The 72,089-nt window shown below is 35.2% G+C and overlaps 1 protein-coding gene across 1 annotated transcript; it reads left to right on the forward strand.

The window, feature by feature from the left end:
- The first annotated feature begins 931 nt into the window (after positions 1-931).
- Positions 932-2,077, forward strand: LOC125877471 (uncharacterized). The gene has a single exon (XM_049558758.1). The coding sequence runs from the start codon at positions 932-934 to the stop codon at positions 2,075-2,077; it is 1,146 nt and encodes a 381-aa protein (XP_049414715.1).
- Positions 2,078-72,089: the final 70,012 nt, after the last annotated feature.

Below are 72,089 nucleotides of genomic sequence, written 5' to 3' on the forward strand. Positions count from 1 at the left end.
CATGTGGTTGACCGAGCTACCAAGGAATTCTATAACGTCGTGGGATGAACTCATCGTGGTATTTAATGCAAGATTTTTCCCTTTGTCGAGGATGATGAAACTTGGGGATAACATTCAAGGTTATTAGCGATTGGAGGGTGAACCCATCCATGAAACGTGGTTGAGGTTCAAGAAACTCCTACTTCAATGGCCGACTAACAGGTTACCAAGCAATTTGCTACTTGAATATTTTTACCGGAGTGTTGATTCGATCAATAAAGGAGTGGCTGATCAATTAGTTCGAGGGGAAATAATGTTGCAATCTTTTGAGGTGACTCACTTCTTCTTGATGACATGAAAAAAATAAATCAAGTGTGGTATACTCCGTAGGATCGCGTTTTGTTTTAGAATGACCCAAGAGAAACTTGATCAGGAAATAGAAAGGGATAAGAACATCAAGAAGATGCTGGTTCAAATGGAACTACTACAAGAGCATGTGTTGGAGAATGCAAGAAATCCCAAGGGAGCAAGAATAGTGTTTAGAGTTGAGGAGGGTTCTTCCTCAGGGTATTCAAAATTGGGGGAGAATCAAGGCTAGACTTGCAAGAGATACGATGAGGGTTTTCACCCATGGTATTTACAGCAAGGTGGAAATCAAGGTTGGAACTATAGTGAAGAGGAAGAGCTAAGTGATTCTTGGAGAAGAAAGGATGACCGTGAAGAAGACCACACTCAATCGGGTGAGAGTCCAAAGTCAAAAGGTAGTACAAATAGCCCTCGGGTGAATGACTTGTTATCATGTATCCTTGACAAAGTGGACGGTTCAGATGAATTGTTTCAAGGGATGAAAGCCGACTTTTCTTCACTGAACAATAAAGTTAACTCTAATGCATAAGCAATCAAGCTCCTTGAAGGTCAGTTGAGTTTACTTTCACCACAATTGGAACCAAATATGACGAGGGAGAATGTGGACAAAGGTCTAGCCTTGGTTACTAGAAGTGGAAAAGTAGTTGTAGCTGATGTGACGGGAAATAGAGAAGCTCAAGTGCATGAAGAAGAGAAATGTCTGAAAGAAGAAGAAATACCCATCCCTCAAAGTATTGTCAAAGGGTCACAAAAAGATATTGAAAAACAAAGTCCAATTCCAAAACCTAGACAACCTCTGCCCAAAATATCCCCTCCATTTCCCCAGTGCCTCAAGAAGAATAACGGGGATAAGAAGTTCAAAATGTTTCTGTCGGTGTTCAAGACATTATCGATTAATCTCCCTCTAGTGGAGGCATTATTGGAAATCTCAGGTTACGCCAAGTTTATGAACGAATTGGTCACAAGAAAAGGAAGTTTGGACTTTGACGCCATTAAAGTTTCTCATAGTTGTAGCGAAATTATCACTAATGAGATGATCAAAAAGAAAGAGGACCCTAGAACTCTCACCATTCCTTGCACCATTGGCATGCTCCAATTTTCAAAGGCCCTATGTGATTTAGGAGCAAGCATCAACTTAATGTCGTACGCAATCTACGAACAACTAGGGTTGGGTAAACCCAAAGCCATGATTATGAGACTTTTAATGGCTGATAGATCAATTAAACACCATGTGGGGATACTATATGACATCTTGGTAAAGGTTGACCGATTTATTTTCCCTGCTAATTTTGTCATCCTCGATTGTGAAATTGATGCTTACATTCCCATTATTCTTGGAAGACCATTCTTGGCAACCAGGAGAGCATTAGTGGATGTTGAAAGTGGGGAATTAAAGTTTCGGGTAAACGAGGATGTACTGACCTTTAATGTATGTAAGTCAATGAAGAAACCAAGCGATATTCATGTGGTCTCTACTAGTGATGTTATTGATGAGGCGGTGGCTAGTGTTAGCCATTTGATGTGTATAAGTGAACAGCTTGAAGCCGTACTTGCCAACTATGACGAGTTCGAAGTCCAAGGATATGAAGAGGTAGTAGCTGCTCTTTTAGGTTTGGGGGTATATTCAAAGACCCCATTGAAGCTAGACATTGATTTGAAAAATGGGGAAAACTATCCCGCAAAACCATCAACGGAAAAGCCACCAAAACATGAGCTTCCTCCCCATCTCTGATATGTTTTCTTGGGAGCGAATAACATTTTACATGTAATAATTGCAGCTGATTTTCTTGAATGGAAAGTACAATTGATCCTAGAGGTATTGAGAAGATATACCAAAGTTATAGGATGGACTATCACTGATAGAGTGGGTATTCCTCTCGGCATTTGTACGCACAAGATTTATCTTGATAGTGAATGTAAACCGAGTGTTGAACATCAGAGAAGATTGAACCCACCGATGCAAGAGGTAGTAAAAAAGGAGATTTTCAAGTGGTTGGATGCAGGTGAGATCTACCCTTTTGCGGAATAGCAAATGGGTGAGTCTGGTACAATGTGTACCGAAAAAAGGAGGCATCATAGTAGTCCCAAATGACAAAGGGGAGCTTGTGTCTATGAGACCGCTAACCGGATGGCGAGTATGTATGGACTATCAAAAGTTAAACTCGTGGACCTAAAAATATCACTTCCCTATGCCTTTCATGGATCAAATGCTTAATTGACTTTCAGAAAGAAGATGGTATCACTTGTTAGATGCGTACTCTGGTTATAATCAAATCTCCAACGCTCCGGAAGACCAAGAAAAAAATACATTCACCTGCCCATATGGATGTTTTGCCTTTAAGCGGATGTCGTTCGGGTTGTGAAATGCTCCAGCAACCTTTAACGTTGCATTCTTTCCATTTTCGCTGACATGGTAAAGAATTTAATGGAAGTCTTCATGGATGACTTCTCGGTTGTAGGTGACACCTTTGAAGTGTGTTTGGCACACTTGGGACAAGTTCTCCAAAGATGTGTAGAGACCAATTTTGTCCTTAATTGGGAAAAATGTAACTTCATGGTTAGAGAAGGTATAGTTCTTGGTCACAAAGTATCACAAAAAGGGCAGGAGGTTGATAAAGCGAAGATTGAAGTGATAGAAAAGCTACTACAACCAATTTTGGTCAAGGGTATTCGTACCTTCTTGGGGCATGCCGGCTTTTACTGGGGATTCGTTAAGGACTTTTCAAAAATTTTACACACTGTGTGCAAACTCTTGGATAAGGAGGAGAAGTTTAACTTTGATGATTCGTGCATGATGGCCTAGAAATGCTTGCAAGAAAAATTGATCTCCACTCCGGTTAACATTAGTCCAAATTGGTTTGATGCAAGTGGCAAGACATTAGGCGTTGTGTTTGGGTAAAAACGCAACAAATTATTTCACCCCATTTACTACACAAGCAAAACTCTAAATAATGCTCAGCATAACTACACAGTGACAGAAGAAGAATTACTTGCGGTAGGATACGCATTTGAGAAATTTTGGGCCTACCTGCTAGGCACGAGAGTGGTTGTTCACACTGACCATGTTGCACTACGTTATTTGATTGAAAAGAAGGATGCCAAGCAAAGATTGATAAGGTTGGTGCTATTGCTACAAGATCTTGATTTTGAAGTCAAAGATAGAAGAGACAGTGAAAATCAGGTGGCTGACCACTTATCAAGGTTGGAAGGCAAGGAAATTAACGAGCTGGAGGTAGACATAAATGTTGTTGTTCCCTATGAACATGTACTCACGGTAGCTCTCCAATAAATTCCTTGGTATGCTTATTTTTCTAACTATATAGTGTGTGGGCTGATACCGGAAGAACTAAACTTCTATCAACAAAAGAGGTTTTTGTTCGATGTCAAAAAATACTTTTGGGATGAACCATACTTGTTAAGAGAGTGTGCATACCATATCATTAGGACATGTGTTCCGAAAGAAGAATTCCATGAAATCCTCCACGCTTGTCACTCTTCACTGGTTGGGGGTTATCATGGTGGAGTGCATACAACTACTAAGATCCTCCAAAGTGGTTACTACTGGCCATCTCTGTACAAGAACGCTCATGAATTAACTAAAAAATGTACACAATGTCAAAGACAAGGTGAAGCATCCAGAAGGCATGAGCTTCCCCTCAAACCGATTCTGGAAGTTGAGTTATTTGATGTGTGGGGAATTGATTTTATGTGTCCATTTGTGAGTTCATTTGGCAACGCATACATCTTGGTAGCGGTAGACTGTAACGACCCGGGAGCACCCCCTAGCCGTTACATACGTATTCGACCTCTCGGAGGTCTTATACAAGCCTTAGCATTCATTCATCGCATTCGGTAATAAAAACCGTAAGGAATAAGAACACTTTTAAAAACAAATCCACAATACTCATAAAGTCTTTCAAATGTAAAGAAGTAGAATTTCTAAGTCTCATGTACAATCTTAGACACGAATAGAGCATCTTAGGGACACGGCCCTTTACAACAATAGGAAATATAAGTCTTATACAATGTCTAAGTGGAAATACTAGAAAGATAACAACTATGTCCTCGAATATGAGGACATACCAAGGTTCCTCAAAAGATCTCCTCACTTCCCACCACCTACACTTATAACAATAGAGAAATATGGAGTTTAGTACAATAAGTACTAAGTATGATGACCATGCAAGAATACATGCACAACGGACATTTACAAGGAATGTATGCTTTTAAGACCTTCTTTAACAAACCTTTAAAACCACAAGCATAAACCCACATTTCAAGTCACCATTCACAATCAAGACCATATTCACATCATTTACAACTAAATTAATACAAGTGTACAATACTTAAACAAGATAGCAAAGTAATTCCTTCATTACCATTTAAGCCTCTATCTGAAGTCACCCTAAGCTACACTTAAGTGAATAATGAAGTGACCGCCCATACAACCTCTTCATATACACCTAAGTGTTCCTAAGAGTTACCATACACAAGGGTTTTATCATTACATTATAACACACTAAGTCAACATTCTTTATAAAACCATTTAAGAGACACACAAGCATATAGGGGACAATCACGTAATAGCCCTAAGGCTTAGGGAACTAACTTTAGCATCGTTTAAGCCTACTCGTGCCATGTGTAAATAGCATCCCATACTACTACCTACACGTTGTAGAACCTATCCAATACTAGAGTGCACATCCCACATGATGGAAATAGGCCTTAACCGACATAGAACACACTAGTAAGGTATGGAATCCAGAGTCTATCCTACTCCGTGGAGGTGGTTTTACTTGCCAAGGGTAGAACTAAAATCAACCCATATTGGCACATGGTTTAAGAGATGTCCAAGGATGTTCATTGTGCCTAATCTCATGCTCAACTAGGCCACCATCCTAACCACATCCACTCGGTGCTTAGCCTTGGTTTCCATAGAGTATTCAATCACATATGCACTAGAGAGGGTTCCTTTTCTAGTTCAACCAACTCATAGTACCTCTTCCCAAGAAAGGCCCCATTTCTTAGTCATAGCCAATATAGGTTCATAAGGATAGCTTATTTGACTTTCTTAGATAAGGATTCTCATGCCGCTCCGACTCCATCCATCTCTAAGTCTATCATTTCACTCAAGAAGGGAACATTGCCCTTAGGCCCATCCTTCAAGGTTATACATTTTCTTAGGAAAACTAGACTCATAAAAAGGCACTATGCTTAAGTCTACCAATTCAAGTCTTGGCCTAGAATTCCTCTTTTAGTATTTATAGGAAGAGCTCCATTACTAAGTCATAGCCCAACCAAACATTCATATATATAATCAAGTTTCCATGACACAAGACAAGATACTCAAGTCTAGCATATGATCTACAACATCATCTTATGAAAACTCATCATAGTCCATCATCAGCACATATCACCATTTCGAGAGAGACATGCTTTCACATTAGCATAATAACACTTTATACATTATCACATTAACACCATTAGAACATCTTCACATTATAGCTTAATACAAACTTTACATATAGCTTCTTCATATAGGACTTTACATATAGCCTCATATATGTATAAAAATGCAACAATATAATAACACTCATATATTGCCCTTCATGGCCTCAATTCCCAATAATACCACAGAATAATAAGATATGACACTTCCACCAAAGGTGGATTCAACCTACCAACAACAATCAATTCCATAAAGAGAGTTCAAGCTTTCTTACCATAATCCAAAGACAGAGCCAAAATCATCAATACTTCACCCATAAGGCTTACCACTCTTAATTCATCCATTATCAACAATTAATCATAAATAAACATTAAACAACACAAGAGATATCAATACAATTCACTTTACACATAATTCCATCAAACTTTGAATTTATAGAAATAGACCCACTTGATAGCAAATTTAGGGTTTTAGTGAAAACATGGATTCTTTAAGAAAGTTCATATAAAATCATTAATACTACTTTAATTCACCAATATAATGCTTTTGAAAACAATTGATCAATGAACCCATGCTTAGAATAGAAATTAGGCTTTTTGTTCTTTGAAGACTTTTGAAACCCTTTTGAATGGACTCCTTGAAAGAAAAGATAATCAAGGATCAAGGGTCACCATACCTTATACATGAATCCCACAAAAATTTGATGAAGAAATCTTGAAATCTAAAACCCTAGGTTCCATTTCTCCTTCTTCATTGAGTTGAGAGAGAAATATTGAGAGAGAAGAACTTTGGGATTTGATTTGGGAAAAGAGAGTAAATGACTAGTTAAAAGACTTAAAACCTTATATATTTATCATATAAATCATTTAAAATCAACCCCACATAATAAACAATTAAAACAAATTTACTTAAAAACCCTTCTCTTGAGGCAGCCCATCAGGGACCACGCCCAACTAAACGGGTCGTGAGGGGCACCACGGCTCGTGGTGGTGCCCGTGGTCCTTGAGGCAGTGAGCCTCCCTCACTTGCCAAGCCCTCCAAGGCCAAGTCAAGTTCACGAAAGCTCCCACGATCCGTGGTCAACACCACGAGTCGTGGTGATGCTCGTGAACTTGCAGGCAGTGGCTTGGCTAAATGGGCTTGAAAGCTTTGCCACCAAGTGACCTTCACGGCCACGTTCACGAGCCGTGGTCATGACCACTGGCCGTGAAGTGGTCCGTGGTCATGGGGCAGTAGCTTGGCCAAGGTTGAGCAAGACTTGTCCCCTTGGCTTGGCACATGCTTCCTCCTTAAACCATCATTTAAAAACACCTTTTTAACATAGATTCTAGCACGTGCCTTGACGTTGGCTCACGAAACTCTTTTAAACACGACTCGGGACAACCATACTCCATCAAAACACATGTGAAGCTCTAGTTCTTCCTACTTCATTTTGAGAGGCGTTACATAGACTATGTTTCTTAGTGGGTAGAAGTTGTAGCGTTGCCAAACAACAAAGGGAGAAGAATTGTGCAGTTCCTAAAACGTTACATTTTTGCTAGGTTTGGCACACCTCGAGCTATCATTAATGATGGTGGTTTCCACTTTTGCATTAGGCTTTTTGCATCAACATTGAGCAAATATGGGGTGAAACATAAAGTAGCAAACACCATATCATACTCAGGCAAGTGACCAAGTAGAAGTTTCAAATAAGGAGATCAAGAATATCTTGGCAAAGATCGTAAATGCAAATAGGACTGATTGGTCTCGAAAGCTAGATGTTGCTCTGTATGCGTATCGTACCGCCTACAAGACACCAGTCGGTATGTCTCCTTATCTACTAGTCTTTGGAAATCTTGCCATTTAAAAATTGAATTGGAACACAAAGCATTATGGGAATTAAAGGCTCAACATCTGGACTGCACAAAAACTTCAAAAGGAAGAGTAGATCAGCTCAATGAGTTGGATGAATTTAGGGTTAGTGCTTATGAAAGTTCTGCAATTTACAAGGAAAAGATGAAGAGATGGCATGATTCTAGAATCCTTCAGAGGGTATTCCGAGTTGGAGATTGGGTGCTCCTATATATTTCTCGATTTAAAATCTTTTGGGTAAAGCTCAAATCCAAATGGTCAAGTCCATTTAGAGTGATATGGATGTTCACCAATGGGGCTATTGAAGTCGAAGGGAATGAAGGCCCTTCCTTCAAAGTCAATGGGCAATGCTTGAAACTATACTTTGGAGAATGCCATGAAATTTCTCTGATTTATGTGGTGTATCTGGAAGATGCTTGAGTGCATTACCACGTTGTGCCACGTAGTTAAATAAGGCATTTCTTGGGAGGCTACCCAAGTGTTAGTTTTTCAAATAAATGTGTGTTGATTGTGCGGGTACAAGTGATTACACAAGACGCCGACACCATTGGCGGATCATCGATCAGTTCGGCGAACCCGACGTAGTACACCTTCTAGACTTTGAGGATGTAGTTGAGATACTGGAACATTCGGTGGGATATTTTATCACTCGGTGAATCGCCGAAGTGGTTGGGTGACCCGACTTTCCCCGCCTTTTTGCCCCTCTCTAATCTGGTGGCATACTGGAAATCACGGCGATATACAGATCATTGGGTGAGTCGCCGAAAAGTTCGGTGACTCTTACAACTCCTCGCCAAATGGGCGCCCTGTGAAGATTCTTTGTCACCTTGTTTTGTGCAATTACATACTAGTAGATTATCTTTACTTTTCATTTTTGGCCTTGTTTGTTCTCTACTCATATTGTGGACAATGTTGAATTTTTTGGTAAGAGTGTGTGTGTCCGGTCAGTAAATCATTTGATTATCAGTTATGATCAATACTGATGACTTTAATAGTGTTCTTTACCTAACAAACATGAATACTTAACTACGATGATGCCAGATGAAGTAGCATGGACAATATGTGAACTTTTTGCATCTTGTTCTGACTAGCCGGTTATAGAATTGAGTGTTTTGTGATGAACATTGCACACTAGCGAAATTGTTGAGTCTTGTTTTATATTGGTGCCAATGTCGTGTGCGATGAGATTACTGTGAACCATGTACGATGACACCTAAAATATACCTCATTGGTTCGTTGACTAAGTGATGTGAACTCTAGAAATGATCTTAGGCAACAATTTTGAAGAGTGTAACAATTTGACATTATACCTCTTTTGTGACCAACCTTGTGAGTGTGTGAACCTTGCTTGAACCCCTTTGAGCCTTATCCTTTTTCTTGGAAAAAAGTTTGAGCAAATGAGACCTCTCTTTATCCATTCATCCATAATCCTCATGAAGTGTGGTTTGTTTGAATAGCCAACTTAGGCTAAAAGCCTAAGTTGGAGGTGTAGTGAAAAAGAGAAGAAAAATCAAGAACTGTGAAGAAGTCCCCTTTTAGCCATGGATTTCAAAAAAATGGAACCCCTCCATACAAAAAAAGGGAATAAAAAGAACAAATAAAATGAAAAAGAATGAAAAAGTTGTGAAATAATGTAGTGAAAGTTGAAAAATAAATGGGGTGTCCTGTAGTCCATGAGAAGTGAATAATGGGGTAGATTTCGAACATGAATCAAAATGCTGAAGAAAATAAAGGAAAGTTGCCCATACCACATTTCATGAGGATAGCAGTCACTGAGCGTAAATGATCATACCTTTACACTCATCTCCGTTACAAGCCTTGAAGGACTTTTAGATCTTGATTGAGCAGAAGCAAATGTTGGCTGGAAAATATAGGGAAACCTATGGGTGAAGTCATGCATGTGTTCTTCTTTTTGAGTGTTCTTGTTGTTTGTGATTCCAGAGCTATAAATTGTTGAACAAGTGTGTGAATATGGATTCATCTTTGTGTGAAGAAATTTGAGTACCTTTGTTGAGCGTTAACTTGCATTTGAAGCAAGTATTGTGAACTTGTGAATATTTGATATTGGTTAGTCACAACTTGAACCTTCGAGTGCACAATTGATCCTTGCATGAGTAAGTTGAGTCTTGTTTTGTGCATTCATGATTGTGTCTTTTGTAGCATTGTTTGAGAAATCCTTTTTGAACTGCTGAAATTCAGTTTTACTTGAGGACAAGCAAAAGTTTAAGTTGGGAGTGTTGATGAGTCCAAGGTTTGGACTCATTTTGGGCTTTATTTGTATAGGTTTAGTGTCCTCAAATGCCTAAATTGTTCCATAAACTGATATCAAGCTCTTGATTTTTGGGTACATGGGTGGACAAACAAATAAAGGACATTAATAGGCAAAAAGGACAACACGAGCTCAAAAAAAGATAGAAAAGAGAGTCTGAAGCTCGCCGAGAGGACTTGGCGGATCACCGAGTTGCCTTTTATCGCCTAAAGTTACAGTACACTAAACCTTGATTAAAAAGAACTTAGGCGAACTACATCCTCTATCGGCGAATTGCCGACTGCATCGGCAGATCGCCAAGGCACCCTCTTATCGCCTAAAGTTATAGTACCCTAAGCCTGGAGTAGAAAGAACTTAGGTGAACTACATCTTCTATCAGCGAATCACCGACTGCATTACTGATGGGCAACCATGTCGCCAAAAGTACTGAAATAGATCTAGGAAAATTCGGATTGGCCAGCTAGAAGACTAGAGGGCGCTTCACGGAAGTGAACGGCGATCCCGATCTGGATTGCCTAAAATTACAGTGCGTAAAGGAGAGAAATGGGAAGAAGAAAGGTGAACAGGAAGGACGAACGGCGAGTTGCCGAAGGGTCGGCGAAGCCCGACTTACCTCGCCAAATGGCTAGAAAAGCCACCCTCCAAATTAGTATAAATTGATTTTTGGAGGAGAGAGAAGGCATTCAGAAATTATGAGGAACAAAAGTTAGAGAGCAAAAACATTGTTATTGTTGATTTCAAGTAGGTTTAGCAAGGTTTTTCAATTGGGTTTTATAATAGAGAAGATATTATTCTTTTTTTACTTGTGGATTTCATATTACTAAGCTATGAAAAATGTAGCAGGTATTGAATTTGGTGTTTTCAATATGATTGGCTAAACCCTAACCTAGTGGTTTCACAATGTGACCAATTGTCGTGTTTACTTAATGGGTGTGATCAATTAGTAAATTGTTGTGTTAATTCAAAGTGTGTCAGAGTTATTATTGTGTTTTAACTTCATTATTGCATGTTTAGTGTGACATATCTTCGTGTTGTGTGCTTGCTCAATAAAGAAGCATAGAGCTAAAATAGTTATTTGGTGTCCTTAGTAGTGGGTCACGAGGTTTCAACTTAAGAATGTGAAACTTGAGATTCAGCCTATGTATCTGGCTCGAGATAGTAGATTTGATGAGAAAAGTGGGTTGATCATCTTATGGATAGTGTTGAAGTTCAAGAGAATTCAGCGAAAATAAGGTATTTTTTCGAGAGAAGATTACTTTACTTATAGTCCATTCTACCCACAACGACTGGACATTATTGGTAATTATGCACAGCTGTTAAGTTGAGCTCGGCAGTTGGTTAGTCAACCCCCCAAGTGTTCCCTCCTTATTGTATTGTACTTTGCGAATTGTTGAAGTGGGTTGGTAACAACATTCTGGTTTTTGACCTCTATATTTTCAAGTGTGGTGTTTGTTCAATTGAAAAGGTCACCACCATACTTGCATAGTTGAACTCAAAAGAAAGCTACTCTCTGTGGGATCGACTCCAACTCATCTTGTTGGGTTTGTACTGATTTACAATCTTTGACACTTAGGACTGGATGAAGTGTCTTTGAAACGTTAATCACAAAACAAAGGAAATAACAAAAAATGCCTAACAAGGGAAAACAAGTACTAATGACATGCCACAGAAAATAATGGAGAAGATGGATAAGCTAGCGACTGACACAAGAAAGAATCAGATAGCCACTCGTACTTTAGAAAACACAATTTAGACAATTCACTAGTGTGAAAAACTTACATCCTTAAGGAAGCCTTTTGGGTGATATTGTTCATAACCCAAGGCTGGTCAATGTTATGGGTGCTAGAAGTGGATTAGAGTTAGAGCCAGCCACATAAACAAACTTACCGAGGTGGTAAGAGAGGACAAGAATAGTAGCTAGGCAGAGAAAAGTTTCCATGGGGATAGTATTGTTAACTAAGTAAAACTACCGCCTCTCCTTCTACAAAAGTTGAAGAAGCAAAGCAAGGACGAATGTTTCGGTAAGTTCCTCTCTTTACTTAAGAAGATTCATATTAATTTACCACTTGTTGATGTATTATAGGGAATCCAAAAGTATGCGAAATATGTATATGAGATTATGGTGAATAAGAGAATGGCTGATAGATTACTAGACAATGACACTTACCGAGGAGTGCATCTCTAAAATTAATAGCAGACTGCCCACCAAACAGAAAGATTCAGGTAGTTTCACTCAGCAGATACTATAGGGAAGAGTATCCATGATCAAAGGTTGTATGTTCGTGGTGATACAATTAATCTCATGTTGCATCATTGTACAATAATTTGGGTCATGGTAGTCCTTAACCAACCACTATCATCTTACAACTTGCATATCCATCAGCTACTAGACCAAAAGGGGTGGTAGAAGATGTGTTAGTTCAAGTGGGGTTATTTATCTTCTCGGTAGACTTTCTAGTGATGAATTGTGAGCTAGACCCTAAGATACCATTCATATTGAGGAAACCTTTCTTGCCCACTAGGCGTGCATTGATAGATGTAGTAGCAGGGAAGTTAAAAATTAGGGCACATGGTAAAGTTGAGGTATTTGATGTTTACCGAGAATTGATGATACCTTCACTGTTTAAAGAATTGTCTGTCATTACCGTCATTGAGAATGTTGCAGAATCTCCCTACATTGCCTTAAGAGATCCATTGTAGATATTGTTAGTGGTTCATGATATTTTTTTTTATGTTGAGGTACAATTCATGCTTATTCTAGATGTGGTCATTCTAGTTATCTTGATTAAGCTCAAGTTAATCATAAAAAAAATTAATTGGGTAAACGATGACTAGCAATTAAAATATCCAACATGAAACTCGTGGTTGAATCCCATAGAGAGTGATCTAATTTGAAGAATTCAATGTGGAAATTAAGAGGCAAACCAATTTATCGTAGAAATTAGGGCAAATGTGTGGATGATTCCACCAAGTTTAAGACAAGTTTTTGAAGTCAATTATCACAATTTAACCAAAAAAGGGGTTTAGATAACTAAAAGATGATCTAGGGGTGTGGGAGTAGGTGTCAGCATTAGATAAGGGTACAAGAGTTTGCTCAATAATGCTAGACAATCATGGATAGGCCAGGTAATTGGAAATGACACAATTCTTCTTTCATATCATGGAATCTTCTGTTGATCGCATCCATGAGAAGATAATATAAATAAACCTAATACTTAACAAAATTTCTCATTCGAACAAATTTATCAATTAAAAATGAAACTACAATTTCTCTTCCGAGCAAACGACATCAATCAAATATAATTTACAAGTATTAATCTCTTTCAAGAACCAATTAAAGATCTAAGCTAGGACTATGTTTGCAACCTTAGCCCATATATTAAACCCAAGCTATTTTTATTTTGAAGATTTTATTATAATATTCGATTATTTTTATATCTTTAAGTATATATAAAATTAAAGTTTCATAGTTTTTTATCATTTCATCATGCATGTATGTAGTCATGTTTTTTATCATGCAGGTTTTTTATTTCCAATTATTCCTTCCTATCATATTCATAATTGATTAAATTCATATTAGATCATTATGAACTAGATTATCTATTTACGATGTTCTCCTGTCACTACTAGTATCGTACTTTAGCGGATACTTCCTTCTTATCAGCGCCTCAACTTTGTTTACTCCCCTAAACGGCTTCCTCGCCTACCAGTTTCAACATTAGGATGGCATAGTATAGAAGTTTTCTCCCTGTTTTCAGGGTGCTAATAAACTAAAAATAATGATTCAAATAATTCTAATACATAATTACTAACAAAAATTTATTCAATCATATATATGATATTCAAGAATATATGAAATTAGTTCCGCATATTTTTTGAACAATATACCTTTGCCTCTTGCTTAGCCATGCTATCTGAAATATCTGATTGGATTTTAGATTTTTCCATTAGTATTTTAAATATTTATCTTAGTTGAGAGAGTGTTTTCTGAAAGAGGATTTTTATTTAGGCGTTGCCTGCCTTTTCATTTACATATGCCTTCCTTTATATAGAAAGGAATTGCTACTTTACAATCTTTCACAATACTACACGTACACTCTACTAAATAATGTGCCTATATAATATAGTATAATAATGTGACTAATAATATAGTATATCTACATTATGACACATCTACTGATGACACACCATACCTACTTTATGACTACTTTACATCTTTTTACTATTCTTACTTTACACATGTCTACTACTATTTCGAATAAGTTAAATAACTTTATGACTTTTACATCTTTGCAATAATACGTAGATGACTTTAGCTTTCTTGGCTTCTTTTTCCATGCTTATCTCCTTTTGCCATTTGGATTATTCTAGATGGACATCTGGTATCACATTATCTTCTCCATTGCATTTTGAATATATGTGATCTGGATATTTGTGTCCAATTAACTTGCAATATATGGTTAATATCTCTGCCGAAATAAATTATGCTTTTAGTGCTCGTGCTGTAGGTCGTTCTTCTGGCTTAAGTACTGATAAAATCCATCTTTGGACTTCATCCATATCTGTTTTCCTTAGCTCCTTTGAATTGGAATAAATCATTAACTGATCTCTTGTATAGTAGCTTCATATAGCATTTCCGTTTAAATAAATATTTGTTAGCTCTTGTATAATGGTTGATATACCAATTATTCTCTTATTGGCATAAAAACTGGGTATCTCGCTTTTTTGTATCTTTGGTTGTTGTTCGATATCTTCCGGTATTATCATATCTTTTGTTAGTCCTATCTTTACCACTTGTATCGGAGGTTTTATTTCCTCGTATAATATCTCTGTTGTTGCCATATAAAATTTTACATAGAATAAATTTCCCTTAGTAACTCTCTTATATGTAATAAATGTTTTATGCAGTTTCGGTATTCCACTTAGTTCCTCTCCGTCATATGTATATACTGTATTTAATAGTCCATAGTTATAACATGTCCTTAGTAAGTTGGCGTTAGTTTTCGGTTTGCAATCAGTTTATTATAACCTTGTAATTTTTGGGTTAAATAATCCTGGTTGGGTTCTTGGGTTGTAGTAGATCTGGGTTTAAGGTTTAAAAATGTTTGAATTTTGTATATATTTTCTATATAGGTTCACGTAATATGGTTATATGTTATTTTGTCATGGTGTAGGCTATCTGCATATGTATAAGTTTATGGTTCTATAGTTAATGTGTTTTTTGGTGTTAGCCTCGGGGTAAATGGTTTTTCGAATAACTGGTTTAAGTTTAAATTCTTATGTTTTTCACTAACTCGTTGGCTTGTACCTGCAGCTGTACTTAAACAAATTTCATGGGTTTTTAGGTGTTTCCCAGCGTCACCTTTTAGCTCTGGATTTTTTCTGTCTTCCGATGGACATAGCTTCGCATTTTTATAGTCATGCTGTTGACATATACTAGCTTTAGACTTCAAATTATCTTCATTAGTCTTTAGCTTTTGTATCTCGTTGTCCATACTATCCACTTTTGTACAAAGTGTAGTAATGACTTTGAGTATCTTTTCGATTGTATCTTCCCCCTTAGTCTCAGTCTGAGTAGCTTTGTCGTGATAGGTAATCTGCAATAACTTCTTATCAGTTTTTATTACTTCAATTATAAATGTAAAATTTAGTATATTTAATATCAATCTCCTTATTTCTTTTGTTGTTACCGAATCTTGTATTTTTCTTGTTAGCCACCATTTTACTTGTGTATTATCTGTTCTTATAATGAATTTGTTATATACAATATATGGTTCAAATGATAATAAACACTTATACACTGAATATAATTCTTTTCTATTTATTTCTCATTTTATTTCTGTATTATTAAATGTTCCTGAATAATACCTACAATGATGTTCTATCGTATTGCCATCATACCTATATTTTAATATTCCTCCATAACATTTTTCACTCGCATCTAATTCTATTATATAAGTTAAAAAAAAAAATTCATCTGGAAAGTATAGTTTAGGTAAGTTTTTACATAATAATTTTACCTTTTGTATTTGTATTTGGTCTTTTTTATCAAACTGATATTCTATATCTTTCTTTAATTTTTGTTGTAATGGTTTTAAATTCTCTGCTAATTTTCGTATGTATTCTCTTACCTGATTTACTAGTCCTAAGAATGATTGTAATTTCTTTTTTGTGTCTAGTTTTTCATTTGAGTTAATTATTTTTTGTACTATATGTGTTTGCATTTTTATTCCATTTTTATCTATCTGTATTCCTAGGAATTCTATTTGATTTTCATTATTTCTGCTTTCTTTTTATTTAGACTTATGCCTGAATATTCTATAATATGTATGAATTTTTCTAATAATCTTATGTGTTGGGTTTTAGAATATAGTAATATATCATCGATATATACTACACAATTTTCTAATTGTTTAAAGTAGTTATCTATAAAGTGTTGATATCTACCTGGTGCATTTTTATATCCAAATGGTAATACATTTCATTCATAGAATCCTTGTGGTACAGTGAATGCTGTTAGTTTTTTAGATTCTTCTTCTAGTTTTAAGTGATAAAATCCTAATTTACAAACAAATTTGCTAAAATAATTATATCCTGGTATTTGTCTTATCTTTAGTATTTTATTTGGTATCGGATAATTATATGTTTTAGTTTTTGCATTCAAATTTCTATAATCAATAACCATTATGCTTTTTCCTCTTTTTTGTTCACTATGTTTATTTACAATAAATGTCGGGGTTGTGTGCTTACTATTGATTTCTTGTATATATCTCTTTTCTAGTAATTCATTTCTATGTATCTTAAATTCGGTTAAATCATTAAAATTATACTTTAATGGTTTTTGGGTTATTATACTATTATTATCAATTAGCTCAATTTTTACTTTTGTTTAATGTTTCTCCCATCGTTGTAAAGGATCCTCACTATATAATAATTCTAACTTATCTTCGATTATTTTTAATTTATCTATATAGAATATAATTAATTCTATTTTAGGGTCTTCTTCTTTTATATTTTCTAATTTTTGTGTAATTTTTTCACTTCCTTTTATCCATTCTGTTGTTTTTCGTTTTTTATTATTTACTCTTTTTGCTCCTATTTTTTGTTTACACAGTGTTGTGAACCACCAATGTATTTTTGTTATTATATGTGGGTATAATTTCTTCTAAAGTTAATATTTTATCACATATTTGTATTTTTATATTTTTTGCCTTATATGTGATCATGTTTCCTTCATTATTAAATCCTGTTACTACAATCGGTGTTTTTAATTTTTACCACTTATCTTCTGGTAAACAATTGTATTTACATATATTAGTTTCTGCTCCCGTATCTATCATTGGTGTATAATATATGTAGTAATATCCCTCTATTATTATCTTTGCAAGTATGTCTATTTTCATATTTTTGTCATACTAAAGTCCTTTTTATTATTACTCTTTTATTTTCATAATTTATTACAGAAAAGGAAATAATCATTGGAGGCGTACCAATAGTTATAAAATTTAAAATATATCAAGGAGCTAAAAATATCAATTTGGGAATAAAATGGCTAGAACAAGTAAAATCATATAATCTAGAAGACAAACGATTAATAATAAATTATGAAAATAAAAGAGTAATAATAAAAAGAACTTTAGTACGATAAAAATATGAAAATATACATACTTGCAAAGATAATAATAGAGGAATATTACAACAGATATTATACACCAATGATAAATACGGGAGCAGAAGCTAATATATGTAAATACAATTATTTACCAGAAGATAAGTGAGAAAAATTAAAAACACCGATAGTAATAACAGGATATAATAATGAAGGAAGCATGATCACATATAAGACAAAAAATATAAAAATATAAATATGGATAAGATATTAACTATAGAAGAAATATATAACTTTGAATTGACTACAAAAGATATGTTATTAGGAATGCCATTTTTAGAAAAATTATACTTACATATAATAACAAAAACACACTGGTGGTTCACAACACCGTGTAAACAAAAAATAGGAGCAAAAAGAGTAAATAACAAAAACCGAAAAACAACAGAATGGATAAAAGGAAGTGAAAAAATTACATAAAAATTAGAAAATATAAAAGAAGAAGACCCTAAAATAGAATTAATTATATTCTCTATAGATAAAGTAAAAATAATCCAAGATAAGTTAGAATTATTATATAGTGAGGATCCTTTACAAGGATGGAGAAACATAAAACAAAAGTAAAAATTGAGTTAATTGATAATAATAGTATAACAACCCAAAAACCATTAAAGTATAATTTTAATGATTTAACTGAATTTAAGATACATATAAATGAATTACTAGAAAAAAGATATACACAAGAAAGTAATATAGAAATTTGAATGCAAAAACTAAAACATATAATTATCCGATACCAAATAAAATACTAAAAATAAGACAAATAAAAGGATATAATTATTTTAGCAAATTTGATTGTAAATCAGGATTTTATCACTTAAAACTAGAAAAAGAATCTAAAAACCTAACATCATTCACTGTACTGCAAGGATTCTATGAATGGAATGTATTACCATTTGGATATAAAAATGCACCAGGTAGATATCAACACTTTATGGATAACTACTTTAAACAATTAGAAAATTGTGTAGTATATATTTTTGTCACACCCCAAATTCGGATGTGATGGCACGTGTCCATTTTCCACCGGACACGTCAGCCTAACCCAACCACAACGATAGAGAAGTAGAAATACGAGAATAAAAGATAATTAATAAGCGAAAGACTTTAATTAAGACTCAACACTACCCAGAATTTGGTTGTCACATGTACAAACCTCTAAATATAGAATTCGAACAAAAATATACAAGTCTCAGAGTATAGTTCTCGAATAGAACAAAACTGAAAGTAAAGATAACTCAAGGGCACATCTGGAATGAACCGCTACCTCTCGAGTATGTCCCGAAGCTCAATCTGCTAAAGAAAATACTAAGCCAAATCTGATAGAGCTGTCAACCTAAACAATTGTGTAGAAGCAAGGGTGAGTACCGAAAACCACAGGTACTCGCAAGTAACTCTAAACTAAGCAAAACTAGCAGCTACAAACAACTTCTTTCAAACCCAACCGAACCACCGTAACTTCAATCTAGCAGTAAACCAACCAACCTATACTAAACAGATCATATTTAACAGCCAGAACCAACAGTATATCCTCATCAACCTCAGATCAACAAATACGAGCAAGTAGATCAAATTCCACATAAAAAGGGTAAACCGATACAATCCACACATCACAGACAAAGATAAGGCAAATGCGATGCAAAATGTAATAATGATATCATGTAGTCGTGATGCATGTCTGTCCTACGATACACATCTGTTGACGTAATCAGTCCGCGCTGAATACTCAAATCAAAACCCATGGGGGCCACACATGAACCATGTATCACCGCCTGAACCGAATCCCATCGGCATCCAAATCGCTAGCCGGAGCTAGCCATCTCATATATCTCTAGCCGGAGCTAGTCTAAACTTTGTCTCATATCCATCCATCCTCATATCAATGCCTCAGAACTCATGCAATAGATAGTTCACACATGGGATGAATAATGAATATGCACATGTCATCAATCACAATCATATCACGATCACATCATAGTATTACACATCATCTGTCTCAATCACAACCATATCACGACCACATCATAGTATTACACATCACCTGTCTCGATCATAACCATATCACGACCACATCATAGCATTACACATCACCTGTCTCAATCACAATGTATGTATCAATCAAAGCCTACTCATGCTCTTTTATCCCCTTAATATTAGTTATCACATGACTTATTCAACAAATTCAAGTCACATATAACACATTTAGCTCATTTTATTCCCCATCTTATTAAAGTCACATATAACACAAATTCCATTTAGCTCGTTTTATTCCCCATCTAAAAGTCTCATACCAGAAAACGATACCCAAATCTGGAAATTTTTTTATGTAAAATGATCCTTAAAGTATTTGGAAGCTAATGGTGAAAACCAATTTGAAAACGGAGTTGAAATCAATTCACAAACTCAATTTGAAGGAAAATCCACGTTCTTGAAAAAGCCTAAAATATTCGGATCCAAAACCTCGACTCGAAAATGAAATATCTCTTGAAAAAACATCTTACCCATGCTTAGATAAGTTCTTTTATGAAATTTCATCAAAAACGGAGTTAAGATCGACCTTGAAATTCTCGATTTATCAAACTTTAACTTTACCGGGAAAGTTCAAATTGTACGCGGTTAATATGATGAAAATAATCGATGAATCAATAATTTTATGTTAAAATCAATTTACCCATAACATAAGGATCATAAATATACCTTTTTCATAAAAAAGGGAGTCCAAATAGATAAAACCCCAATTTTTCCCAAGAGATTTACGGATAGGGAAAAAAGAAAGACCAGATAAAGAAATTATGAGAAAATGTCGAATTGAAGATTGAATACTAACCCTCATATTAATTCAAGAAGAAACCCGTAAGAATCACTCCATTCCGATCTCTAGAGCTCCCGATATGCTCAAAATACCAAATGAACACAGTCAGAGATTTTTATAACAGTACCTGGCTGTTATGCACCAGAAAAACAGGAGTTAATCTTTCACTAAAAAGGCCGTAATTTCCTCATACGATAGTGAAATGACCCAATTTTTTTTGTAAATATCTTAAATAATGATACGGACCTGCTCGTTCAATCGGAGCTCAATTTCATGCTCGTTTGCCCAGTCAAATATCATTTCTACTCGGTAAACAATTATTTCTTATTTGCGATAAAAGTCTAATCTCGGGTTAGCGAAAATGCACCAAAATTTGCAGATAAGTCCTATAATTCATGCTCCAAATTTCAGAACCTTCGGAATAATTTTTCGACCTTTAAAACTAATAATGAACCCTTTAGTTGCCACAATTTGCTGAAATAGTGTCAAAGCATTCAAAAAGCTTAAAAGCTCGCCCAAAACTCATCTGGCACTTCCCGAACACAAACCAAATATGCTACAAGCTTGAAAATGACATTTCGGACTCAATGAAATCGTTGGAATTTGAATTTAAGGTCTCCTTGACCTGGTATCCGATAAGGCGTCAAGAAACTACCTTTAGGCTCAAAAACTCAAAACGCACTCGGGGCCTCTAAAAATTCAACCAAGACTCATTCTAGGCTTAGAACCACCCCCTGAATCCAACGGTGCCCTCAGAATTCCATTTCGAGCACCGGAACCTCGTTTGTTGACCAAAGTCAACTCTTGATCAAAATTTCACAATTTTAGCAACTTAGGACCTCAAATCTTCGTTTTAACTCCAAATTCAACTCCGTAAGTTCTCATAGACCCGTTTCGACATTCTAAAACCGCTGGAATCGACGGAAATCCGATTCGAGTCTCGAAACTCCAAATGACTCGAAGTAGCATTTTTAACCAAACATTAACTCTTAAAAACTCAACTTTCCAAAACCTCAACTTTTCATCAATTTTCCTTCAAACTAACTTCGAAAATACAACAATTAGGACTCGGGGCAATTATCGGGAGGGGTAAAACGGTCATTTTATGAAAATTTCCAAAAATGACCTTTAGGGGTCATTACATTATTCACCACTAAAAATTATGTTTGTCCTCGAACATAAAGTAGAAGAAGGCAAAAACATACTCGACGCTATCAACCCCGAGGTGAAATTTCCGAACTCAATAATTACTACTCCAAATGAACCCATTCTTAAACCTTATCCCAAAAATCCATATAAGGATTCCCAAATCAATCTTGACAACTTAACCCTCAAAGGATTATTTCAAACCATCGACTAACTCAAAGACTGAATCTGAATCTAAGATCTCACAACCACAACGTATTTACCATGACAAACCCCTAATCATGTAACCATGAGAGAAATTTTGGAGTCAATAACCACACAAAAATCAAGGATGAACCTAAATCAGTCACTAAGCTCTCACAACACACGAACCATCACCAACTCTAGAAAAAATTCCATTCTCATTACCTCATTTCCACAAGTCTGAGTCATACTAATCTGATGCATATCCATCGAGCACCCATCTTGGAATAATCACGCTTATCTAACCCACAGATAGAAATGATCAAGTATCCAACTGATGATCGACCCATCCAAGCATATAAAACCTCTAAGGATGCCACCAAAACACTGAAGTAGGATCCGTAATTGTAGACAATTCCAGCAACGGAAGAACTAGGCCCACGGGCCACCTAAGCATCAAACCACGCCTAGCTGAACCATGCATACAGGGGTAAGATAATTACCAAAATAGGCAAAAACTATAGCCACATACGGTAGCCTCTCTATACCTTTCCAAAAGAAAGATGACACTTGTAGAACTTCCGAAAACCTTCCACCACCCCAATACCACATCGAACCCACTATCTCTGAATCGGCCCACCCACACAAGTATTCTATTCTGCCAAGAGAGCATGAATCGGTCCATCCGATTCACCACTAGGCATCCACCCACAAAACTAAAAACACGTCTGAACATAGACAGACAATCATAATCCAAAACCATGTCTGAAATGAGGTAGGTGGTCATATAAGAATATACAAAAAGCGAAATTAAACAACCCAAGATATCCCTTCCACGATGTCCATAACACACCTTCCCATTCGTCTGACTTCACAATCAGCCAGTCCGGCCTCATAACAATCATAGACATACTCAATTTATCCATTTTCTCATACTCCTTACAATAATCTATTAAAGCCAACAATATCAATACTACCAGAACATCATAGTCACACCGGCCAGTTACTTTACCCTCAGACGGCCACTAGTATCCAGTCATTCTTAGAAACACATCGTTGCTTCCAAAATTTTGAATTATGTTCCTTCCTCCTTCCATTGAAGCATTCCACGATCGATATGGGTCTCACCCAATCGCTAATAATCCAAGTTCTAAATGTCATAGTACCTTTTCATTGAGATAGAACTATTGAATCACGACCAATATCGATTACACGCGATCCTTTACTTACCCAGCTTCAACTATTATTCAAACCATCATATATCTCATGCCGAAACTTGAAGCAGTTCTTGGTCACTCCAATAATTCTGTATACTATGAGCACACAACCTCTATTTACCATCAAGGATCTATGTAACGCGTTACAACAGTCTGGATAATTCCATAAATAGAGTTATCAACCCAATTCAAAATCCTCAATAACCATGTGGAGCTATAAATCCTTCCGGTTGGACACTTGTAAGCCACCTACCATAAGCTGAACAATTCAAACCAATTCAAAAACTGCAGAATTCCTCATACATCAACGTTTACCACCAACACCAATACCAAGTGTTCAGAAAGTAGCTGATAACACATCATACATTTGTGCTGAACTAATCCACCTGGCATTGTCATATCTAACATAAAAGCAGAAATTTACACAATCCTCAACTTCAAACTAAGGATCTACACGTGATGTCTTATTCCTTCACATCTCTTAACTTATATCCATCGTGCAAGACTCTTGTTCTTCCCATAAATCATTTATCATTATAGTTTCTTGGCCAAACATCCACCGCATATTACCTTTTACCTTAAGTCAAACTTCTCAAATGAAACTTCATCGAACTCTTCTACAATCACAAGTATTTAATTGCTACAACTCAAACCATGCAAAAGTCCTTCCAATGGCTAAAATGTTGATACAACCAATCATCTCTTACCTTGCCTGCCCACATCTTGACAAAACCAACCCGATTCCTTTTTAATCGTACCTTCTCGCTAAAATCCTTAATTGCCTTTACACGAGTATACTTGTTAAAACTTTCTTCATCCATGGCTTATTGTTGCCCATTTCTTTTGACTCACCATGAAGTCATTAGTTCCCAATATAATCATGACTACCCAAGGGTCCTACCTTGTCCTAGAAACAAGACATGATCGATTCACTCGATCCACCACTATAACTTTCCTTATAATTAATGCTTAACTCAAGCGTTCATAGTAGCAACCACTTGATTTCTCAATCGAGAATGCAACATCAACCTTCTGACCCGATTAGGTGAAACAGCTGACAACTCAAATTTCTCCGCTTCGATTTATCACTAGTACCACATCATGAACAACCGCTAAATCCACCACTAGAAGACATCAGATCCATTGAGAAGGTCGTACTCAAACAACCTGTTCATTTACACTCATTAAATAGTTGCAAAATATTACCAAAGCACTTCAGTCTCCGGCCGAAAATGATATACACAATTTCGTAAGCCCGATCGATGGCAGAAGCAACATAGCCCATAACCCTAACCAAGATAACACGAGTACTGTCGTAGTCGCCGTACAATGACCCTATAATGATATACACCCACACTATAAAACCACCGTAGAACTTCTGATTTTGGTTGGTGCAACTTCATCATCATAATATACTACGTAATCTATTCCCTTATGACGAACTTCACAAACTGTAGTTTCCAAAGTCGCAGCACTCTCAACATAGTCATTCTCTTACTTACACCATTCTTCATTGTCAAGCCACTTCCGTCGTATAAGTCACACAAGCACTATTCTCGTTGTTGAATAAATGACCGAAAAACTAAGACGTTCCTGAAGTCTCTTAATAAATGTTCATCTTCCAATACCATCAACTCAAAACACATCCCTTGGCCACAACCTTACTCACTCGTCTCGAAGAGAATTCCATGTCTGATCACACTTCCTTTCCACAAGCCTATCACCTCCGCATCAAAATCAAATCTAACACTAAAATCACGCGATGACTCCTAAACTCGCACCCACGCAGGACCAACCACGAGTCATTACAATGAGAGAGAGAACAGAGTGAAGTGATAAGAATTAGATCGGACCAAGGACGCACGATAGAGAATCAAGTAATAAAGATCTTTCCTAAAAGTCACCATAGCCTCTCGAAGATAAGTACAGACGTCTCCGTACCGATCCTCGAGACGCTACTTAGACTTGGCTTGTACACGTGAGACCTATGAACTTGGGGCTCTGATACCATTTTTGACACACCCCAAATTCGGATGTGATGGCACGTGTCCATTTCCCACCGGACACGTCAGCCTAACCCAACCACAACGATAGAAAAGTAGAAATACGAGAATAAAACATAATAAACAAGCGGAAGACTTTAATTAAGACTCAACACTACCCAGAATTTGGTTGTCACATGTACAAACATCTAAACACAGAATTCGAACAAAAATATACAAGTCTCAGAGTATAGTTCTCGAATAGAACAAAACTGAAAGTAAAGATAACTCAAGGGCACGTCTGGAATGAACCGCTACCTCTCGAGTATGTCCCGAAGCTCAATCTGCTAAAGAAAATACTAAGCCAAATCTGAGAGAGCTGTCAACCTAAACAATTGTGTAGAAGCAAGGGTGAGTACCGAAAACCACAGGTACTCGCAAGTAACTCTAAACTAAGCAAAACTAGCAGCTACAAACAACTTCTTTCAAACCCAACCGAACCACCGTAACTTCAATCTAGCAGTAAACCAACCAACCTATACTAAACAGATCATATTCAACAGCCAGAACCAACAGTATATCCTCATCAACCTCAGATCAACAAATACGAGCAAGTAGATCAAATTCCACATAAGAAGGGTAAACCGATACAATCCACACATCACAGACAAAGATAAGGCAAATGCGATGCAAAATGTAATAATGATATCATGTAGTCGTGATGCATGTCTGTCCTACGATACATATCTGTTGACGTAATCAGTCCGCGCTGAATACTCAAATCAGAACCCATGGGGGCCACACATGGACCATGTATCACCGCCGGAACCGGATCCCATCGGTATCCAAATCGCTAGCCGGAGCTAGTCCATCTCATATATCTCTAGCCGGAGCTCGTCTCAACTGTGTCTCATATCCATCCATGCTCATATCAATGCCTTAGAACTCATGCAACAGATAGTTCACACATGGGATGAGTAATAAATATGCACATGTCATCAATCACAATCATATCACGATCACATCATAGTATTACACATCATCTGTCTCAATCACAACCATATCACGACCACATCATAGTATTACACATCACCTGTCTCAATCACAACCATATCACGACCACATCATAGTATTACACATCACCTGCCTCAATCACAACCATATCACGACCACATCATAGCATTACACATCACCTATCTCAATCACAATGTCTGTATCAATCATAGCCTACTCATGCTCTTCTATCCCCTCAATATCAGTTATCACATGACTTATTCAACAAATTCAAGTCACATATAACACATTTAGCTCGTTTTATTACCCATCTTTCATTTGCAACAATTTCAATCAACAAATAAAACCCATCCTCAATCCCCATTACTCCCCAACACAATTAGGAAAGTATTCATGCGTAGTCTAAGAGTTTTACAAAGTTTGGAAGCCACTTGCCTTAAAACGAACTCCAAAAGTTACTTGACTTGAGCCTCTCCTTTCCGATTATAATCCGGATCACGATAATCTATTCAAACAATTAATCACAATAACAATTCGAGTCCAATGACACCAAAATCAAGAAATTTAGGGAAAAAGGGCAAAATGGTCCAAAAGTCTCATACCAGAAAACGATACCCAAATCTGGAAATTTTTTATGTAAAATGATCCTTAAAGTATTTGGAAGCTAATGGTGAAAACCAATTTGAAAACGGTGTTGAAATCAATTCACAAACTCAATGTGAAGGAAAATTCACGTTCTTGAAGAAGCCTAAAATATTCGGATCCGAAAACCCGACTCGAAAATGAAATATCTCTTGAAAAAACATCTTACCCATGCTTAGATAAGTTCTTTTATGAAATTTCATCAAAAACGGAGTTAAGATCGACCTTGAAATTCTCGATTTATCAAACTTTAACTTTACCGGGAAAGTCCAAATTGTACGCGGTTAATATGATGAAAATAATCGATGAATCAATAATTTTATCTTAAAATCAATTTACCCATAACATAAGGATCATAAATATACCTTTTTCATAAAAAAGGGAGTCCAAATCGATAAAACCCCAATTTTTCCCAAGAGATTTACGGATAGGGAAAAAAGAAAGACCAGATAAAGAAATTATGAGAAAATGTCGAATTGAAGATTGAATACTAACCCTCATATTAATTCAAGAAGAAACCCGTAAGAATCACTCCATTCCGATCTCTAGAGCTCCCGATATGCTCAAAATACCAAATGAACACAGTCAGAGATTTTTATAACAGTACCTGGCTGTTATGCACCAGAAAAACAGGAGTTAATCTTTCACTAAAAAGGCCGTAATTTCCTCATACGATAGTGAAATGACCCGATTTTTTTTGTAAATATCTTAAATAATGATACGGACCTGCTCGTTCAATCGGAGCTCAATTTCATGCTCGTTTGCCCAGTCAAATATCATTTCTACTCGGTAAACAATTATTTCTTATTTGCGATAAAAGTCTAATCTCGGGTTAGCGAAAATGCACCAAAATTTGCAGATAAGTCCTATAATTCATGCTCAAAATTTCAGAACCTTCGGAATAATTTTTCGACCTTTAAAACTAATAATGAACCCTTTAGTTGCCACAATTTGCTGAAATAGTGTCAAAGCATCCAAAAAGCTTAAAAGCTCGCCCAAAACTCATCTGGCACTTCCCGAACACAAACCAAATATGCTACAAGCTTGAAAATGACATTTCGGACTCAATGAAATCGTTGGAATTTGAATTTAAGGTCTCCTTGACCTGGTATCCAATAAGGCGTCAAGAAACTAACTTTAGGCTCAAAAACTCAAAACGCACTCGGGGCCTCTAAAAATTCAACCAAGACTCATTCTAGGCTGAGAATCACCCCCTGAATCCAACGGTGCCCTCAGAATTCCATTTCTAGCACCGGAACCTCGTTTGTTGACCAAAGTCAACTCTTGATCAAAATTTCACAATTTTAGCAACTTAGGACCTCAAATCTTCGTTTTAACTCCAAATTCAACTCCGTAAGTTCTCATAGACCCGTTTCGACAGTCTAAAACCGCTGGAATCGACGGAAATCCGATTCGAGTCTCGAAACTCCAAATGACTTGAAGTAGCATTTTTAACCAAACATTAACTCTTAAAAACTCAACTTTCCAAAACCTCAACTTTTCATCAATTTTCCTTCAATCTAACTTCGAAAATACAACAATTAGGACTCGGGGCAATTATCGGGAGGGGTAAAATGGTCATTTTATGAAAATTTCCAAAAATGACCTTTAGGGTCATTACAATTGATGATATATTACTATATTCTAAAACCGAATATGAACACATAAGATTATTAGAAAAATTCATACATATTATAGAATATTCAGGCATAAGTCTAAGTAAAGAGAAAGCAGACATAATGAAAAATCAAATAGAATTCCTAGGAATACAGATAGATAAAAATGGAATAAAAATGCAAACACATATAGTACAAAAAATAATTAACTCAAATGAACAAGTAGACACAAAAAAGAAATTACAATCATTTTTAGGACTAGTAAATCAAGTAAGAGAATACATGCCAAAATTAGTAGAGAATTTAAAACCATTACAACAAAAATTAAAGAAAGATGTAGAATATCAGTTTGATAAAAAAGACCAAATACAAATAAAAAAGGTAAAATTATTATGTAAAAACATACCTAAACTATACTTTCCAGATGAAAACAAAAAATTTACTTATATAATAGAATCAGATGCGAGTGAAAAAAGTTATGGAGAATAATTAAAATACAGGTATGATGGCAATACGATTGAACATCATTGTAGGTATTATTTAGAAATATTTAATAATACAGAAATAAAATGGGAAATAAATAGAAAAGAATTATATTCAGTGTATAAGTGTTTATTATCATTTGAACCATATATTGTATATAACAAATCCATTATAAGAGCAAATAATACACAAGTGAAATGGTGCCTAACAAGAAAAATACAAGATTCGGTAACAACAAAAGAAATAAGGAGATTGGTATTAAATATATTCAATTTTACATTTATAATTGAAGTAATAAAAACTGATACGAATGTTATTGCAGATTACCTATCACGACAAAGCTTCTCAGACTGAGACTGAGAGGAAAGATACAATCGAAAAGATACTCAAAGCCATTACTATACTTTGTACAAAAGTGGATAGTATAGATAACGAGATACAAAAGCTAAAGACTAATGAAGATAATCTGAAGTCTAAAGCTAGTATAAGTCAGCAGCATGACTATAAATATGCGGAGCTATGTCGATCAAAAGACAGAAAAAATCCAGAGCTAAAAGGTGACGTTGGGAAACACCTAAAAACCGATAACATTTGTTTAAATACAGCTGCTGGTACAAGCCAACGAGTTAGTGAAAAGCATAAGAATTCAAACTTAAACCAGTTATTCAAAAAAACATTTACCTCAAGGCTAACACCAAAAAACACATTAACTATAGAACCACAAACTTCTACATATGCAGATAGCCTACACCATGACAAAAGAACATATAACCATATTACGCGAACCTATATAGAAAATATATACAAAATCCAAACATTTTTAAACCTTAAACCCAGATCTACTACAATTTAAGAACCCAACCAGGATTATTTAACATAAAAATTACAAGGTTATAATAAACTGATTGCACAACTGAAAACTAACGCCAACTTAGTAAGGACATGTTATAACTATGGACTATTAAATACAGTATATACATATGACAGAGAAGAACTAAGTGGAATATCGAAACTACATAAAACATTTTTTACATATAATAGAGTTACTTAGGGAAATTTATTCTATGTAAAATTTTATACGGCAACAGCAGAGATATTATACGAGGAAATAAAACCTCCGATACAAGTGGTAAAAATAGGACTAACAAAAGATATGATAATACCGGAAGATATCGAAGAACAACTTGAGATACAAAAAAATGAGATACCTAGTTTTTATGCCAATAAGAGAATAATTGGTATATCAACCATTATACAAGAGCTAGCAAATAATTATTTTAACGAAAATGCTATATGGAGCTACTATGCAAGAGATCAGTTAATGATTTATTCCAATTCAAGGGAGCTAAGGAAAGCAGATATGGATGAAGTCCAAAGATGGATTTTATCATTACTTAAGCCAAAAGAACGACCTACAACACGAGCACTAAAAGCAGGATTTATTTCGGCAGAGATATTAACCAGAAATTGCAAGTTAATTAGACACAAATATCCAGATCACATATGCTTAAAATGCAATGGAGAAGATAATGTGATACCAGATGTCCATCTAGAATAATCCAAATGGTAAAAGGAGATAAGCATGGAAAAAGAAGCCAAGAAAGCTAAAGTCATCTACGTATTATTGCAAAGATGTAAAAGTCATAAAGTTATTTAACTTATTAGAAATAGTAGTAGACATGTGTAAAATAAGAATAGTAAAAAGAAGTAAAGTAGTCATAAAGTAGGTATGGTGTGTCATAAGTAGATGTGTCATAATGTAGATATACTATATTGTTAGGCACATTATTATACTATATTATATAGGCACATTATTAAGTAGAGTGTACGTGTAGTATTGTGAAAGATTGTAAAGTAGCAATTCCTTTCTATATAAAGGAAGACATATGTAAATCAAAAGGCAGGCAACGCCTAAATAAAAATCCTCTTTCATAAAACACTCTCTCAACTAAAATAAATATTTAAAATACTAATGGAAAAATCTGAAATCCAATCAGATATTTCAGATAGCATGGCTAAGCAAGAGGCAAAGGTATATTGTTAAAAAAATATGCGGAACTAATTTCATATATTCCTGAATATCACATATATGATTGAATAAATTTATGTTGGTTATTATGTATTAGAATTATTTAAATCATGATTTCTAGTTTATTAGCACACTGAAAACAGGGAGAAAACTTCTATATTATGCTATCCTAATGTTGATACCGGTAGACAAGGAAGCCGTTTAGGGGAATAAACAAAGTTGAGGCGCTGATAAGAAGGAAGTATCCGCTAAGTACGATGCTAGTAGTGACAGGAGAACATGATAAACATATAATCTAGGTCATAATGATCTAATATGAATTTAATCAATTATGAATATGATAGGAAGGAATAATTTGAAATAAAAAACATGCATGATAAAGAACATGACTACATACGTTCATGATGAAATGATAAAAAACTATGAAACTTTAATCTTATATACACTTAAAGATATAAAAATAATCGAATTAAGAAGAATCATATGGGAAAAAATATTTAATGATAGCGAATCAGAAGATATATTGAACCAACAATGGTATGAATAGACCTACATGATTTAGACTACGAAATAATAGAATGGTACGATTTAGAAATAAATTCAGACTAAAATGAACTATTAATATTTACAATATTGAACAGAATCTATGGAAGATATAAAACTATTGGAACAATCAATAGAAGAAAATTTATATATGTACCAAAGAACCCAAGATATGTTATACCTAGAATATATCATAAATAATATTAATGAAATATTCAAATAAAATAACTATCGAAACAATATTACAATAAATATTATTATATTTTACCATGAATTTCGTACCTAATATTAAGGAAGTACCAAGATTAAGACATTTAGCAAAAAAATATTATAATAAAATCTTCAAAGTAAATAACTCACCTACCACACTACCACCTACCACACTACCACTTCCATGAATTCCTCAGTTACCAACTCCGCTTCGTTGCGGAACTGGTAGTTGAGGAATTCATGGAAGTGGTAGTGTGGTAGGTGGTAGTGTGGTAGGTGAGTAATTTATTTTAAAGATTTTATTATAACATTCTTTTGCTAAGTGTCTTAATCTTGATATTTCTTTAATATTAGGTGCGAAATTCATGGTAAAATATAATAATATTTATTGTAATATTCTTCCGATAGTTAATAACTCTGCCGAAATAAATCCTGCTTTTAGTGCTCGTATTGTAGGTCGTTATTCTGGCTTAAGTAATGATAAAATCCATCTTTGGACTTCATCCATATCTGCTTTCCTTAGCTCCCTTGAATTGGAATAAATCATTAACTAATCTCTTGCATAGTAGCTCTATATAGCGTTTTCGTTTAAATAATTATTTCCTAGCTCTTGTATAATGGTTGATATACCAATTATTTTCTTACTGGCATAAAAAATGGGTATCTCGCTTTTTTGTATCTCTGGTTGTTGTTCAATATCTTACAATATTATCATATCTTTTGTTAGTCATATCTTTACCACGTGTATCAGAGGTTTTATTTCCTCGTATAATATCTCTGTTGTTGCCGTATGAGATTTTACATAGAATAAATTTCCCTTAGTAACTCTCTTATATGTAATAAATGCTTTATGTAGTTACGACATTCCACTTAATTAGTCTCAGTCATATGTATATACTGTATTTAATGGTCCATAGTTATAACATGTCCTTACTAAGTTGGCGTTAGTTTTCGATTGTGCAATCAATTTATTATAACCTTGTAATTTTTGGGTTAAATAATCATGGCTAGGTTCTTGGGTTGTAGTAGATCTGGGTTTAAGGTTTAAAAATGTTTGAATTTTGTATATATTTTCTATATAGGTTCGCGTAATATGGTTATATGTTCTTTTGTCATAGTGTAGGCTATCCGCATTTGTAGAAGTTTTTGGTTCTATAGTTAATGTGTTTTTTGGTGTTAGCCTCGGAGTTAATGGTTTTTCGAATAACTGGTTTAAGTTTGAATTCTTATGTTTTTCAATAACTAGTTGGCTTGTACCTGTAGCTGTATTTAAACAAATGTTATGGGTTTTTAGGTGTTTCCCAATGTCACCTTTTAGCTTTGGATTTTTTTTGTCTTCCGATCGACATATCTCCGCATTTTTACAGTTATGCTGCTGACTTATACTAACTTTAGACTTCAGATTATCTTCATTAGTCTTTAGCCTTTGTATCTCGTTATTCATACTATCCACTTTTGTACAAAGTGTCTTAATGACTTTGGGTATCTTTTCAATTGTATCTTCTTCCTCAGTCTCAGTCTGAGTAGCTTTGTCGTGATAGATAATCTGCAATAACATTCTTATCATTTTTTATTATTTCAATTGTAAATGTAAAATTTAATATATTTATTACCAATCTCCTTATTTCTTTTGTTTTTACCGAATCTTGTATTTTTCTTGTTAGCCACCATTTTACTCGTGTATTATCTGTTCTTATAATAAATTTGCTATATACAATATATGGTTCAAATGATAAAAAATATTTATATACCGAATATAATTCTTTCCTATTTATTTCCCATCTTATTTTTGCATTAGTAAATGTTCCTGAATAATATTTACAATGGTGTTTTATTTTTTCTTCTCCATACCTGTATTTTATTACTCATCCATAACTTTTTTCACTGACATCTGATTCTACTATATAAGTAAATTTTTTATTTTCATCCAAAAAATATAGTTTAGGTAGGTTCTTACATAATAATTTTATTTTTTGTATTTGTGTTTGGTCTTTCTTATCAAACTGGTATTCTACATCTTTCGTATCTAGCTGTTCATTTGAGTTAATTATTTTTTGTACTATATGCGTTTGCATTTTTATTCCATTTTTATCTATTTGTATTCCTAGGAATTCTATTTGATTTTTCATTCTGTCTGTTTTTTTAACTTAGACTTATGCCTGAATATTCTATAATATGTATGAATTTTTCTAATAATCTTATTTGTTCATCTTGGGTTTTAGAATATAGTAATATATCATCAATATATACTACACAATTTTCTAATTGTTTAAAGTAGTTATCCATAAAGTGTTGATATCTACCTGGTGCATTTTTATATCCAAATGGTAATATATTCCATTCATAGAATCCTTGTGGTACAGTGAATGCTGTTAGTTTTTTAGATTCTTCTCTTAGTTTTAAGTGATAAAATCTTGATTTACAATCAAATTTGCTAAAATAATTATATCCTTGTATTTGTCTTATCTTTAGTATTTTATTTGGTATCGGATAATTATATGTTTTAGTTTTTGCATTTAAATTTCTATAATCAATAACCATTCTGCTTTTTTGTCTTTTTTGTTTACTATGTTTATTTACGATAAATATCGGGGTTGTGTGCTTACTATTGCTTTCTTGTATATATCATTTTTTTAGTAATTCATTTATATGTATCTTAAATTTGGTTAAATCATTAAAATTATACTTTAATGGATTTTGGGTTATTATACTATTATTATCAATTAGCTCAATTTTTACTTTTGTTTTATGTTTCTTCCATCCTTGTAAAGGATCCTCACTATATAATAATTCTAACTTATCTTGAATTAGTTTTACTTTATCTATAGAGAATATAGTTAATTCTATTTTAGGGTCTTCTTCTTTTATATTTTCTAATTTTTGTGTAATTTTTTCATTTCCTTTTATCCATTATGTTTTTTTTCGTTTTTTATTATTTACTCTTTTTGCTCCTATTTTTTGTTTACACGGTGTTGTGAACCACCAGTTTGTTTTTGTTATTATATATAGGTATAATTTTTCTAAAAATGGCATTCCTAATAGCATATCTTTTGTAGTCAATTCAAAGTTATATATTTCTTCTATAGTTAATATCTTATCCCATATTTGTACTTTTATATTTTTTGCCTTATATGTGATCATGCTTCCTTCATTATTAAATCCTGTTACTACTATCGGCATTTTTTACTTTTTCCCACTTATCTTCTGGTAAACAATTGTATTTACATATATTAGCTTCTGCTCCCGTATCTATCATTGGTGTATAATATCTGTTGTAATATCCCTCTATTTTTATCTTTGCAAGTATGTATATTTTCATATTTTTATCATACTAAAGTCCTTTTGATTATTACTCTTTTATCTTCAAAATTTATTATTAACTGTTTGTCTTCTAGATTATATGGTTTTACTTGTTCTAGCCATTTTATTCCTAAAGTGATATTTTCATTTCTTTGATATATTTTAAATTTTATTACTATTGGTACACCTCCAATGATTATTTCCTTTTTTGTTGTTTCTTCGGTATACATTAATGCTTTTGGTAGTTCGGAGCATAATTGTTCAGTAGTTATTATTTTAACTTCCGTCACTAATTTTCTTGTAATATAGTTTTCTTCTAGTCCTGTATTTATTAATATTAAATATTTTCGTTGTTCCATTATTCCCGTTATGTAATAATGATGTGGTTTTATTTCTTCTTCCATTGATTTTTGTGGGGTTTTATCTATTCTTCATGAGGTAATCATTTTTGATGATATTTGGGGTATCTCATTATTTATTCTTTTTGATGTACTTAGTCTTTATTTTACTATTTCCAAATCTTCTTCTATATCAATTTCGTTATAACTATAATCATTATTATCTATGACTGTAACAATCCTTTCAAAAGTATTTTCTATTTTCATTTTATTTATTTTATTTTTTGCTGTTATTTTATGTTTTGTTGTTAAAATATATAAGTTTTTACATCTAGCTGTAAATATTTTACTTTCCGGGGCTAGTTCTATCCCTGACATTTTTCAATATAATACTAGTGATTTATCAATATTCTTGTCATTTATTGCTACTGAGTAGTTAACACTTTTTATAAATTTAAATTTTTGGTATATGAGGTTACCTTTTACTGCACTTAGTATACTTTTTTCTATGGGTTGTATAATTCTATCATCCGCTAAGTATATTTCTATGGGTGTATCTATTCCTTCTCTAAAACATGCTTTGATTAGTATTTCTGTTCCTCCTAAGTGTACATATTTAATTGAATTTTTATCCTTAAGATCTTGTATTTCTTTGTTTATTATTCGTTTATTTATTATTAATGTTTTAGTCTTTCCTTTGGTATATTTGCAATCTATTGTATGTTCTCTTTGACTTACTACATAATACTCTTCTTTTTTGTCGTTTAAACCAATTTCTTATTGTTGGTATTACGAATATATTTTCTACGCTTAGGTCTAATGCTTTTCCTTTTATTTGTTCAAATATATTATTATCAAATATTATTTTTTGTTCTGACGATTCTTCATCTTGATATTTTTCTTTAGTTATTATTTGTATATCTGTTTCAGTCATTGATATCGTATTCATTTTCTGATTCTATTACTGGATTATTTTCCTTTTCATTTTCCAATAATTCATATATACTATCATTGCTTTCTAATTCATAATATATGTACTCTATCTGCGTATATTTTTCATCGTCTATTATTATTTCTGATATCTGTTTTTCTTTGGATTTTTAGGTAATTTACAATCTCTAGCTATATGTCCTAATTTTCCACAATTATAACAAGTACATTCCGTTAGTTTTCTTTTTGGTCTATATGGTCTGTTGGTTTTGTAGTTTTTTACATTGTATCTTCTTCTTGGTTTTTATATTTATATTTCGATCTATATTTTTTGTTATATCTCTTTTTATAGTATTTGTCCGTACAACCAAATTGGGGTGCCGTTTTATTTTTGCAAAATGCTAAGTTTTTTACCAGTATTTTTTCCATTTTCATTTCTTCTTTGTGTTTTTCACATAGTTCTATAAACCATCGTTGTAAGAATTTTATTCTAGCTCCTAAGGTATCTGTTAATCCTGCTTCATTCCAACTTTTTATTACTTTTGAATTAAAAGGTTCCGGTAATTTTGTAAAATATAATTTTCTTATTTCTTTACTTTCGTCTATGCTATATGTTCCTTTATAATAGTATTCTCTAAATGCACATGTATATTCATCTATATAACACATGTTGCATATTGCTAATTTTGTCATTAGAATCCAGTTTATGATTTTTTCTTTATTTTGTTCTTCTACTTCTGTTGTCATACTACTAAATTCCTTTCTTACAGCTATTTCGTATTTATATAATATTTTCATAGTTGTAGTAGCTATTCCACTATCAAAATTTTTATTACTTCTTAGAGTTTGTAAACTTTTATCTGATAAATTTTGTAGTCATAATTTTACTGTTCCTATAAGTGTTCTTTCTATATATCCTGGTGTTTTTGTTATTACTATTTTGTTATCTATTATTTGTTTTGATATATATCTCATCCATAATTGAATTATTTTATTTATATCTGCTACACAGTCTAATTTTAAAAAATTATGTTGTTCAGTTATTGATTTAGGCGTCTATTTTTTATTTAATCTTTTATCACATATAGTTTTTTCTCTATCATATTGTCCATAGTTTTCATCATAATATTTTGGATTTAAATTTTTTGAGTTTTTTTCCTCCTAATGTGCTAGGTTTTTCATCCTTGTCTATGTCTCCTGTATTTATTTCTAAATTCTTTGTATTATCTATGTTTGCTAAAAGTTTCGTATATGTTTCGCTTGTTTCCGAATGTTGCTCATCTAAATCATTGTCATTTATTTCAGCAATTCTTATTTCAGGTAGAATATTTTGTTTATTTTCATCTTTTTCTTCTAATTCATCTTCTAATTGCAGTTATTCTTTAAATTTATTTATCTCATTTGTTAATTTTGTTTTTTGTTCTCTTTCTTTTTGTTTCATTTCATACATTTCTTTTAACATTGCCAACTCTTTTTCTAGTTCTATTATTTTAGTATTTTTTACTTCTTCTAATTGTTGTACTTCTTTTTTTGCTTGTTGTTTTATTCTTTCAATTTCTGTTTTTTCTATCTATTTCTTCATTTTCTTTTGTTATTCTTATCATAGTAGTTAAACTATCTTCTAGTCTTACCGTTTTCTTTTCTAACATCAAACTTATATTGTCACCTATTTTCTTATATCTTATTCCTAGATTAGAAAATATTATCTTTATTTTTAATCCGTCATAATTTTCATATGTTTTTTCATCTATTGCGTATTCTTCCTTATTCATTTATAGATTGTGTTGAAGTTTATATTCTAAACTTTCTATTTGTATTTCTAGATATAAAATAGTTTTTCTCTGTGCAATTATAGATTTTTTACAAATTCCTGCGAATATATTACTGTTAAGTTTACTTTGCCTATGTGCTAATTCTTGTCTTTTTGCTATAATTATTTCTGTAAGTTTTTGTCTATATTCGTTATTCTCGTTATTCATTGTATTTTTAAATATTGAATATATTTATATTCTATTTTAGATATATTATCTATTAATTGGTTTAATTTATCAATATCGGTTTTTGTGATATTGAGTTGTTTTTATTCCGGATATAATTTGTTTAATTTTCTTATCTTTCTACTAGTATGTTTCGTACTAATTTTCTTATTATCCATAGCTCTGATACCATTTTCGTTGCGGAAATAGTAGTTGAGGAATTTATGGAAGTTGTAGTGTGGTAGGTGGTAATGTGGTAGGTGAGTAATTTTTTTTAAAGATTTTATTATAATATTCTTTTGCTAAGTGTATTAATCTTGATATTTCTTTAATATTAGGTGCGAAATTCATGGTAAAATATAATAATATTTATTGTAATATTCTTCCGGTAGTTGTTTTAATCTGAATATTTGATTAATATTATTTATGATATATTCTAGATATAACATATCTTGGGTTCTTTGGTATATATATAAATTTTTCTCCATTAATTGTTCTAATAGTTTTATATCTTCCGTAGATTCTATCCAATATTGTAAATATTCGTAGTTCATTTTAATCTGAATTTATTTATAAATCATACCATTCTATTCTTTCGAGGTCTATTTCATACCATTCTTGGTTCAATATATCTTCTGATTCGTTATTTTCAAATATTTTTTCCCATATTATTCTTCTTAATTCAATTATTTCTATATTTTTAAGTATATATAAGATTAAAGTTTCGTAGTTTTTTTATCATTTCATCATGCATGTATGTGGTCATGTTCGTTGTTATGCAGATTTTTTATTTTCAATTATTCCTTCCTATCATATACATAATTGATTAAATTCATATTAGATCATTATGAACTAGATTATCTATTTATCATGTTCTCCTGTCACTACTAGCATCGTACTTTAGCAGATACTTCCTTCTTATGAGCGCCTCAACTTTGTTTACTCCCCTAAATGGCTTTCCTCGCCTACCGATTTCAACATTAGGATGTCATAGTATAGAAGTTTTCACCCTATTTCCAGTGTGCTAATAAACTAGAAATCATGATTTAAATAATTCTAATACATAATAACTAACATAAATTTATTCAATCATATATATGATATTCAGGAATATATGAAATTAGTTCCGCATATTTTTTAAACAATATACCTTTGCCTCTTGCTTATTCATGCTATGTGAAATATCTGATTGGATTTCAGATTGTTGCTCCATTTATCTAAATACTAACTTTTGTAGAGAGTTTTTTGAAAGGAGAATTTTATATATTAGGCATTGTCTGCCTTTTCATTTACATATACCATCCTTTATATAGAAAGGAAGTTCTTACTTTACCATCCTTCCTAATACTACACGCACACCTACTACTTAATAATGTGTCTAATATAATATAATATAGTATATCTACATTATGACACATCTACTTATAACACACCATACCTACTTTATGACTACTTTACATCTTTTTACTATTCCTACTTTACACATGTCTATTACTATTTCTAATAAGTTAAATATCTTTATGACTTATACATCTTTGCAATAATACGTAGATGACTAGCTTTCTTTACTTCTTTTTCTTTTATCTTTTTCCATGCTTATCTTTTTCCATGCTTGTCTCCTTTTGCCATTTGGATTATTCTAGATGGACATCTGGTATCACATTATCTTCTCCATTGCATATGTGATCTGGGTATTTGTGTCCAATTAACTTGCAATATCTAGTTAATAACTCTGCCGAAATAAATTCTGCGTTTAGTGCTCGTGCTGTAGGTCGTTCTTCTGGCTTAAGTAATGATAAAATCTATCTTTGGACTTCATCCATATCTGCTTTCCTTAGCTCCCTTGAATTGGAATAAATCATTAACTGATCTATTACATAGTAGCTCCGTATAGCGTTTCCGTTTAGATAATTATATGCTAGCTTTCGTATAATGGTTGATATACCAATTATTCTCTTACTAGCATAAAAACTGGGTATCTCGCTTTTTTGTATCTCTGGTTGTTGTTCGATATCTTCCGGTATTATCATATCTTTTGTTAGTCCTATCTTTACCACTTGAATCAGAGATTTTATTTCCTCGTATAATATCTCTGTTGTTGCCGTATAAAATTTTACATAGAATAAATTTCCCTTAGTAACTCTCTTATATGTAATAAATGCTTTATGTAGTTTCGGTATTCCACTTAATTCCTCTCCGTCATATTTATATATTGTATTTAATAGTCCATAGTTATAACATGTCCTTACTAAGTTGGCGTTAGTTTTTGATTGTGAAATCAGTTTATTATAACCTTGTAATTTTTGGGTTAAATAATCCTGGTTGGGTTCTTGGGTTGTAGTAGATTTGGGTTTAAGGTTTACAAATGTTTGGATTTTGTATATATTTTCTATATAGGTTCGCGTAATATGGTTATATGTTCTTTTGTCATGGTGTAGGCTATCCGCATATGTAGAAATTTGTGGTTCTATAGTTAATGTGTTTTTTGGTTTTAGCCTCGGGGTAAATGGTTTTTCGAATAACTGGTTTAAGTTTGAATTCTTATGTTTTTCACTAACTAGTTGGCTTGTACCTGCAGCTGTATTTAAACAAATGTTATGGGTTTTTAGGTGTTTCCAAACGTCACCTTTTAGCTCTTGATTTTTTCCGTATTCTGATTGACATAGCTCCGCATTTTAATAGTCATGCTGCTGACTTATACGAGCTTTAGACTTCAGATTATCTTCATTAGTCTTTAGCTTTTGTATCTCGTTATCCATACTATCCACTTTTGTACAAAGTGTAGTAATGACTTTGAGTATCTTTTCAATTGTATCATCTTCCTCAGTCTCAGTCTGAGTAGCTTTGTCGTGATAGGTAATCTGCAATAGCATTCTTATCAGTTTTTATTACTTCAATTGTAAATGTAAAATTTAATAGATTTAATACCAATCTCCTTATTTCTTTTGTTGTTACCAAATTTTGTATTTTTCTTGTTAGCCACCATTTTACTTGTGTATTATCTGTTCTTATAATAAATTCGTTATATACAATATATGGTTCAAATGATAATAAACATTTATATACCGAATATAATTCTTTCCTATTTATTTCCCATCTTATTTCTGCATTAGTAAATGTTCTTGAATAATATCTACAATGATGTTCTATTTTTTCTTCTCCATACCTATATTTTAATACTCCTCCATAACTTTTTTCACTGGCATCTGATTCTACTATATAAGTAAATTTTTTATTTTCATCCGGAAAATATAGTTTAGGTAGGTTCTTACATAATAATTTTATTTTTTGTATTTGTTATTGGTCTTTCTTATCAAACTGGTATTCTACATCTTTCTTTAATTTTTGTTGTAATGGTTTCAATTTTTCTGCTAATTTTGGTATGTATTCTCTTACTTGGTTTACTAGTCCTAGAAATGATTGTAATTTCTTTTTCGTATCTAGTTGTTCATTTGAGTTAATTATTTTTTGTACTATATGCGTTTGCATTTTTATTCCATTTTTATCTATTTGTATTCCTAGGAATTCTATTTGATTTTTCATTATGTCTACTTTCTTTTTACTTAGACTTATGCCTGAATATTCTATAATGTGTATGAATTTTTGTAATAATCTTATGTGTTCATCTTGGGTTTTAGAATATAGTAATATATCATCAATATATACTACACAATTTTCTAATTGTTTAAAGTAGTTATCCATAAAGTGTTGATATCTACCTGGTGCATTTTTATATCCAAATGGTAATACATTCCATTCATAGAATCCATATTTTGTGAGAACAAATATCGGGGGGAATCCCAATAATATCTGCAATAGTCCACCCAATAGCTCACTTGAACCTCTTTAACACCATCACCAAGCACTCTACTTGCCTTGCATTCAAATTTTCTACAATGATGACCGGCAAAGTATTCTCTTCGCCTAAGTATTCATACCTCAAGTGTGGTGGTAGAGCCTTAAGCTCCACTTTCGGTGCCTCCACAATAGATGGTCTTGTGGGTGGGGACTCGCGATTCTTCATGTCTAACTCACACTTCTTTGGTTTGGACCGATATTCACACTTGTTAAGTGCGGCTACCAACTCATCATACTCTTTAATACCATCACTGTCGAAATTCATCATAACTGCTGCTAGTGCCTCAATACCTAGTCGCTTTTTAATTTACACTTCTGAACAACTCTCCACTCTGTAAGTTATAGTAGATACTGTTTGGACCTCACCATTCTGCTTCATGGACCTACATATATTGAAAGTTGCTTCTTCATTGTTCAGTCTGAACTTCATCTGCCCCTTTTCCATATCAACCAATGCACGCCCTGTGGCAATAAATGGTCTCCCAAGGATGATGGGAACCTCAAAATCAACCTCACAGTCAAAAATCACAAAATCCGTCGAAAAGATGAAAGACTCTACTTTCACTAGTACGTCATGGAGTACACCAATGGGCCTCTTCACAGTTCGATCTGCCATTAGTAACCGCATTGCAGTGCGCTTTGGGTCCCCTAGACCCAACTTCTTGTAAAAAGACAAAGGCATGAGGTTGATGCTAGCACCAAGATCACAAAATTCCTTAGCAAAGTGTAGCAATCCTATAGTATATGGGATCGTGAAAGCACCAGGGTCTTCCTTCTTCTGCACCAGAGATCTTGTAGCAATAGCGTTACAATGATGTAATCTATCATCATCTTCAAAATTCACAGACCTTTTCTTTGTCACCATATCTTTCATAAACTTGGCATACCCAGACATTTACTCCAAGGCTTCTATCAAAGAGACATTGATAGAAAGCTGCTTCAACATAGTAATAAACCCACGATATTTACCATCTTCAGTCTTCTTCACTAACCTCTGTGGAAAAGGTGGTGGAGGTCTAGGTATGGGGACCACTTTCTGAGATATCTCTGTTTCTTGCTCTGTCGCAGTCTCAGACTCTTCTCTAGCTTCCACCACATCATATTCTTTTCTAATCTCAGTATCCACCACAGACGGTATAGGTGGATCTATGGTTTGCTTACCCCCTCGAGTAGTAAATGCCATACAATGACCATCATTTTTTGGATTATGGATAGTGTTGCTAGGAAGAGTACCAGGTTGACGTGGGTTCACTGTAGTAGACAACTGAGTCATCTGCTACTCTAGATGCTTTATTGACACTGCATGGGCATCAACCTTTTGACCAATACCAGACAAGTCGTTTCTCATCTCCTTTACATTCTCATCAGTTGCATCAAACATTCTCATCATCTTCTGCATCATATCTTCAATACGCGCCATATTACCTCCAGCTTCCCTAGCACCCGATTCCCAATTTTGAGGGGGAACATAGGGTCCAACCCGATCGTTTTTGTTGCCACAGTTGTTCCTGTTGTAGTTGTTGTTGCGATTGAAGTTCCCATCCCGGACATAGTGACCCTCTCGGTTGTAATTTTCATAGTTTCGACTTTGGTTCCCTTGACCTTGGTGCCAATTTTCCGTGTTGGATCCTTGGGCATTTGGTCGGAAACACCCCGTCTGATCATTCACAGCACAAGTATCCTCTTTATAGTAACACTCCTCAACTGGTGGTGGAGTTCTAGTTAAGTAGTTCACATCATTTACCTTTTCTGCTCCTTCGCTCACATGCTTCAATACCAACCCCAACTCTGTCCTCATCTAGGCCATCTCCTCACGAATATCATCTGCAGAATTGATGGTTGTATTATGAACAGCAAATGTGTTTCTCCCAGTATCTGACCTCCTAGTGCTCCATGCCTTATTTTTGCGAGAGATCCTCTCCAATTTTTCAGCAATTTGTGCATATGTACAATCACCATATAAACCTCCAGCAATAGTGTCAAGTACTGCTTTATTGTTATCATCCTGTCCTCGATAGAAATATTTCTTCAGCGACTCATCATCAATATGGTGATTTGGAACACCTCTTACGAATGCTGTGAATCTGTCCCAAGAGCTGCTAAAAGACTCTCCAGGTAATGCTACCAAGTTGTTGACCCTATCCTTGTGATTGAGCTTCTTGGACACTGGTTAGTACTTTGCTCGGAACACCTCCGCCAGTTGGTCTCATGTAAATATTGAGTTATAAGGAAGCTTAGTGAACCATACTGTAGCATCGCCTGTGAGTGACAGAGGAAACACTCGTAATCCAATGACATCCAGATCCAAGTCTGGTCTACCTACACAACTTTTGCAAACCACCCTTAGCTTGGCTAAGTGAGCATGTGGATCTTCCAATGGCGATCCTGAGAATAAGCCTCTTGCTGTAAGCATCTGCATCAAACTACTAGTCACCACAAAAGAGTGCCATGGAGGTAGATGGGGTAAAACAATAGGCCCATCAGAGTCTTCAATATTCATGTTGCCCCGATAGTTGTCATGTTGTCGTGGGCCTAGTGGATCTTGCGCCCTCAACGCATCCCCGAATTGATTTTCAGGTGGAACCTGGTTGTCCCCAGCAACTACCCTCTGTTGTTGTAACTCAATTGCATCATCTAGATTTCCTCCGATAGAATCAATTGGATCTCTTGGATCGTTCATTCTTCGCAAAGTGTGGTTCATCTCTGGATCGTAAAGAGTAAGTGGTTCACTCTGGCTCGTGTACTTGGCATACACTAGAGTTAGAACCTGTGAGAGACAAAAACAAAGAGAAAAAGTAAAATTAGGAAATATTTGACTAACGTTCAATAATGTAGTTAAAATAAATCTAATAGCCGAATTCCCCGGCAACGACACCAAAATTTGATACGCTCAAATTACACCTCCCTACAGAAGTATAAGCCATCGTTATCAAGTAAAGAACCCAACTTGTAGGATGGGGTCGATCCCACGAGGAAAATGGTTTAGACTTTACTTTAACCAACAATTATATTCAATTAGTCAAATTACTTCCAAAAACAGGTAATAAAAAGGGGGGTTTTGTTTGTGTGAAACAACTAGTAAGAATTTAACAAGTAATTAGTAATCAAAACCCAATTTTGGTTGCTATCAAGATGAGAGAAATAACTAGGGTATATGTGTTCCCCACAAGCTCATAACGCAATAATCCTAGTAACAAAAACCCTTTCCTAGTATATTACATGCAAACTGATAGGTTAGGTATCTATAGATCCTTGGTCCGACATCTAGAGAATTTCACCCCGCACCTTGGTCCGGTTACGTGTGTATAATTTACTAACCCTTACCTTTACCTCATATTAGACATCATAATCGATGTTTGGCTTAGTTATTACTTCGCACCAATTGACACTAGCCTATTAGATAGTATCACACTAAATCTATGTTGATAATTCTTTTCTTGTTGATTACCTCATTGGTCCGGCAAGTAACAGCAAGGCGAGTTTTAACGCGTGCACTCGTTGAAAAGACTTCTAAACGAAAGAATTATCAATGCATGCAAAATATTATTCAAGAATTGCTTATTTACTATTCATAATTTGTTAATCGCTCATGGTTCCCACAAGCCTAGTTGTGGATTTAGTTACCCATATTAGCAAGAACACCATTCAGAGTTTTAGATGAAGAATTCATGAACTTACGTAAAGAGAATAATTAGCCCAGAAATTCAACTTGAATTGCAAAACCAAAGTCTTCAAAACGAACTTAGGAAATCAATAATTGCCAGAGTTGCAAATTAATCTCCAAAGTCACAAAGTAAAACTAGAATAATAATGTCTAACACCCAAAAACGAGGTTTACATGCCCTATTTATAGAAAACAAATCCTAAATTAAAAGGGAAACAAATTAAGGAAAGTTTGTTCAGGCACGCGTCTTCATTCCACGAGACTGACTTACGGACCGTCGATGGATCTACGGTCCGTAAGTCCCTTCCGTCAGCCAGGGCATAGAAAATATTTTAGCTTCCAAAAATCAGCTTCTCTGAAGCAAACGACGGACTTGCAGTACGGACCGTAGATTGATCTACGGTCCGACAATCCCCTCCGTAGCTTCACACTTAGAATTTTCAAAAATCAGGTACTTGAACCCTCGCAATATCATTCTACGGATCAATCAGTACGGTCCATAGATCAATCTACGGACTGTCAATGGCATCCGTGGTTCCACACTTGGTCAGATTTCCCTAATTTATCATCCATACCTTGCCTGCTGGTCTACGACCATCACCCACGGACCGTCAATAGACCTACGGTCCGTAGATCACCTCCGTGAATGCCCTTTTTCTGCATTTCTTTCAGCTGTCCCTATACCTCCGCGCCTGAACATCTTTCCTGCAAAATACAATAAAAACACATAAAAACCAATACAAAAAGGCCCTAGACACACAAAACTTGTAAGTGAAGTGTATTAGAAATACCGTAAACTCACGGTATATCACTACTAGGTTAGGAGGTGTTACAATCGAAGACACATTAACTTGTAAACCTTTAATAACTTATAAGAAAAATACTATCCTATCTATTGTAAATTCAGTTGTATGATTGCACGATAAAAAAGTACTACAAACAATTTTTAACCATACTAGTTCTTCTTTATTCAAGTGGGTGTAGTGTATTGTTGCATGCCTTCTAGTGTCTTTGCTTCTATCCCATCGAGGTGTCAATTTAACGCTGCAAAGAGTGTGATAAATGTCTCTATATGATGGTTCTTCCTTCATTCATAAATTTCATGGCATCAAAACGGGGTGTGCCAAATAACTCATTTGAAACTCGAGTGATGAAACTAGTAGTTATCTCCCAGACCTCCACTCTATTGTTTTTCCCTTTCACTAGTATCCTGATTTTCACAAAATTATAGAACTAAAGTTAGATTACATTCACCTTGAACCTTAAAAATATATTGAACGCCTAAGTTGTAGACAATTTCATGAATTTGGGGGAACTGTTCATGCAACCGTCCATCATCCACATGTACATCACCCAAAGACTTTTCCTACTCTTGGGATTCAAAATAATCATACTCGTAATCCTTTACCATTTGCTTTCAAAAATTCTGGTGTGGGGGTGGGGGGTTGAAACGACCCCAAAAATGCCCGAAAATGTGCTTCGAAAACACCTAAAATTGTAATTTCCATATATCTCAAAATCCGTGCATCATTACGGAAATTCAACTTCATATTCTTATTCAGGGGGTCAAATTGAGTGGGAAATGAGTCTAACCCGAATTTTAGAACAACCGTATCAAAATTCGAAAATCGCAAAAAATGCGATTTTGAGGGTCAACTTTAAAGGGGAATATCTCTCAGCACACAAGGAACTGGAAGGAGCTCAAACTATCAAAATTAAAGCTCTGTGAGTTAGCTTTCCAACGCAATTTGTTTCACCTCATTCCGAGTTAGGATGAAGGAGTTATGACCATTTTCGTAAAACCTGTCCGGCAGAAAATGCAAATTCCAGTAGCCGAAAACACTGTTCACCCGCCTCAATTTTTTTTCTAAGTGTTGGGACGTTTTTTTATAAAAAGGGGACATATCCATACTTAGTCATTTAACTTCAAAACATCCAAAAACTCTCTCTAAACCCTCTCCAAAAATTCCACCAAGATCATCAACCAAATTCAAGGATCCCAAGCTTTAATTCCGGATTCAAGATTCAATCTCAAGCAATTCTCCATTCCAATCTTCATCAAGAATTCTCCAAAGTTGAGGTATGTGGGTTGATTGTGGAAACCTTCCTTTCCACAAGTCCAACCATTTATCCTCTATTTTACTTCAAGTTTATGGGTCCTTATGATCATTTATGAACTCTTGAATTATGGAATTATTACTACACATCCTATTATGGTCTATTTTTGTATATTATCATGAAATGGAATGATTATATGATGTTTATGGTTTTCATGCCTCCATGATCAAATTATGAAGGTTGTTATATATGTATATATATATGTATGTTGTTGGTGGGCTGTTTTATATGGATTTTGAAATTGGTTGGACTTAGTACTCTTGAAACACATGATTTTATTTACATGAACAAGTAGCCCACCATATGTTTGATAAAATGCCATTTATAGAATTCTTATGAAATGGAAGGTCCAATGTACGTCCTATGAGTCGGATGATTATATAAGTATTGAAATGATGATGAAATGGATACATGTATATGATTTTCTCTATATAGTGTGTGAGTCGACCAAGCCTAGCTCGGGGGGTTGTAGGCCCGGGTAACCGTATCAAGGGGTTGGTACCTTGGTTGCCTAGTACGGGGGGTAGTAGGCCCGTATAACCGTATCGAGGGGTTTGTACCTTGGTTGCCTAGTACGGGGGGTAGTAGGCCCGTATAACCATATCGAGGGGTTTGTACCTTGGTCCCTAGCTCGGGGGGTGGTAGGCCCGGGTAACCACATTGAGGGGTTTGTACCTCTTTCGCCTCTCCAAGGGGGTGGTAGGCCTTGGAAATACTATATTGATGGTCACTCACTACACATATACTATGCCCTACTAAATATGATTTTTATATAAGCATCATTATACATATCATCTCATTAATATGCTATCTATCGGGTACGATTATGCATTTTGCCTATGATGTCCATCCCTTGTTGCATTGCATTGCATCCCATATACTTAGTACATTCAAACGTACTAACGCATACTCTATGCCTACATGATGTCACCATGTAGGGACCGGAGCACCGCTTGACCCTCGTCCTCCGCGTGGCTAATACGATTTTCTATCAAGGTTATTGGTGAGTCCTCCATTCCGGGGACGTTGCTTATGATCTTTTGCTATGTATAAGACTTTTCCTTTTAGTTATGTTTTGTCTATGAGGGTGAGCCCAGTTGTTTGTCTTGGCCCCCGCTAAAGTACCTATGTTTAGAGGTGGTGTTGGACAAGTTGTGTATTATGTTTGAGCTTGATTCATCTATGGTATTTATGTATCATTTCTTCTTTTTTTTTTCTTGCTCCCTTAGTCCCGATTTCCCCCTTGATTATGCTTATCGCTTATGGTCATTTTAATTGCTTCCGCGACCAATGATGTGTAAGATACACTATGAGGCTTGTTTGGGGTTCCTTCGGGTTCCCCATTCGCCGGTCACTTATAGGCCCTAGGCTTGGGTCGTGACAGGGGTACCCCAGAACTTGCATGGCCCAATGAATTAGACGAATCACCCATTCGACGCCTCTTACTACTTGCCCCACCTTCAACTTGTTTTCCTTTAGAAGCAATTTTATAATAATGGAGAATGGGAAAAATATTTGTGATAGAAGGCAAAAGTGGAGGTGGGCGGCTTTTTTTAGAAGAAATCAAATGGGGTAAAGGTTTATTTTTAAAGAAGAAGGGAGATTGAGGGGGGGGGGGGGTCAAGATCTATGAGGAAGAAAGTAATGAGGGAAAAAGAGTAACTTTTTAAAGAGAAGAGAGGTTGTGTGACCATTTTCAATATGGGGGGAAGAGGATTTATGATGGGAATAGGTTTTCAAAGGTGGTGAAACACAAAAATATTGAGTTTTTTCGTTGGTGGGCCCCCTAACCCATCAAAATTTGTGTGGCGCTTAGAGGATGCACTAGTGAAGATGAGTATAAGTTTTAGGCCGTGTTAAGTGCAGCCGTAGTGCATCATCATGGGTAAAGACTTGTGTGGTGCACCTTCAGTGCGCCATGTCAAATGTGTAGGAGTTTTTCTCTTGGTTTGTCGCGTCTGCAGTGCCCCTACGTAAGTCAGACGTGACGTTTCCTAATTGTTGCACAACATTTAGTTTGTTACATGTATCACCTTCTGACTAACGAGTGCATCAACCAAACATCATTAAAGCCATGGTGGGTTGCCTCCCACCCAATACCTTAGTTATTGCCATAGAACAACTCTTCTTTTTGTAATTCCTATTGTTTGTGTTTTTATAGTTCCTAACTATTACAATCAACTAAAATTAAACCAAAGCCTAAAAACAAAAATTCAGAAAACGAAAACATCTATATATTACATAAGGTCACGGGTTGCCTCCTATGTATCACCTAGTTTAACATTGCAGCTCAACCTAGTTTGCAAATCATTCATCATTATGCTTGAATGCTTCTCTATTTCGATTCACATCATTTCTAAATATTTCTTAACACGTTGTACATTTTCAAAAAAGGTGGAGCTCTTGTCTTTTTTCCTTAGATCCACAACACTTTGTTTACTCATCCTTACCACTTTGAATGGCCCACTCCACATAGACCTCATCATTTATGTGAAAAACTTTAGTCTAGAGTTACCAATTGACCTTGCTCAAAATTGCAAGTTACAACGTTCTTGTCATGCCACCTCATAGTTTTCTCCTAGGATAACTTGGTATTTTCATAATCATGGAGCCTAAACTCCTCAAGTTCCAGCAATTGCTCGATCCTCTTCTTACCATCTAACTCAGGGTCAACATCTGACTTCTTAATCACTTAATATGTTTAGTGTCCTATTTTTGCTAGAAGATGGCAAGCCATACCAACTACAATGTGATAGGGAGAAGTCCCAATTATTGGTGTTTTTAAAACTTTTTGTATGCCAACAGTGCATCATCAAACTTCACATACCAATCCTTTCTTTATGGATTTATCCTCTTCTATAGGATCTGCTTCACTTCTATAATTGATAACTCCACTTGGCCACTTGTATGAGGGTGGTATGTTGTAGCTTCCTTATGTATAATCCCATACTTAGAAAATATATGTTTTGCCCAATAACTAATGAAGTGTGACCCTCCTTCATTAATTGTAGCTCGTGGTGTTCCAAACTGATTGAATATATGCTTCTTGGTAACATTGGTGGGCAGAGATACAACCTCAATCCATTTAGACATATAATCAACTATAACTTGAACATATTAGTTTCCATTAGATGGTTGGATGGGACCCGTAAAATCAATTTCCTACACATCAAATATTTCCACCACTAGAATGTTGTTCAACGGTATCTCATATCTCTTTAAAATGGTCCCCATAATCTCGTATTGGTCATATTACTTCAGATAGTACTTGGCATCTTTAAACAAAGTCAGCCAAAAAAAATCTGAATTGCAACACTTTATGGGTTGTGTACTCACCTTCTTGATAACCTCCATAAGGAGATGAGTGGAAATTATCCAATATCTCCTTAAATACATTCTCTATAATACATATCTTACAACTATATTTGTCCCATGCTTCACTAAGAATGGGTCATCTCATATGTATAATCTAGCAGCATTGCTCAACTTTTTCTTCTATAAAGTGGTTGCCCTGTGTGGGAACATGATTTGACGTATTCGGGCGGTTCATCCAATACTAAGCATCCACGGTCATTCAATAGTAATATAATCCAGCTAGTGAGTTGGGGTTGAGTCCCAAGGGAGCAGTTTGTAATTGAGAATTAAGAGAAAAGCAAGAACTTCGCTCAAGTCAATTATAGCTAAAGACTTATACGAAGAAAAACATATCAAATTAAAGGGTGAGACAAGTGTCAATTATCAAAGGGGGTTTTGTAGTCAATAATCAACTAAAAGCAGCAAATAACATAGAAATGTGAATATGGAGACGGGACTCTTGGGATGTGATAGAAATATGGGCTAAAACAAACAACCGGGTAAATGTTATTGATAGTAAATCGTTGTAAATTGGTAACTAAGCTAGACTCTAGTGGGGGTAAATTTTCTCTCAAACAAATTAACCTGAATCAAATCGATTTCTCTCGAACACCAATAAGCGGCAATGAAGCACAGCCTTTGCCTTAGTCCATTCACTCTCTCGAGATGAATGTGTGGGAGAGGGTTTATGATTCACTCTCTCGAGTTGAACCCACGACAACCCAATAACTACAGACTATCAATTTAGAAGTTTTGTTTTTAAAATCTCTCTCTCGAGCAAGTCAAAAACACGAATATAAAACTGTATTGGCAATTACAACCCCATTAAATTCAAACATACCTACTGAATGAAATCACCTTTAAATAGCAAATTAACTATCTATTAGCACTACCTAGCAGTAAATTCAACCCATATTAACATAATCACACCCCAAGAATTGGGGTTTTAGCTAGACATACTAAAGAGATAGAAATCGATACCAAAAAGTGTTTCCATCAAATAGGTACGGTAGATATTGTCTTTACAGACGTCTAAGATAAAGAATCTTCAATACCCACTTCCAATTGCTTAAAAATGGAAATCTTCAAATCTAAGGAACAAAGTCTCCAAAACTCTAAGTTCTAAAAACTGAAAATAATGTTTGATGTTCTACAATTTGATACTGATTGCATACTAAACTAAAAATACAAACAAGAATTTATAGTTGTCAAAAAGTGTGCTATAAAGGACCACTCGGCGAAGTTAGTTAGGATCACCGATCCACTCGACGATCTTCCCTTTGGTCTGGTTTATCGTCTTTCTGCATTGGCCTTCAGCAAATTCAAGTTCTGTAACATTGGGCGATGGAGTACTGGATCGTGGAATCGTTCGGCTACTCACCGACTGCTCATTTATCTCGTCGACTCAATTTTCTCCTTCAAAGCTTGGCACACTAGAACATTAGGCGAAACCATAGCCATTCGGTGACTCGCCTAATGGTTTAGGCGATCCTCAAGCCGTCTTTTCTTCATTTTTTTCTGCTACCTTGTTACTTTCTTCCCAATAGTGTCCATGGTTAGTCTCTAACTCCAAATACTTTAAATTCAAGGATTTTTATCAGTTATTGAGACAAAATATGCATTTGAGGACACTAGATCTATCAAAATTAAACCCTAAAAGAGTCCAAATTTTGGACTCATCAACACCCCCAACTTAAACTTTAGCTTGTCCTCAAGTAAAACTCAAGTTTAGCAGTTTAAAAATGATGTCTCAAACAGTGCTACACAAGACTCAACCATTAATGCACACAAAAAGACTCAACTTACTCGTGCAAGGATCAGTTCTGCTCTTAAAGATTCAAGTGCTGACTCACCATTACCAAAGAATCTCAAGCTCACTATACTTGCTTCAAATGCAAGTTCAAGCTCAACAAAGGTATTCAAATGCCCTCACACAAATAATGATTCCATGTTCACTCAATTGTTCAATCATTTAAAGTTCTGGAATCAAGATCAACACTAACACTTACAAAGATAAACACAATTCATGATTTCACCCATAGGTTTGCCCTTATTTTCCAATCGACTTTTGCTTAAGCTCATTCAAGATCAAAAAGGTCTTTTCAAGGCTTGTAATGGGGCTGAGTGTAATGGTATGGTCATTTAGGCTTATAGGCTGAAATCCTCATGAAATGTGATGTGAACAACACCTTATTTCCTTCTCTTTATCATTTTCATTCAAGCTCAAAAGTCACCTCTTTTTCATCTTCCATGGGTCATTGGAAACCCCATTTTATTTGTACTTTCACAATCTTATTCCATAACTTTTTCTTTCTTTTTTTAAAAATCTTTTCTTCTCTTTTTTTTATATGGAGGGGTTCCATTTTTTTCTCAAAACATGGGCAAGAGGGACTTCATTGAATTTTCTTGATTTGCCTTCTCTTTTCACCACACCCCCAACTTAGGTTTTTGGCCTAAGTTGGCTATTCAAACAAATCACAGATCATGAGGATTATGGGTAATGGGTTAATAAAAGGTAGCAAAGTTATCAAGTTTCTTCCAAGAAAAGGTTAAGGCTCAAAGGGTGCTCAAAAGAGGTTCATACACTTACAAGGTAACCCACAAAAGAGGTATAATATCAAATTGGTTCACACTATTTAAAGTTGCCTAAGATTATTTCAAAAATTGCATCACTTAGTCAACCGGACCAACGGGGCAAATTCTAGGTGTCATCACACATGGTTCACGGTAAGCTCATCACACAAGGCATTGACAACAATGTCAAACAAGACCTCACACTTTGGCTCGTGTGGAATGTTCATCACAAGAAACACAACTCGATACTTGGCTAGTCACAACGAGATGCAAAGAGTTCACATATTGTCTATGCAACTTCAATTGGCCTCGTCATAGTTGCACATTCATTTTTGTTCAATTATCAGTACTATTCGAGTCATCGGTATTGATCAGAACCGGTACTCAAATTTTCATAAGAACAACCACATACAACATACACAAAAGGTGGAAATTTTTTTTGTAAAGGTCAAAAATCATTTACTATTAAAAGAAAGGAGCCGCAAGCTCAAGTATCCACAAGAGTAGTGTAAAAACACAATTTTTAGCTTAAAGCCCAAATATAAACACAACAAGAATTATGAATGTCACACAAAAGGTGAGCCTCACCCCACCACAAATAAAAACATTTGTCCTCAAATGCAAACAAGATTATCCAAAAGTCAAAAAAAAATTAAGACAGAGAGGGAGGTAAAGAGAGGATCCTGTCTACGCAGTCGCTTCATCTGTCTGGGCATCGGTGCTCGGTGCATCAGTCTAGTCTCGGGCCTTAGTACCCAGGATCACCTAAAAAAGAACAGCAGTATCAGACCCACTATGAGCTGCCATAGAAGTATCAGTAAGACCCTCATATGAAGCTTCCTCAGCCACCTCCAGCATCTCCTCATCAGTCTCCACCTCAGACTCAGGATCAGCTGCTTCCTCAACTCTACCCTTATCTCCGGGGGTAGTTGGCGGCATCTCTGATACATATGGGATCTCCACCATCCCTAAGATCATGGACATATTGGTGGACTTTAGCTGATCCATATTGCTCTACAACATAGCTATAGCGGCTTTTAAGGCCATCACCCCTTCGGTGGTCACTTGGCCACGTCAACGGCAGCGCTCAATGGTGTCACAGCATCAGCTAGGGTAGTCTGAATCATGTACGGAATGGAGGCCTCGAGTTTGGAAGCTCGAGGATCAGTAGAATGGGCAAGTTGCCCCATCTGTAGTAATCAAGATAGGGTGATCAGAGTCTCGAAGACAGCACCAACAGTAGGTATATGGGGCAGTGCAGCATCAGAAGAATTAGGAACATCAGAAGGAGTAGTAGTAGAGGTACCTAAAGTCCCATGGGCCAGAGTAAGCAAAGATGCCTTTGTAGGTATGAAGTATGTTACCACAATCGGGGAAGGCTCCACCGGGGATGCTTTATTCCCTTTCTCTTCTTGATCCTTAAGGTACTCAGCTTTGATCCTCTGGATATCAGTGTGGAGGATGTGGGAATCACTTCGACATCCTTTTTTTGCATCTTTAGGTACCCGAGCCCATTTGCACAGCTCGTTGATCAATACCAAGAAAGGAAGTGAGGTATGGCGCTGCTTTGCACGCATGAGAATCTCTGAAGAAATGATCTTCCCCAAATTTTGCTGAGTTTTATCAATAATACAACCTAGACAGGCTACTTTGGCATGTTAGAGAATAGATTCATTTTGGGATGGCATGATCGTGCTGCTGATGAAACCAAACCAATACCTAGCTGCCACGTTGAGGTCCTTATTTTCAATAATAGAACCAACCTCAAGCCAATTCGGAGTGTCGTCTGAGATCAACAGAGCTAACCACTTATTCATGTTGTCTAGAATTTTACTCCTAATCATGTATTGGCAATCATCATCAGTGTCATCAGGACGATCTAGGATATCATCAATAACGGCATGGTCACACTTGACCTTCTTTCCCCAGACTACTGTATAGTCAACCAGTTTGAATGTTGCTGCTTCTTTCTTTCTTTGTGGTATCAAGGTCCCATAAGAAGCATTGAACTCCTAGACCAAATTTGGAATTTATGGGCCACGGGGCTTGGTGAAGATCTAGAAATCATGATACTTGAGGCAACTCATAATCTCTGGATACCTATCAATCACTCCATCCGTGGACTGACGCTTTTCCTCAATAATTGTCCTCAGCCCTTCAGTCTTTAATCTATTCATCAACTTTGGAGGACGACCTTGTACATGAGGTGCTAGGACTAAAACATGTTCTGGAAATGGAGGAGAAGAGGCAACCTTAGGAGTCCGGATCCTAGATGGATCATTCAAATTTTTAGATTGTAGCTCTTCCCTTTTCGCTGCTACAAGCTCATCACCATCAGACGCCATAGTTTAAGGCTCATGATTCTCACCCTCACTCTCAGAGGTGATGAGGTAAGTATCATAGATGCCGTCACTGTCGGAGCTTGCCTCTAGTGATGCAGGTGCTTTGCCTTTACCTTTTCCTTTCCCATCAATCGTGGAAAGTTTCGTAAGTTTGCCTTTGGAGACAGTTGCATCCTCATTCAGTGTAATCCCCTTTGCTTTCCCTTCGGGTGGCATGTTTCTTCCTGCAACTTTAGTCCTAGCCATGTCTGTAAAACATCGGGAAAAGTTAGATCTAATTTAATCAAATTCGCAAGAAAAATATTTGTGGAAAGACTCATCGAACCAGTCGGCGAGTTGCCGAATTGCTTTGGCGACCTAGGTCGGGATCAAATGATTGGCTTAAAATTCTAGCCAAGTAGGCGTAGGGACAGGTCTTTAGGTGAATCACCAACATATTTCGATGAGAAAAAATTAGCTCACCGAAAGTTACAGTGCATAAAGGGTTTAGCGGTGCAGACAAAGGGCAATCAAGAAGGTTTTCGGCGAGTGTCTTCGGTGACCTCAGGATTCTCACCGACAGTTACCGAATATAAAACACATAAAGCATATATTTAAAGGCGAGATGGGGACATTAGGCGAATCATCGAGCTGTTAAGCGAGCTCGACTCAGCTCGCCAAACGACCCAATGTGCCTATATCCAATATAACTTCTCGAATACAACCCCGCAACCCCCAAAAATATAATCAAACCATGCACAACTCAAATTCAAACAAGACCGATAACACACATTGCCCCGTGATATTCAGACTTCTCTTAGTTTTGCCAAATTTGGCCAATTCACGACTTTTGCCCTTAAGAATGATGTTATCCGTTCTATATTAGGCAACTTATGTCTTTTGACACAAATACGGGCTATTTATACATCTCCTAGTTTTGCCAAATTTGGCCAATTCACAACTTTTGCCCTTAAGAATGATGTTATCTGTTCTATCATTGGGCAACTTATGTCTGTTGGCACAAATACTAGGCATTCAAACATACTAAACCTATCAGAGAGGCCCAACACACATCATCAACATAATATTGCCTACATAAGATTACAAATTACTACGAATAAATTTGGGGTTCGGAAAACCAACCTTAGTTGCCGATTATAAGGACTAAAAAGCTAGGTGGCAATGCAATCTACTCTAAACGCAACTCTGACGACTAAAATACTCTTGAAAATGAAAATATCGATCATACTAAATAGGTGTGAGTTTGGGAAGATGAAAAATGATGGAAAATGAAAGAATTTGAAATTTAAACCTTTGGCCATCTAATAAATCGTTCAGTTCGTGCCCATTCAGCGACGTTAGTCGTGATCGCCGACCCACTCGGTGACACGCCGAGTGGTTACTTACCTCGCTGAGTTTTATAGGACCCTCAGTTGATGTGGGGGTCCAAATGGTAGACAAGATCGAGATCGCCGACTTGATCGGCGAATCGCCAATAATTTCATGTGCTCGCCGAGTTTTAAGACTCTACCTTAAAGTTCTCTTGAGTCTAATGGCGGTATAGGTCGGGGTCACCCACCTCTTCGGTGTTTCACCAATTGGACTTTACCTCGCCAATCTACATTTTTCAAACATTTCCCACACTTTAACCTGCACAATTAACACACCATTATTCTAAAATAACAATTTAAAGCAACAAAACCTTGGGTTGCCTCCCAAGAAGCGCCCTTGTTAACATCGTGGTACGACGTAAATCGTTACTCAAGCTCCATTATTGGGGTTTGCCCTAGTGCGACTACGTAACCCCAATTGTTCATTTGGGTGGAACTGAGGCAATACATTACCCATGAGAGTTTCAATTAGCTAGATAGATCTAGAGTGAGAACTGAACATCTGATTTAGCACTTCAATATTCTCCTTCATCTCTTCCAACACTCTATCTTGCTCACTGATCTTTTTGAGAATGATTAATAGCGTATCCTCGACATGTTTACTCTCATTGTTCTCAGATATTTTCCGCTCATGAGGTGATATGTATCTTTCTTTTCCTTTGCACTGGATTTCAATCTTTGATATTTTGTTGGCCAAATCGTCCAGCTGAGTTACCAGTGCGGTTAACATGAAGTCCCTCTCGACCTCTTAGTTTATCTCAGCCATGTGATCAAGCAGTTGGGCTGCTATCACATAGGGGTGTTGTACAATACCACACGGGATGAGTAACATTCCTGAAGGACTACATCGGGTATTTCATGAATTGGGCATTGAACCAGCAGTGGTTTAAACCTTATCCACGACTCATGAATCCTTTCACCTTCCAATTGTTTGAAAATTAGAATGTGATTCCTGAACATCATCACTTCTAACGAAGGGAAATCCATTGGTTCGCAATTACTGCCCAACATGCTCACCTCTTCTATTTCAAAGAATAAGCACACATAACAAAGCTAAAAATTAAGTAAGTATCACTACAACTAACAAGATAAAAATTCAACTTATCTAAAAATTCTCAATTAACATAACTCCCAGTAGCGGCGCCATTTTGATTTGACGTATTCAGGCACTTCATCCAATATTAAGTGTCCACGGTCGTTCAATAGTAATATAACCCAACTAGTGAGTTGCAGTTGAGTCCCAAGGGAGCGGTTTGTAATCGAGAATTAAGAGAAAAGCAAGAACTTTGCTCAAGTAAATTATAGATAAAGACTTATACGAAGAAAAACATATCAAATTAAAGAGTGACACAAGTGTCAATTATCAAAGGGGTTTTTGTAGTCAATTATCAACTAGAAGCAGCAAATAATATAGAAATATAAATATGGAGACCGGATTATTGGGATGTGATAGGAATATTGGTTAAAATAAACAACCTGGTAAATGCTATTGATAGTAAATTGTAGTAAATTGGTAACTAAGCTAGACTTTAGTGGGGTAAATTTTCTCTCGAACAATTTACCCCGAAACAAATCGGTTTCTCTCAAACACCAATAAGCGGAAATAAAGCATAGCCTTGGCCTTATTCCATTCACTTTCTCGAGCTGAATGTGTTGAAGAGGATTTTTGATTCACTCTCTCGAGTTGAACCCACGACAATGCAATAACCACAGATTATTGATTCAGTAATTTTGGTTTAAAAACCTCTCTCTCGAGCAAGTCAAAAACACGAAGATAAAATTTTATTTGGAACTACAACCCCATTAAATTCAAACACAACTACTCAACGAAATCACCTTTAAACAACAAATTAACTATCTATTAGCAATACCTAGAAGTAAATTCAACCCATATTAACATAATCACACCCCAAGAATTTAGGTTTTAGCTAGACATAATAAAGAGATAGAAATCGATACCGGAAAGTGTTTCCGTTAAATGGGTACGATAGATATTGTCTTTACACTTGTCTAAGATGAAGAATCTTCAATACCAACTTCCAATTGCTTAGAAATGGAAATCTTCAAAACTTCAAAACTAAGGAACAAAGTCTCCAAAACTCTAAGTTCTAAAAATAGAAATAATGTTTCATATTCTAAAATTCAATATTGATTGCATACTAAACTAAAAATTCAAACAAGTATTAATAGTTTTCAAAAAGTGTGTATCAAAAGACCACTTGGCACAGTTAGTCAGGATCGCCGATCCACTCGGTGATCTACCCTTTGGTCTGGTTTATCACCTTTCTGCATTAGCCTTCAGTAAATTCAAGTTATGTAACGTTGGACGATGGAGTACTGCATCGCGGAATCGTTCAGCGACTCACTACTGCTCCTTTATCTCGCCGACTTAATTTTCTCCTTCAGAGCTTGGCACACTGGAATATTAGGCAAGACCATAGCTATTCGGTGACTCACCTAATGGTTTAGGCAAGACCATAGCTATTCGGTGAATCACCTAATGGTTTAGGCAATCCTCAGGTCGTATTTTCTTTGTTCTTTTCAGCTGCCTTGTTCCTTTCTTCCCAATAGTGTCCATGCTTAATATCTAACTACTAATACCTGAAACTCAAGGATTTTCATCCGTTATTGAGACAAAATATGCATTTGAGGACACTAGATCTATCAAAATAAAGCTCTAAAAGAGTCCAAATCGTGGACTCATCAGAATACTGCTCTTACAAACAGATTCACAATATCAGCATAAAAGGGCAATTAAGTGATATCTAAGTCGATCAACTTCTCATCAAGGAACTCCTCATAGATCCAACCTTTTTTGCGCACATGTGAAGAACGTTCTAACTTGGACAAATGGTCGACTACTTGATTCTTTGTACCTTTTCTGTCACTGATTTCTAGATGAAATTCTTGGTGAAACAAAATTTACCTAATTAACCTTGGTTTTGTATCCTTCTTGTTGAATAGGTACCTCATTGCAGCATGGTCAGTATAAAAAATAACCTTAGTACATATAATGCACGATTTGAACATGTAGAAGGAGAACACCAAAGCAAGCATCTCCTTTTCAATCACTCTGTAGTTTGCCTGGACAGAAATTAGGGTCTTGCTGCATAGTCTACGAATTGAAAACTTTCCCTTTTTGTTAGCTTAATATTTCACCCGTTGCTTCATCACTAGAATCACACATGAGTTCAAATGGCATCTCCCAATTAGAAGCAATCAAGATTGGGGCCTCAGTCAAATTCTTCTTAAGTACCTCTAATGCCTTCACACACCTCTCATCAAATTTAAAATTTACCTTTCTCAAAGAGACTACACATAGGGAAAGAAGTATTGAAGAAATCCTTGATGAACATCCTACAGAAACTTGCTTGCCCAAGAAAGATTTTTACCTCTTTTACTGAAACTAGAAGTGCCTATTTTTCTATAACTTCAACCTTGGCTCTATCAACCTCTAGCCCTTCTTCAAAAATTTGTGACCCAAATGATGCCTTCTCTAACAAAAAAATGGTATTTTTCCCAATTTAGAACTTTATTTGTCTCCTCAAATCGAGCAAGTTTCTTATAAAGATTGTTCAAACACAACTCAAAAGATTCCCCAACGACTGAGAAGTCATCCATGAACACTTGGAAAAAGTCCTCCACCATGTTGTGAAACATAGTCATCACGCATATCTCAGAAGTTGCAGGCGCATTACAAATTATAAAAGGGAATAAATTTGATTTTATATGTGCCATATGGACAAGTAAATGTAGTCTTTTCCTAATACTTTAGAGCAAGGAAAATCTTGTTGTATCCACATTGCCCATCTAATAACAATAGTACTTTGTCCAACTAACGTATCCAACATCTTATCAATAAAGGATATTGGGTAGTTGTCATTTCATGTGGCCTCATTCATTATGTGGTAGTCCATGCAAATATTCTATCATGTGACTGTTCTTTTGTTGATCAACTAATTTTAATCATAAGTCAGAACTAAAAGGCCTCACTTTTTTGGTGCTCACTTTTCCAACATCTAGCAACATGATCACCTCTTTTCTCACTATATCTTATATCACACGATTTTATCGGTGCTCATATAGTACACTTGGCTTGTGGCCCCCTTCCATGTAGATTTTACACATACGCAATAGTAGACTAATCCTATGTATACCTAAAATTTTCCACCCAATACCTCTATTCCTTATTTTAACTATAGACAAGGCCGTTCTAACAGCCCAAAAGTTGGTGAGTTGAATTTGAAAGGAAATATGCAGAAAACATTGTTGGTGTAGGTTTTCACAAAGCCTAGTATGGACCGTACAAGTTCCTACAGTTCGTATGAAAGTTATCGTGGCTGAAGTATTGAAATTTTGATAATGTCAAGTCTCTTAAGAATTATTAAGGACTAGAAGGATGGTCCGTACAAATAACTACGACCCCTGGTTACCGGTCATAGATTGAGTTTGAGACTTGGTGATTTTTTTTTTATACATCAAGTTTTACAGGTGAGTGTATGGACCATACATATTTTTATGGTCCGTAATCATTGGCCATGAAATGATGTCTGGACTTGGAAGGATTTCTTACCTTCAGTCTATGGATGAGCGTACAACTTATGCAATGTTGTATGCTCTGTAGACTTCGTTTCGTAGTTCTTGATAGTAATTGTTGGTCTTCTCTAGGATGTCCACTATGGTTATTAGGAGCATGTATGGACTGTACATTGAGTTATAGAGTCAATTAGGTAAATTTAACTCATCGTTATTTGGCTGTTTTCCTACCCTTTTAATTTTTAAATTATGTCACTTCTAGACTATTACTAAGCCCTATAACTAGTATTAAACTTCAAAATTCTCGTATTCCCTCGCATTCCATCAAAACTCCAAAAGCTCTTGGTCTTCTTCTCCAGGGATTATCTAAAAATGATTTAGGGTTTTATCAAGGTTTAACGTCTCCTCTTTCAAGTGCTAGGCGGGGGTTCATCAAGGTACGTAGGGATTTCATCAATAAATCCTTTTTCATGCATTGAGTACCAAGGAAACCTCTATTTTCTTCAACGATTCCAACCTAAATTCTAGGGTTTACCATGATTTCTTATTCGTATCATTTGTTAAAGAATAAATTCATAATATTTAATCTTATACTATATGATTTTATCTAAAGTACATGTTTTTAATGATTTTCATAGAAACCCATTATATATGAATACTTTATAATTATGAACTAAGTTTCAAAGATATGCATGCTTTATGAATCAAGAAATTTATGAATCAAGGATACTTTTAGATAAAGTATCAACATGTTTTATGAAAAATTTACTTCCAATTAATTTATTCTTGTTATGAAATGATGATGATGAATTAGATGCTTTAGATAAGTGTATTAATGAGTATGATATGAAATTGTGATTAGAAAATGAGCTACTCTATATAATATGAAGTTTATGATTGATTTGGTATTACTAGATTCTAACCAATTGAACTATTATAATTATAATATGACTATATACATTTCCATTGGGAGTTTACTTAGCACAAAGTGCACTTTGGGATGGAGGCTCACCCATTAGTACATGAAAAGTTCTTTAATAGCGATCCCCTTATCCTATTATTGTGTGCCCCTATAGGACTTTGTCCCGATTGGACATAGCTAGTTGATCCACCTAAGTTTAAGAAAATGATTCTTACCTTGGCAAGTAAAACACTCTCATTTTTAAGTATGGGAGTTGTACACCGGACTCCATGTTATAACTCACATGGTTTATGTTAGTTAACAGTAAACATCCCACAAAAGAATATGGTTTTCACAACAGTTTATGTTTTTCCTAAAAGATTATTATTTAAGAAAATGTTATGAGCTTGATGTATTGCATTGACCTTGTCTTATGCCTTGTGATTTAATTTTATCACATTTCAGATGTTTTACTTTCTCACGCATTATAATGTTTCCAGATACATCATGTAACTGTATTTTACACTCATCCATATTTTTTCGTACTTAGTACATTCTAAGTGTTAACACATTAATTCTCTTGTGCTTATATTTTCCAAAAATATAGGATATGATGCTCCTCCATTCGGCCGTGACTAGTGGGCCTATATGTGTTGCTTAGTAGTTCGGTGAGTCTTCATGGTTTGAGGGCATGGCCACATGTTATGAGTCCTTATGTCTTTTTTTACGCTTTTAGATTTCGTACTTACTTGTTGACACCCAATTTTGATCCTCCACTATATGAATTAATCAATGAACTTCATAAATTCCAAACAATTTGGAATAATTACATTTCCAATATACAAATATTTTTCAAATTATTTTTAAGTAATTTCAGTCATTTTTATAATTTTAAATATCAAACATATTTTATATAATTAAGTATATTTTATAAGTATTTGAAAATCATCACAAAAGATTTTACATTCTTGATAAAATACTTTTATCAATTAGTTTGGTTTTGATTATGCTTATATTTTGAATTATTAGTTTATAATTAAGTTAATTATTTTATTCTATTATGATTAATAAGCTCATTAATTAATGAATAGTAATTCATCCTATTCAAATTATAGTCTAATATACTAACTAATTGTCACGCCTCAAATCCCATTAAGACGGACAGGCACCCGATGCCCTACAGTCCCAAGACAACCAATATGTAACTTGTGCTTACTATGCATATAATAACTATGACAATATTGTGATAAGTTCACATAGGATGCAGCAATACGAACCAACATAAGTAGACCCAAAACTTATATACAAGACTTGAGGGTGAGGCCATAACTTGTTATGACGTAACTGAACCGCATACATAAGTCTACAAAGCCTCTAAAACATAGAAAACCTTAGAGTAGGTCAGGAGAGACCCCACCTTTCCCTTAACTACGATACAATACCAAAATGAATCTACCAAGGACTCAGTAAAGCTCCGAATCAACCTGGAGATCACCAAAAGTAGATGAGTGTTGTGTGTTCCTATTGAGGGGGTCTACTAGCTGGAGTACATGTGCCTGCGGCATGAAATGCAGCGTCCCCTGCGAGGGACGTCAGTACAAAAAAATGTACTGAATATGTAAGGCAATAACATATATAAAATAAGAGTTCGAATGAAACCAAGTATCAATATATGTGTGCATAAATCAGTATGGAAGACCACCTTTGTTAACTCTTGTGATCAGTGTATATGTCAACATGAAATCCATACAAGTAATGGTGCCATATCTTCAAAGCAAATACAATTGATGCTAGCTCTAGATCATGAGTTGGATAATTTTTCTCATGTGGTCGCAGCTTCCTTAAGCCATAAGATATTACTTTATCATGCTGAATCAATACACATCCTAGGCCCACTCCCGAAGCATCACAATACAGTGCATACCCTTTTGTTCCTTCTGGAAGTACCAATACAGGTGTAGAAGTTAATTTATTCTTCAGCTCTTGGAAGCTTCTTTCACATGCATCACTCCACTGAAACTTGACTTCTTTGTGTGTTAGCTTTGTTAAGGGTACTGCAATGGAAGAAAATCCTTCAACGAACCTTCTATAATAATCTGCCGATCCAAGAAAACTACGGATCTACGTAGGCGTTGTAGGTCTTGGCCAATTTTTCACGGCTTCTATATTTTGGTTATCAACCCTTATTCCTTCATCGAATAAAGCATGACCTAAGCATTCCATAGATTTTAACCAGAACTCACATTTAGAGAACTTTTCATACAACTTACTGTAACAATCCACAAAATGAAGTAGGATAAAGTAGAGCCTCACATGGGTTTTATGCATTAATAACTTGTTAAAATAAATAAGAATAACCTTTTTAATCAGTTTTAAAGAGTTTGGAACTCAAACGTTAAAGGACGACCAAGACGTTCGAAAACTAGTCTTTTACGTGTTGGTGTGTTCTAGTATGTTGTCCCTGTTTTTAAGTGTTGTTTGGAGTCTAACATCAGTGGAGGTGACCCTAGTGTCTTAATAAATATTTTTAGGGTCAAAATATTCTGGTACGACTCCCTGGGACCACCCTAAGGGTCGCCGAGGAGGACCTCAACCCTTCGCCAAAGAAGCTGCCAGGGTAGCTTGAAGTTGCTCATGGAGGGAGCATGTCTACGTCGCGGACTAGCTCCACTAAGGGAAAAAAGATTGGTCCGCATCGCGAACATGTCGCGGACTCTGCTGACTCAAAATTTAATTTATGAAACTTGTGGGAACACCTCTGCGTCGCGAACTTGTCTCCCGACGAAATCTACAAAAATAAAACTCAAGTTTGACTTGTTTAAAAGGTTCAACTAAGTGAGGGGTAGTTTGGGTACTTTAATTATTACAAACGGTCATTCTACCTATTTTAGGGTATTTTAAGTTGGTTAAAACCCCAAAACCTAGAATTAGACCCCATTCTTCAAATTGACCCTTTCCTCTCAAAATATATTCTCTCAAAAGACATTCATGAAGCTCAAGCTAGAAGATGGGTTGTCAACTAATTTCTTATTCAATTTCATGGGTCTTCAATAATTAAGGTATGGTAACTCTTGATTCTTGAATAACCTCTCATTCAAGGAGTTCTATCAAAGATTTTCAAAAGTGATTCAAAGACCAAAATTCCCAATTTTCAATCTAAACATGGGTCCTTTGTCAAACAATTTTCTAAATCATTCTGTTGATGAATTAATGTGTAATTAAGCTTTTTAAGACAATTTTCAAAGGAATTCTTGAAGAACCCATGATCCCCAAATTCTCAAAAATTGGCCTATGATATGGGTCTTTGTGAATACGATCTCTATTGGTGAAATTATGTTTAGATTAGATTGTATTGTTGTTTCGTATGATTATCTATAATTATTCATGTTGAATTGTTGGTATATTGATGAGTTGAGAATTATGGCCTTATGGGCAAAGTTATGGGTTGATCCATTTATTTATAGAATTGTACTTAGATTATGTTTATGTTATTGAATTACATTGTTGATTCCTATTGCTACCTATGTCAATTGATTATGAATCGCTGAGGATTGATCCATGGTGATTATGGCTTGGAGAATTGGTAAGTTGACCTAACTTCTTGCCTATAGTATGAGAATTGATGTTGTGTGGTTTGGTCCACTTATGGTGGCGGTGTTTACTTCTTGTCTATCTATGCATGTTGAGATCATGTCCTTGAAAGCAGTAGATGTTAAGTGAATTGATGATTATGATGCATATGTTTATGAAGTTGTGCTATGAAGGTTACTTATGAAATCTTACATGCTAGCATGATGTTTAAAGTGTGTTGATGATTAGGAGTATAATGTGAATGATAATGCTAGGTATAAGGTGCGGTCTACATGATTGATTATGTTAAGGACTATTGTGGAATGACCCCTATATTAATGTGTGATCATATACATGTTAGTAGTACCTATTAAATGTTGAATGTGTCCTTGTCTCCTATGATGAAGTGTGGGTGTGTGGTCTAGAATCCCTAAAGGCTTTATATGTTAATTGCTTATGATTTGGGAACATTGTGAATATGTTGTGTTCCTTTGAAGGGAAGTGCACTCAATGTCACTGTTGTTGCTAATATGTCACTATGAGGACCAATATGCACAAACACACTCTACATGTATAACTATGAATATGATGTCTTATGGTGCCTATTGAAAGGTTAACTCTTATACGCACCCCTACATCTTATTATGCATGCAAAGTGTATGATTAGCAAGGTATGCATATGTGTTGTATAAAGGTGTTTATGTGAAAGGCTTTCTCACATATGTACACACACATGAATGAATGAATAAGGTTATGATAATCTAGTGAAAGTGAGTCTCTTGAAAGGTTTCCTCAATTGTACTCTAAACTAGACTATGCTATGAATATGGTATGACTATGTGAAAGGTCATTCTCACATATTTTAGGTTCTATGATTAAAGGTCATTCTCTTCTTAGAAACCTTTGAGCTATATGATATGAGGGATTAAGTCCCTAAAGCATATTTTATGAACTAATGTTAAATAAAGGCTTAAAGATGTTTAAAAAGGGAGTTGGAGCTTAGTACCGAGTGAACATGAAAAATGAGAGTGGGGTCTTCACGTTTAGCAAGTCCGGCTTCCCACAAGAGAACCTTCACGTTTAGCAAATTCGGGTTCCCTACATAGATATTGTCTCATGAGATGGAAACCTCCACGCCTAGTAAGTCAAGGTTCCTAGTAGCAAACTCCTTGTTCCATAACTACGTGCCCCCGTAGGTTAATGCGTAGTGGATCCACTAGATAACTATTATGTATGTAGGTCCTACTTTGGCAAGTAGTACCCTCTCTTTTCGGTGTGATGGTCTATGTCGGTTATGGCAATGTCTCCCGGAAGTTAAGGAATGAACTAAGATAAGAATATGAACTCTAGTCATGATTTCTTGAAGATTTACTTAGTGTAGGTAGGATTATGGACCCTACTTATGAATTGCACAGGTGGACTATAAGGGAGGTTACGATTAGGCTCTTTATGTAATGAAGACTATGGTCTATGTATGTTAATATGAAAGCATGTTAAGGTTGACTTTACTTGTGTCGAAACATGAAGTATGATTATGCATGTGAATTACACTTATGACTTCTTAATGGGTTTGCTTAGTATAAGTGGGGGTATGAGACACAATGTGTACATTGCACAAGTGAGCTTGTGAAGGGGTTGTGAGGGTGGTTTACCTATGATATGAACTAAATGGGTTATGACTAATGATGTAGTAAAGGAATGAGTCCTTATATGATTATATGAAGTATGTTGGTCTTACGTCTAATGTTAAATGAAGATGTCATTACTTGTTGAATATGATGTGCCTAGTCTATGGTGGCTTCCTAGGAACACTTGGTGTGAGTAGTATTATGGGATGCTATTTGCACATTGCACTAATGTGACTTGAGTGTTGTCTTAGGTGATGGTTCCTATGTGAAGACTATGTCTTACGGTGTGCTTATGACTCAATGATTATATGTTGTTGGATTGATGAAGGCTATATGAAAGTTCACCCTTGGTAACCTTAAGGTGATACATTGCACCAAGTATTCCCTAAGGGTTGCTTGAGGAAAGGAGTTAAGATAAAGAGAAAGTTAATGTATTGTATGCATTGAATGTGCCTAAAATGTTATAAGTGGCGCTATGTGCTATTATGATTGGTTTCCATGTGTGTGATGATGTATGTGGTTTATATTGTGCCTATTGTACTAAATGTTCTTGAAGTTTCTCTAAAAAGGCATGATGCATGGTTTCCAACTAAATGTTCCTTTTAAAAGCATGTTTTTGCATGCTTATCATACTTAGTGCATTCTTGTACTAGCACCATTCTTCTTCATCTTTTTACACCAAGTGTAGGTGGTGGTGGCTAAAGGGACTTTTCTAGAAGTGATGAGCTTGGCTTACTATTCACAAGTTCGAGGGTGTCCTTAAATATTCAAGGACCTTTATGTTAAATAGTTTCCTTAAGTTCTATGTATTAGATAGTAGTTTCTTTTGTATTGTAAGGGTTGTGTCCCTCTTGTGTTGTAATCGTGTTTTCAGATGGCTACCTTGGGACGTAGTATTCTGATTTTGTATTAAAGGTTTAAATAAGGTGACTTTTTAGGTTTTGTGTTATATTTTGAAAAAGTTTAAATTTTTTTGCTATTTTTCTATGATAAATGCTATGACGAATGTTAAGGCCTTGTATAAGACCTCCGAGAGGTCGAATACGCTGGTAATGGTTAGGCGGTGATCTCGGGTCGTTACAAACTTGGTATTAGAGCATAAGGTTATCAAAATAGTCTTAGGATTCAACGTCTCATGAGCCACATCTAGTAGAGTCTTGTTCATCGGTGTGAGTCGCGACAAATCTATGAGCGAGAGGCTATAGGACGATAGAAGTTTCACTTTCTTTATTACTCTTGTTTCATGCCGTAGAGCTTAACTCCATATGATCTCTCTCTCTTAGTTTCCTTTGTCCGGTGGTCTACTAGATGTGATTACTTGGAAGGGGTGATGGTGCAAGGATCGAGGGAAGAAAAGGTGAGTTTTAATGCTTATTATGATGTGGTTACTCTATGAGTATATATGAAGGTAGATTTGAAAATCGTATTGTGATGCCAATCATGGCTACGTGTGACCTATGAGGTTTGGAGCATTACATTGAAAAATATTATATGGTGGTATAGTTCTCATACGATAAAAGTCGTTATGGTAAGAATGAAATCCTTTTTAGGATGATGAGTTTCTTTATGGTGCTGGGTAATGATAGTAGAAAGTCATGGTGTAGAGTTGAGGAGTTTTGAAGGAATGTGGTAACTAGTGTGAGTTAAAAGTTGCCCTTTTTCTTATTAGTGATGCTTCATGGTTGTCCTTGTGTGAATCGGAGTTCTTGTGTAGGCGTGCCCTAAAATCGAAAAAATAGGCTTTGTTCCATGAGTTGGGATAGTGTTTTGCTTTAAGCTAACTTGGAGAGTTGCATGTATAGTTCATGGGAAGGACAAGAGAATAGATGTTGACCAACTCTAAAGAGGATAGTTGTCTTGTAAGGTTGATCATAAGTATGGTAATTCAAGAGGGTGTTTAGATAATGCCTAGGCATGGTTGAGTGGAAAGTTACACCAAAGGTGCTGATAAGGGTATGATGTGATAAAGAGTTGATTAAGCTCACCCCAAGTGGGGGATAATGTGCCTAGATGGTAAGGTTTTGAGTCCCCTTAATATTTCTACATTGAACTTCCTTGAGTTCTCCATGTTGAGAACCACTTTGGGTAATAGATATGAAGCGGAGTGGTATAGATACTCATTTTGTTTGAATTCTTGAAATCCTCACCTAAGGGAGTATAGTGAAGATTTAGTGGAGGTTCCTACCTTAGAGATGAAGGAGGTAATGATTAAAGGAGTTTGCATAACTTGATCCCAAGAGGGGCGCATTGTGCTTAATTGGTAAGTGATAGTTCTCTTGGTTACTTTAATGTGCTCTTAGATGGTTTTACCCTAAGTGGGGGATGATGAGTGAGTAGTAAGGTTGTTGATATCCTTATGTTTTCCTTGTATTCTTATTCAAGCTTGAGACCAAAGAGTTCCGATTAGCTTGTTCATGATTTGGAGTCTTCCATATGATTATGAGTTGCATGATCTCCGTAGTTTATGCATGTTTTGAAGGATTCTTATTACATAAAAATGGAATTTTAGTAATAAAATTCATGTCTCTCATGTCAATATGCATCTTTATATGGTGAATGCACTCTTGACTTCATGAGGAAGAGATTATGAGCATGCTTAGGTAAGAAGTTGAGAATTTCACGTTAAATGATTTGACCTTTGTGTAATGCTTGCTTATGAGTTTATGATGCCATGTGTGTATGTTGTGACTAGAAGAAGGTAGTCCCTCCTTAAACATAACTAAATTTGGTAATGCCATGTATGTTCTTGATAGTATGATGATTAAATGATAAGACTAGTAGATGATCTATAATCCTCATGTTAGGGTGCAACTAGTATGAATAACTTAATTGCCTCATGAGTGGAAATGTTGTTCATGTCTATGTGTGCATTTGAAAGCCATTGCATATTGGACCCTATGATGATATAAAAGGGATAAATATCATGTCATGATTAGGAGAAGGTAGTTCCTCCTATGAACATGAGAAAGGCCTATGTGGTTGATGTATTTTGAGTCGGTGAATAAAGTTTCTACTTGGTTGTGTTGCATGAGTTGATTTGAAGTACATGCTTAAATGATTTCTTATGATAAAGTTGCATAATGTGCTTTAATGAGATAATTGCATGTTGTGTTTCTTTGGTGTTTGAAATGAGAATGATGATTTGGAGAAGGAAGTTCCTCCAATGAAATGGGAAATAATAAAGTTGATGCATTAGGAGTTAGTAGATGTGTTGCTACAATCTTGAATTGCACAAAGTTGTTTTGAGACTTTTATGTGGAGTTGATGTTCCTCCTTGATGTGTGTTCTTATGTTGATGTTGTATGTTGTGTATTGTGAGCTGCTAGTTGGATCATTGAATCTTCGGAAGTGTTTTAAGTGTCATTCGAGGACGAATGTTCCCAAGTGGGAAATATTGTAACAATCCTCAAAATGAAGTACGATAAAGTAGAGCCTCACATGGGTTTATGCATTAATAACTTGTTAAAATAATGAAGAGTAACAGTTTTAGTCAATTTTAAAGAGTTTGGAAGTCAAACGTCAAGGGATGGCCAAGATGTTCGGAAACTAGTCTTTTACGTGTTGGCGTGTTCTAGTATGGTATCCATGTTTTAATGTATTCTTTGGAGTCTAAAATCAGTGGAGGTGACCCTAGTGTTTTAATAAATGTTTTTAGGGTCAAAACGTTCGGGTACGACTCCCCGGGACCACCCTAAAGGTCCCCAAGGAGGACCCCAACCCTTGGCCAAACAAGCTGCCAAGATAGCTTGAAGTTTCTCATGGAAGAAGCGTGTCCGCGTCGCGGACTAGCTCCACCAAGGGCCAAAATTTTGGTCTGCATCGCGAACTTGTTTCTCGACGAAATCTCTGAAAATAAAACTCAAGTTTGACTTGTGTAAAAGATCCAACTAAGTGTGGGGTAGTTTGGGTACTTTGGGAAATTATTATAAACGGTTATTCTACCTATTTTAGGGTATTTTAAGTTTGTTAAAACCCCAAAACCTAGAATTAGACCCCATTCTTCAAATTGACCCTTCCCTCTCAAAATAAATTCTCTCAAAACCCCCATTGAAGACTTTCATGAAGCTCAAGCTAGAAGATGGAATTTCAACTGATTTCTTCTTCAATTTCATGGGTCTTCAATAATTAAGGTATGGTAACTCTTGATTCTTGAATAAACTCTCATTCAAT

Source organism: Solanum stenotomum, chromosome 9 (assembly GCF_019186545.1).
Source record: "Solanum stenotomum isolate F172 chromosome 9, ASM1918654v1, whole genome shotgun sequence".
Taxonomy (NCBI): domain Eukaryota; kingdom Viridiplantae; phylum Streptophyta; class Magnoliopsida; order Solanales; family Solanaceae; genus Solanum; species Solanum stenotomum.

Bases quoted from the DNA above. Each gene is read 5' to 3' on its own strand.
- LOC125877471 (XM_049558758.1), top strand. From the start codon at position 932: ATGACGAGGGAGAATGTGGACAAAGGTCTAGCCTTGGTTACTAGAAGT.